This window comes from Diaphorina citri, unplaced genomic scaffold, assembly GCF_000475195.1.
Source record: "Diaphorina citri unplaced genomic scaffold, Diaci psyllid genome assembly version 1.1 scaffold1018, whole genome shotgun sequence".
Classification (NCBI taxonomy): Eukaryota; Metazoa; Arthropoda; class Insecta; order Hemiptera; family Psyllidae; genus Diaphorina; species Diaphorina citri.
The window spans coordinates 23,250-89,755 of record NW_007378448.1 but is presented as its reverse complement, the minus strand read 5'-3'; the positions used below and the strand labels follow the sequence as shown (position 1 = coordinate 89,755).

The 66,506-nt window shown below is 35.6% G+C and overlaps 2 protein-coding genes across 2 annotated transcripts; both read right to left on the bottom strand.

Annotated features, from left to right (window-relative positions):
• Positions 1 to 6,790: 6,790 nt before the first annotated feature.
• On the bottom strand, positions 6,791 to 12,207 carry LOC103513741 (homeobox protein H55). The gene is made up of 3 exons (XM_026826866.1): positions 12,198 to 12,207; positions 9,247 to 9,989; positions 6,791 to 7,031 (listed from the first exon to the last, which is right to left on the bottom strand). Exons 1-2 carry the CDS (start codon positions 12,205 to 12,207, stop codon positions 9,697 to 9,699), a joined length of 303 nt encoding a protein of 100 aa, XP_026682667.1. The 3' UTR covers positions 6,791 to 7,031; positions 9,247 to 9,696.
• Positions 12,208 to 12,760: 553 nt separating this feature from the next.
• On the bottom strand, positions 12,761 to 42,214 carry LOC103513740 (homeotic protein Sex combs reduced-like). Its single transcript, XM_026826861.1, has 5 exons — positions 41,997 to 42,214; positions 40,522 to 41,214; positions 39,901 to 40,432; positions 39,208 to 39,407; positions 12,761 to 14,056 (listed from the first exon to the last, which is right to left on the bottom strand). Exons 3-5 carry the CDS (start codon positions 40,389 to 40,391, stop codon positions 13,764 to 13,766), a joined length of 984 nt encoding a protein of 327 aa, XP_026682662.1. The 5' UTR covers positions 40,392 to 40,432; positions 40,522 to 41,214; positions 41,997 to 42,214; the 3' UTR covers positions 12,761 to 13,763.
• Positions 42,215 to 66,506: the final 24,292 nt, after the last annotated feature.

The following is a 66,506-nucleotide window of genomic DNA, read 5'->3' as shown; positions in this document are numbered from 1 at the left end:
AACCAAGCTAACTAGGCTGATGAAAAAAAAGGAAGTAATGAAAGAAGGAAGGAAGACAGGATAGGAGAAAGACAGCCTTGATTTCCGAGAATTTAAGTTACTGGCCAATTTATTTAAAGTTGTTTTCTTTTGATATTATGCTGAGGCGCTGAGCACGTCAGATACATAATTATTTTCTTCGTAGGTGCTAGGTACATACCTACATACAAAAGATGAGTGTTTCACAGCCGTTTTTATTTAGTGCTTTTGTACCAGTGAAACAACTGCTACAATAGTGCCGTAGCATGCCCAATTGCCTGGGTTAATAATAGAACCCTTAAATGGGATGTATTGTGTCTAGGATAGTCTAAGCTTGAAAAATAGAAGAAGAAAAAAATAGGTAGGTATATCTTTCGAATTTTTTCTTTCTATTTTTCAAGCTTAGCCTAACCTAAAGCTTAGCCCTGTGTATAACTTCTACCTTAATCTCTCACCTATTTTCTCAATTGAAATCGCCTTTGAAAGAGGAATATACTGGTTCAATTCCCAATCGAGTCAAAACTTTGATATACATTTCATGTATTAACTACCTATTAAGGAGCGCGGTAGCGCTCCGCCCCGCCAAGTCAAGAAAGTTTGACCGCTTCATGAATTATATTTATTATCAACCTATTATAGACTCTGAAATCTGAGTTGATACATATGTAGGTACCTACCTAAATACTGAATATGCTTACTTCTGAAGCAACTACGTGGGTATCTATTAAAAATTAGGTTCATTTATTTTTCTAAATGTGTATGAACTTAGATGGGTAAGTACTTACAGCAAAAAATAGTGATATCCCCCCCAAAAAACACTTCGTGTTAAAAAATTAACGTCAAGAGTTGCCCTCCACAAAAAAGTACTGATATAAAAAAAAGACGTCAATGTGGGACCTCCTTTCTACATTAGCTCTTCTAAAGAAAATAATAATTTTTCATCACTCCTACATCAATTTACCTTGCTGTTGAACCATTGATCCCGGATTACGAAACCTAGATCTTGACCGCAGTGCACTGATGAAAATTACAAAACAATTAACATTATTATCTTCATTACTGTTCTGCGGTCAAGATCTAGGTTTCGTAATCCGGGATCAATGGTTCAACAGCAAGGTAAATTGACACATTGGCATGCTACGACACAGACCACAAGCGTCCAATGTAGCAGTTGTTTCATCGCTACGAAATAAAAACGACGGTGAAACACTCATCTTTAAAAACTATGTAGGAGTGATGGAAAATTATTATTTTCTTTAGAAGAGCTAATGTAGAAGGGAGGTCCCACATTGACGTCTTTTTTTTATATCAGTACTTTTTTGTGGAGGGTAACTCTTGACGTTAATTTTTTAACACGAAGTGTTTTTTTGGGGGGATATCACTATTTTTTGCTGTAAGTACTTACCCATCTAAGTTCATAGACATTTAGAAAAATAAATGAACCTAATTTTTAAATAGGTACCCACGTAGTTGCTTCAGAAGTAAGCATATTCAGTATTTAGGTAGGTACCTATGTATCAACTCAGATTTCAGAGTCTATAATAGGTTGATAATAAATATAATTCATGAAGCGGTCAAACTTTCTTGACTTGGGGGGGCGGAGCGCTACCGCGCTCCTTAATAGGTAGTTAATACATGATATGTATATCAAAAACATGGATAGAAAACATCAAGTGGTCGGATAAAGTACGAAATGAAGAAGTTTTGAGAAGAGTTGGAGAAGAAAGGAGTATTCTGAGAACTATAAAGAAGAGAAAAAGGAGCTGGCTGGGACATATATTAAGAAGAGACTGTATACAGAGAAGAATAATGGAAGGTGAAATAGAAGGAACAAGATCAAGAGGAAGGAAGAAATTCGGAATGCTGACCGACATCTTGCAGGGAAAGACTTTTCAAGAAATAAAGGAAGAAGCACAAGATCGTGAAAGATGGAGAAGAGGATCATGAATCAGAAAAGTTGAAGTTCACGGTGGTACCTGTCCTAGGACAGATTTACAACTATATATAGGTAGGTACAATTTACTCGCCTCTCTATTCTTACCATTGAGTTTTTCGTGTGACCATTATAAAGTCAGGTTTAGTCACCCGTGTAGGTACCTACCTACCTACCTGTGTACCTACTACCATATTAATATCTACCTACCTATAATTATAATCATAGCGGTCTCTCCACCTACTCATAAATATTTTGGAAAACACGAAAATAAATTACCTACTCATTCAAGTTTTGTAATTTTTTACACCAAATCAGAACGGAAAAGAAATGTATGCTACATACCTACCGAGGTAGGTAGCTACCTACAATTTCTCTTTCCTTATTATACCCATGTACCTACCTATGTACCTATGTAGTAGGTACTAATAGTATCTAGTAGTCATACATGTAGGTACCCGTGTACATGCTTCCTAAACATTGAGAGGTAAAAATGTACCTAACCTATAATTTTTCTGAACACAATATTTCGGGGAAAAATAAAAAATGGGGTGAAATCCTATTCATAATTTAATTGTATGCAAATTTCCCGGGTAGGTTTATATTTTTTATCGGACATTTTCATCGGAAAGCGTCCATGTTTTGAAATGGTAGGAGAGGGCCTATGTTCGACCATTTTTATTCGATGCCTCACCTCAGGGGCCTTTGACGGGGTGGGTCGATCTATTCATAGAAAAATAAAATATCCAGTGCTGAAAAACGAAGAGTCCTTAGGACCATAAAAAAAGTTTTGATTAGAGAGACTGTAACTACTGAGGTCTTATCGTCCCGAAATCGAAGAGAGAAATAGAACAGGATAGGAGAAAGCCAGCCGTTCCGAGAACGGACCTTATCTGTTTCCGCTAGGCTAGAGTCCACCTTGGGCGGGAATTAAACCCGCAACCTAGCACTTACAAGGCGGACGCGCTACCTCATACCTTTCAAAAGCTAATTAGACTGTCAGCAAAATTTTGATTGACTATAAAAATAGGGAATTTGACAAATACCCCCACTGGTTTCATATCCTTTACCAAAAATTTCTAAAGCTTTTTGAACATTGACTATTATGTTTTCAAAAACTCGCACGGACTATCAGATTTCAAAACATTTCATAAACATGATGTAGGCAGGTAATAATAATAATAGTGCTTATTTACATATACCTACCTATACCTTCAACAGATATCTAATAATATAGATATTAATTAATTATTAATATTTTCATTTATTCATTTGGATACTCATAATATGCTCGTCTCGTACCTACGTACACAAACATCTTCCTCCTTAGGTAGATGAATTCACAAGATAAGATTTTAGGATAAGAAATACGATAGGTGTATTTTTATTAGATTATAAATTTTTTGATATATATGTAGGTACTATATACTTTAATAAGTACAACATAATTATTAAACCCTTTGTCCCTGTTTCATTTCCGAATTTGTTTCGAATTCTAAACTGGAAATTACTAAAAATAAGAATTTTTACATTATTTTTTCACCAAGAAAGACATCAGAAGTAAAACACACATCAATTAGGTACAACAATGTTAAACAAATCAAAAAATAGAAAGTAATATAATATGCTGTTATTTTAGTATACATATTACCTACAGACTTTGATTTCCTATGTACCTACATACTTAGGAATGTAGGCACCCACTGTGTAGCAAATTGGTGGATGTGTCAAAACTCCCATAAAAGTAAAACGAAATTTTGTTTTATTTGTAGCACATTGCATAAATTTCCGGGGGCACCAAGAAGTAGCCAAAATGTGGTCTTTGTACCAGCCAGTGGTGATTGGTGATAGCACGTTCAAAGCACCAGTTCCCAATGATTCACTGAAGTTAAGTAACGTTATGCGTGATTGGTACGTGAATGGGTGACCATCTGGTATACATAAACCTCAGGAGTTATAACAGTGACGTGGAACCTTTATTAAACATATTGGACAATTCTTTAGCTCAAACCAAGAGAACAGATGCAAAATGGATTTACAATAATGTATTATTATTATTTTTTTTTTATTTGTATTTAGAACACTTTAATAAATACAAATAAATGCGTGATTGGTACGTGAATGGGTGACCATCTGGTATACATAAACCTCAGGAGTTATAACAGTGACGTGGAACCTTTATTAAACATAAATTCTTTAGCTCAAACCAAGAGAACAGATGCAAAATGGATTTATAATAATGTATTATTTTTTTTTTATTTGTATTTAGAACACTTCAATAAATACAAATAAAAAAATAATACCTACTTAAGAATTATGTACACAAATATTAGCTATTTACACAAAGATCATTATTCACAAATTTACAAAGATGAAAAAAAGAGTAACAAAAAATATATTGCACTTAAACAAAATGGAAAATGAGATTAAAAACAATCAAAACAAAATTTCAAAAATGAAATCATTTTAAAAACACCAAAAAACCTCGAAAGCACTTCTACCGACGGAACTCCAAAAGTGAAATTGGAAAATTACGGTCTAGGTACCCAAAAATTGATTGAGTTTTCATCAGAAGCTAAATTTTAAGATTTCCTTATTTTTTTTTTTTTTTTTTTTTTTTTTTTTTTTTTTAGTTGGGTGTTTCACCGCCCTTTTTGTTTCGTAGCAATGAAACAACTGCTACATTAGAATCATGTATTGTGGTCTATGTCGTCGCATGCCCATCCCGTAGTAAGTGTCCCTGATCAGATCGGCTGTCTAAATAATATGGGACGCAATCGAACCTTAAATAACGAAAATAAGAAACAGAATCATTTTTCTAAATTTTTATTTAATGCATTTTTTTATTCTCCTTAGCTCTTTGCTTTCTTTCTTTAACTCAATACATAATTGAAATAAAATATAATACAACATAATTATAAGTACAAGACATCATTATAGAATGAAGTTTTAAAAACAGATGTTAAAAATATAGAATAATAGAAATTTCATATATGCTGTACAAGAAATGATACAATTTTTGGCTAGAGTAGAGAAGTGGAGAGATTTCAAGTAGGTTTACAAAAGCATAGGTAAAGGCTTTTTACGGTCATTATTTTCTGGAACAGATATCTAGGTAGGTTTAGGTTGTAATCTAGGAACATTACCTTTATTTAATGCATTTTTTTATTCTCCTTAGCTCTTTGCTTTCTTTCTTTAACTCAATACATAATTGAAATAAAATATAATACAACATATTTATAAGTACAAGACATCGTTATAGAATGAAGTTTTAAATACAGATGTTAAAAATATAGAATAGGTAATAGAAATTTCATATATGCTGTACAAGAAATGATACAATTTTTGGCTAGAGTAGAAAAGTGGAGAGATTTCAAGTAGGTTTACAAAAGCATAGGTAAATCCTTTTTACGGTCATTATTTTCTGGAACAGATATCTAGGTAGGTTTAGGTTGTAATCTAGGAATATTACCTACTACCTATACCTTCAACAGATATCTAATAATATAGATATTAATTAATTACTTAATTATTAATAATTTCATTTATTTATTTGGATACTCATAATATGCTCGTCTCGTACCTACGTATACAAACATCTTTCACAAGATAAGATCTTAGGATAAGTACGATAGGTATATTTTTTTATTAGATTTTAAATATTTTGATACATATGTAGGTACCTCCCTGTACCTACCCACCCAGATAGGTACCTACATAACTGTAGGTACTTGAATACGTACAATATAATTCTTAAACCTTTTGTCCCTGTTTCATTTCCGAATTTGTTTCGAATTCTAAACTGAAAATTACTAAAATAAGAATTTTTACATTATTTTTTCACCAAGAAAGACATCAGAAGTAAAACACACATCAATTAGGTACAACAATATGAAACAAATTAAAAAATATAATATGCTGTTATTAGTAGGTATACATATTACCTACAGACTTTGATTTCCTATGTACATACTTAGGAATGTAGGTAGTAGGTACCCACTTAGAGTAACAAAAAATATATTGCACTTAAACAAAATGGAAAATGAGATTAAAAACAATCAAAACAAAATTTCAAAAATGAAATCATTTTAAAAACACCAAAAAACCTCGAAAGCACTTCTACCGACGGAACTCCAAAAGTGAAATTGGAAACTTAGGGTCTAGGTACCCAAAAATTGATTGAGTTTTCATCAGAAGCTAAATTTTATTTCAAAGTCCACACATAGGTAATAAATATGGAAAGTTAAAAAAAAAAAATAATAATAAAAAAAAAATAATAATTTGAATTTTGAATAAATATTAATAAAAACTAATTGAAGAGATCAATTTGGAGGTTTTCATCTTTAGGTTTCCATTGGAAGTTACAAAGTGCTTTCTGTCTTTCACAACATACGGTAAGACGCGGTAACTTTGCTCTGGTGGGAAAGTTAATCATGCCTTGGCACATCTTTACATAAAGAACTAGTGGGCAAAGAATAGAAAATGGACCGAAGGTGCGGTAATAATTAAACAAAAACTAGAGGAAATTGAACAATAATATTTTCAACTAATGACATCGTGTGAGCTAAAGTCACCCCGCCTTACCCAGGGTAAAATTTAAAAATATAATTTGATTCTAAACGTCTAATATACATTTTCTTAGGAATTTTCAGGAGTTCACATTTGTTTGTGAATTTTGGCACTATTAAATTTAGCAATTTTATATTTGGTACATAAAAAAATTTACCTATATATATAATGATTTTGTAGTTTTTACCGTGCAGATTTCCCATGAAATATGTCTGCTAAGCTGGGATCCAAACGCCTTACCCAGGGTAAAATTTAAAAATATAATTTGATTCTAAACGTCTAATATACATTTTCTTAGGAATTTTCAGGAGTTCACATTTTTTTGTGAATTTTGGCACTATTAAATTTAGCAATTTTATATTTGGTACATAAATAAATTTACCTATATAATGATTTTGTAGTTTTTACCGTACGGATTTCCCATGAAATATGTCTGCAAAGCTGGGATCCAATATTGATTTTATTAAATTCAATTCACATGAACAGATCTTTTTTCCAATTTTATTATTACCTTCAAGATCACAAATTGAAAGAAAACACCTCGAGATCTGAGAGAAAGGTGGGTTATAAAACAGAACTTGACCTGGCGCACTACCATGAGCTCAGAACGTATCAGGACCGATTTGGCGAGGAATTTTTGGCCCTAAAAAGACCACAAGACCTGTGGACAAAGCTCTGCTCCCTGGGAAATGACCGTAAATTTAAATCAATTTCAAAACCTTCTACGTACCTATCGGGGGCCATTTGGTAAACTTGGCATTTTTGACCCTAAAAAGCTAACAAGACTTCTGGACAAAGCTCTGACCCTTGGAAAATACCCATAAATTTCCATCAAATTCAAAAATTACTCCCGTGAGTCCCGTGCACCGAAGAAAGGTCAAATTCTCACATCTATCTGGCGGACATTGGCGTCCCGTCATCGGATGTACCAAAAATAAAATCGTCTAAATTTAATAGTACGTATCTCAGGTGGCCAAATGCGTGAATTGATACGGGTTTCCATACGGTTGCGACATATGGTAATGGTAAGGAATGACATTCATGGACGCCATCTTGTGCTCCTTTTTCCACTTCATGCGTCGGTTCTGGAACCAGATCTTGATTTGTCGCTCCGTACCCTAATTATTGCAAGGTGGACTTCCTCTATTTCTATTAAACTGATTTTAAAAAAGCCCCAAAATGAAGAAAATAATAATAATAATAATAAAAAAGATGAAAAAAAAAAGAACGTTTGGAGGGATTTGAACCCGAGCACTTATTGAGATATTGGGAAAATCCTACAATGCTGCAGTGAGCACCAAAGTTGTGACATAATAACACAAAGAAACTGCATTTACATTTCCACTCTACCCGGAATCGAACCCAGGACCTCCAGCGTCTGATTCAGCCAAGGAGGCTGCATAATTTCCACTGCATCCAACTTTCCTGGCGTCTTGATAAGATTCGCATAATTGTTTTAATGTGCGTCTTTCATGCTCCATTAACACACGGCGCTCGGCGCATACGATTTAATGCGCCAGTGAAGTCTCCAGCCGAAGAGACGAAAGGGTATTAATAGATAGTTATACATTTATTTAATTATTATGTATTAATTATAATGTAGGCAAATTTATCTTCCATGTGTGTTTGGAGAGACTCATCAGATTTGCATTCCAGTTTGTGTACCTATGTAGATTATACTGGGTCACTTTAGAGGAGAAGAAATGAAAGAAGGTGAAGGCGTTAGCTTACGGTTAGAATCCCACCCGGGGCGGATTTTTATCCCTGAGAAGGTTCATTCTCGGAACGGCTGACTTTCTCCTATCCTGTCTTCTCTCTTCGCTTTCGGGACGATAATACCTCAGCAGTTTCGGTTCTCTCTATCAAACCCCTTAAAAAATAAAAACATGTGATTCCTGTATGATATATACCACAAATATGTATGACTATAATATAACTATAATATGTATAATATAACTATATTAATATTCATTTCATAATGAAGTCATAGCATACCTGTCCAAGTTGTCTTCGCTTAGAATGTCATTAGACATGCTTATCCCGTGGTCATTGTATTCATTTATCCACCTTAAAAACTGTTCGGAGCTCCAGTTTATACAGTGTGCCATCAAGTTCCAGTATATCTTTTATCGCCCATCTGATGTGGGGCATACGGCGGGATGGGCATGCTATGACACAGACCACACGAGTCTAATGCAGCATTTCCATCGCTACGAAATAAAAACGCAACACCCATTCTTCAGAAAGTTTGTGTACTGTGCACCGACGATTTCAGCTTTCTAGATCTACATGTTGGGGTTCTGGAGATGAGAGATCAGCTGATCAGTGTCCGAATGAGTGAATTTTGTTTTTAAAAGAAACAATAGAAAAGAACCACTAAATTTCCCTCCTCTTTTAGATAAATATCCCTATGATTTTCTGACGGGGATTTTCAGTTGATGTATTCAATTTAGTGGACACCTTGTACATTCAGTGGATTTAGTGGACACCCTGTACATTCAGTGGATTCAGTCGACGTCTTGTCGTCACTCCGTGATATTGTGTATTAAAAATCCTGCCATGAATAATAATGATTATATGTTAATTTGCTCTTATATGCTTCAAATAGCTTGATAATATAATTATTGTGTGTACTTTTCATACATAATTACTCTATATTTATGTGTGACAGTCTGTCAACCTGTGGTTTGACCTGCCTCAATTGACTGTCTGGTGATTATTATTACCTTCAAGATCACAAATTGAAAGAAAACACCTCGAGATCTGAGAGAAAGGTGGGTTATAAAACAGAACTTGACCTGGCGAACTACCATGAGCTCAGAACGTATCAGGAGCGATTTAGCGGGGCATTTTTGGACCTAAAAAGACCACAAGACCTTTGGACAAAGTAATGTTCCCTTGAAAATGACCGTAAATTTAAATCAATTTCAAAACCTCCTACGTATCGGGGGCCATTCGGTAAACTTGGCATTTTTGACCCTAAAAAGCCCACAAGACTTCTGGACAAAGCTCTGACCCTTGGAAAATGCCCATAAATTTCCATCAAATTCCAAAATTACTCCCGTGAGTCCCGTGCACCGAAGAGAGGTCAAATTCTCACATCTACCTGGCGGACATTGACGTCCCGTCGTCGGATGTACCAAAAATAAAATCGTCTAAATTTAATAGTACGTATCTCAGGTGGCCAAATGCGTGAATTGATACGGATTTCCGTACGGTTGCGACATATGGTAATGGTAAGGAATGACGTTCATCGACGCCATTTTGTGCTCCTTTTTCCACTTCATGCGTCGGTTCTGGAACCAGATCTTGATCTGTCGCTCCGTGAGGCAGAGGGCGTGCGCGATCTCTATCCTCCGCCGTCGCGTCAGATAGCGGTTGAAGTGGAACTCCTTCTCGAGCTCGAGCGTCTGGTAGCGCGTGTAGGACGTGCGTTGCCGCTTGGTCTCCCCGTTGGCGTTCACCGTACCTGCGGACACAGAAAGAAGGGTGGTCATTAGATATTTTTTCGAGTAGGATAGGATAGGATTTTATTTATTTCATGTCTTAGAACAAGTCACTCACTAGCTCAATAAACTTAGAGCTGAATCCTTCTCGCCTAAAACTTTAGCAAAAGATCTAAAGATTGTGTCGATTGAGGAGGAATAGCTCAGGTCTATGGTAATAATTCATTCATTCAGAGATCATCTTTCTTCCAGAAGTCCATACGCAAGTTGGTATGAAACTATGAATGTAAAATTTTAATAAAGCTGGTAATGTAGGTAGGTAGCTATTCTATTGTGAAATTGTCATTCATTTAAAGAAAACTGCAAAATCATGGCATTCCAAGGATAAAACAGATATTAAGAAATCTTAACAATAAAAATAAATAAATATATCCACTGCGGGAAACATGAATGAAACATTAATCTGTAAAAACATTTCATGAAGCACAAAAACTTCATATTTTACTTTCACGGAAGAAATGTACAGAGATTAGAATATGTCATAATTCCTCTCACATGAAAACAACATAATTCCTAACATGAAAATTAATGAAAAATTAAACAAAACTCATGATGCAGTCATTAAATTAATGTTTTCGTTATCTTCCGAAATTAATCTGAAATCCATTGCGGATCACAATGTGATTTATTAACGATAATTCTGGGATGCGGTCCAAAATAATTAAAATCATATAAAAATGTAATAATAATCTAAAATAATTAAAAATATGTAAAATAAATAAATAATAATAAATTAAATAAAGTATTTAGTACTTCAGTGTGTGTGTGTGTGTGTTTTTTATTATTATTATTTTTTTTATATGCAAATTCTTAGTTACCTACATACTTTTCGGTTTAAGCTAGTAAAAAAATCTGGTGTGAACATCACACGACTTTCCTTATCCTATTGAATGGTGCTTATTTGGGTGTTCTGTTGTAACATTTACAATATCTCCAACCCTTTAGTCGATATAGCTGAAAACCGCCAAAAAGCGGTCGAAACCCGCCAAAAAGCGGTCAAAATACCACCAACCGCAGCACCTATTTTAACCAAACGTTTTGTATTGCATCCGACAGACAGACAGACAGACACACAGACACACCCACGGACCAATGGCTGAAACTTTGGATTTAGGCTCTAGGGACCCCAAAACGTGTTTTGGCACTAAAAACTGACCATCGAAATTTTGACCCGATTACATTACTTTCCTTCCTATAGGATAAGGAAAGTAAAAATTACATTCTACAAATAATGTACCTACATTGTCATATGGACATAACCTATGTGTTTAATATTTAGTAGGTACCTACGACCTATCTATTAGGATTAGGCACCAAGCTACCAAGTCCACACGCGGTCGGTTTATTTACCACGCCCACTGCAGGTTAACACAGAGTGTCGCCTACAGTATGAATAAGAATAGCCAGAGGCTTGAATATTATAATGGCCAGTAAACAAAGCAGTTCTGGTGAGTGGTTCTCTGAGACTTCTCTTCTGAGCCTATGGTTTCGAGATCTAGTACTATGTACCTTGTACCTATTATGTAGGACTATGTATATTATGTAGCTATTATGTAGGACTAGGTATATTATGTAGCTATTATGTAGGACTATGTATAGTTAATTGCAATGTATTGACCACATTAATTAGACTTACTTTATCGTGGACACTCGTTGCTATATTGAAAGCCCAGAAGAGGTTAGGTTGTAGAACAACGAGCTGAAAACGACACCCACGAACTATGAACAAAGTGTTCGAAAATTAGGGATTTTAAATGTTTTAACGTTTTTGTGACAAATTCGGTACCTATATAAATTTTTAATTGTAATATCTGTGTAACGTTTCGTTTTCGTAACCTTCGGTCTTCGCGTGTTCTTCCGTCTTTTTTCTGTGTACTATTACTGTCTACCACGGCTGTTCTACAACCTAACCTCTTCTGCGCTTTCAAGATAGCAACGAGTGTCCATGATAAAGTAAGTCTAATTAATTGGAGATTTTGTATACGAGTACCTCGTCATCCCTACGTATAGTGCCTCGGTGGCATAGTGCTCAAGACGCTCGCTTGGTAAACAGGAGGGCGCAGGTTCGATGCCAGTCGAGGCATTGAATTTATCTATGTATATGAGTGAGTATAGGTACCTTCATCTCTCTTTCTCTCCCTCTCTCACTCTTTTTCCTCTCCCCTCCTTACCAGTATTCATTCAGATAACATTGCAAGAGATTTCGACAGATATAAATGAGCCAAATATTTACAATGACATGAACTTGAAACTTCCCTTTCTCTCCCTCTTCGTTCTCTTTCTCCTTCCCCTCTCTACTTCTCTCTCTCTGCCCCTCACCATTCACTCTTTCTTTTTCCCTCATGTCTCATTCATTCCTCTCTCTACCCGCTCCCTTCTCTCTCTTTCTGCCCTTCCTTTCTCTCTTCTCTCCATCTCCTTCTTATTTCTCCCCCTTCGCTCTCTTTCTCCTCCTCCTCCCATTTCGTCCTCTTTTTTTCACCCAATGTCTTTCAGTGCACCTCGTTTCACATATTTAAGGGGGGCACGGTTGGTCCAGTGGTAACGTAAATCTCCGTGGTACGCCCCATGTGGCGAAGTAATCGGTCTGACCTGATACCGACCGGTGCAACTTTTGCCCTGTGTCTGGTACTGGGTGTAGAGGTTGGGATTCTGGTGGGTGGAAAGTTAAAAAAAAAAAATAATAATAAAAAAAAAATAATAATTTGAATTTTGAATAAATATTAATAAAAACTAATTGAAGAGATCAATTTGGAGGTTTTCATCTTTAGGTTTCCATTGGAAGTTACAAAGTGCTTTCTGTCTTTCACAACATACGGTAAGACGCGGTAACTTTGCTCTGGTGGGAAAGTTAATCATGCCTTGGCACATCTTTACATAAAGAACTAGTGGGCAAAGAATAGAAAATGGACCGAAGGTGCGGTAATAATTAAACAAAAACTAGAGGAAATTGAACAATAATATTTTCAACTAATGACATCGTGTGAGCTAAAGTCACCCCGCCTTACCCAGGGTAAAATTTAAAAATATAATTTGATTCTAAACGTCTAATATACATTTTCTTAGGAATTTTCAGGAGTTCACATTTGTTTGTGAATTTTGGCACTATTAAATTTAGCAATTTTATATTTGGTACATAAAAAAATTTACCTATATATATAATGATTTTGTAGTTTTTACCGTGCAGATTTCCCATGAAATATGTCTGCTAAGCTGGGATCCAAAATTGATTTTATTAAATTCAATTCACATGAACAGATCTTTTTTCCAATTTTATTATTACCTTCAAGATCACAAATTGAAAGAAAACACCTCGAGATCTGAGAGAAAGGTGGGTTATAAAACAGAACTTGACCTGGCGCACTACCATGAGCTCAGAACGTATCAGGACCGATTTGGCGAGGAATTTTTGGCCCTAAAAAGACCACAAGACCTGTGGACAAAGCTCTGCTCCCTGGGAAATGACCGTAAATTTAAATCAATTTCAAAACCTTCTACGTACCTATCGGGGGCCATTTGGTAAACTTGGCATTTTTGACCCTAAAAAGCCCACAAGACTTCTGGACAAAGCTCTGACCCTTGGAAAATGCCCATAAATTTCCATCAAATTCCAAAATTACTCCCGTGAGTCCCGTGCACCGAAGAAAGGTCAAATTCTCACATCTATCTGGCGGACATTGGCGTCCCGTCATCGGATGTACCAAAAATAAAATCGTCTAAATTTAATAGTACGTATCTCAGGTGGCCAAATGCGTGAATTGATACGGATTTCCGTACGGTTGCGACATATGGTAATGGTAAGGAATGACGTTCATCGACGCCATCTTGTGCTCCTTTTTCCACTTCATGCGTCGGTTCTGGAACCAGATCTTGATCTGTCGCTCCGTGAGGCAGAGGGCGTGCGCGATCTCTATCCTCCGCCGTCGCGTCAGATAGCGGTTGAAGTGGAACTCCTTCTCGAGCTCGAGCGTCTGGTAGCGCGTGTAGGACGTGCGTTGCCGCTTGGTCTCCCCGTTGGCGTTCACCGTACCTGCGGACACAGAAAGAAGGGTGGTCATTAGATATTTTTTCGAGTAGGATAGGATAGGATAGGATTTTATTTATTTCATTTCTTAGAACAAGTCAGTCGCTGGCACAATAAACTTGGAGCTGAATCCTCCTCGCCTAAATCTTTAGCAAAAGAGCTAAAGATTGTGTCGATTGAGGAGGAATAGCTCAGGTCTATGGTAATAATTCATTCATTCAGAGATCATCTTTCTTCCAGAAGCCCATACGCAAGTTGGTATGAAACTATGAATGTAAAATTTTAGTAAAGCTGGTAATGTAGGTAGGTAGCTATAGCTATTCTATTGTGAAATTGTCATTCATTTAAAGCAAACTGCAAAATCATGGCATTCCAAGGACAAAACAGATATTAAGCAATCTTAACAATAAAATAAATAAATATATCCAATGCGGGAAACATGAATGAAACATTATCTGTAAAAAAACATTTCATGAAGCACAAAAACTTCATATTTTACTTTCACGGAAGAAATGTACAGAGATTAGAATATGTCATAATTCCTCTCACATGAAAACAACATAATTCCTAACATGAAAATTAATGAAAAATTAAACAAAACTCATGATGCAGTCATTAAACTAATGTTTTCGTTATCTTCGAAATTAATCTGAAATCCATTGCGGATCACAATGTGATTTATTAATGATGATTCTGGGATGCGGTCCAAAATAATTAAAATCATATAAAAATGTAATAATAATCTAAAATAATGAAAAATATGTAAAATAAATAAATAAAGTATTTAGTACTTCAGTGTGTGTGTGTGTGTGTGTGTGTTTTTTATTATTACCTATTATTATTATTATTATTATTATTATTATTATTATTATTATTATTATTATTATTATTATTATTATTATTATTATTATTATTATTATTATTATTATTATTATTATTATTATTATTATTATTATTATTATTATTATTATTATTATTATTATTATTATTATTATTATTATTATTATTATTATTAGACAGACAGACAGACAGACAGACAGACACACAGACACACCCACGGACCAATGGCTGAAACTTTGGATTTAGGCTCTAGGGACCCCAAAACGTGTTTTGGCACTAAAAACTGACCATCGAAATTTTGACCCGATTACATTACTTTCCTTCCTATAGGATAAGGAAAGTAAAAATTACATTCTACAAATAATGTACCTACATTGTCATATGGACATAACCTATGTGTTTAATATTTAGTAGGTACCTACGACCTATCTATTAGGATTAGGCACCAAGCTACCAAGTCCACACGCGGTCGGTTTATTCACCACGCCCACTGCAGGTTAACACAGAGTGTCGCCTACAGTATGAATATTTGAATATTAATAGCCAGAGGCTTGAATATTATAATGGCCAGTAAACAAAGCAGTTCTGGTGAGTGGTTCTCTGAGACTTCTCTTCTGAGCCTATGGTTTCGAGATCTAGTACCTACTATGTACCTATTATTATGTAGGACTATGTATATTATGTAGCTATTATGTAGGACTATGTATATTATGTAGCTATTATGTAGGACTAGGTATATTATGTAGCTATTATGTAGGACTATGTATATTATGTAGCTATTATGTAGGACTAATATGAGTGAGTATACATAGGTACCTTCATCTCTCTCTCTCTCTCTCACTCTTTTTCCTCTCCCCTCCTTACCAGTATTCATTCAGATAACATTGCAAGAGATTTCGACAGATATAAATGAGCCAAATATTTACAATGACATGAACTTGAAACTTCCCCTTTCTCTCCCTCCTCGTTCTCTTTCTCCTTCCCCTCCCTACTTCTCTCTCTCTGCCCCTCACCACTCACTCTTTCTTTTTCCCTCATGTCTCATTCCTCTCTCTACCCGCTCCCTTCTCTTTCTTTCTGCCCTTCCTCTCTCTCTCTCTCCATCCCCTTCTTATTCCTCCCCCGATCTCTTTCTACTCCTCCTATTTTTGCGCTCTTTTTTTTCACCCAATGTCTTTCAGTGCACCTGGTTTCACATATTTTATTCGAAACATAGAGCTGAAGCATTTCCACTGAAACATTAATCTGTAAAAACATTTCATGAAGCACAAAAACTTCATATTTTACTTTCACGGAAGAAATGTACAGAGATTAGAATATGTCATAATTCCTCTCACATGAAAACAACATAATTCCTAACATGAAAATTAATGAAAAATTAAACAAAACTCATGATGCAGTCATTAAATTAATGTTTTCGTTATCTTCCGAAATTAATCTGAAATCCATTGCGGATCACAATGTGATTTATTAACGATAATTCTGGGATGCGGTCCAAAATAATTCAGTACTGATAAAAATGTAATAATAATCTAAAATAATTAAAAATATGTAAAATAAATAAATAATAATAAATTAAATAAAGTATTTAGTACTTCAGTGTGTGTGTGTGTGTGTTTTTTATTATTATTATTTTTTTTATATGCAAATTCTTAGTTACCTACATACTTTTCGGTTTAAGCTAGGCCACAAGCGTCTAATGTAGCAGTTGTTCCATTGCTACGAAATAAAAACGGCGGTGGAACACTCATCTTAAAAAAAAAAAAAAAATATTCGAAACATAGAGCTGAAGCATTTCCACTCTACGCGGATTCGAAGCCAGAACCTCCCGTATACAAGTCAGATTTGACCACGGGGGAATCGAAGCCAGAACCTCCCGTATACAAGTCAGATTTGACCACGGGGGAATCGAACCCAGGATCTCCGGCGTCTGATTCAGCCAAGGAGGCTGCATAATTTCCACTGCATCCAACTTTCCTGGCGTCTCGATAAGATTCGCATAATTGTTTTAATGTGCGTCTTTCATGCTCCATTAACACACGGCGCTCGGCGCATACGATTTAATGCGCCAGTGAAGTCTCCAGCCGAAAAGACGAAAGGGTATTAATAGATAGTTATACGTTTATTTAATTATTATGTATTAATTATAATGTAGGCAAATTAATCTTCCATGTGTGTTTGGAGAGACTCATCGAATTTGCATTCTAGTTTGTGTACCTATGTAGATTATACTGGGTCACTTTAGAGAAGAAGAAATGAAAGAAGGTGAAGGCGTTAGCTTGCGGTTAGAATCCCACCCGGGGCGGATTTTTATCCCTGATAAGGTTCGTTCTCGGAGCGGCTGGCTTTCTCCTATCCTGTCTTCTCTCTTCGCTTTCAGGACGATACCTCAGCAGTTTCGGTTCTCTCTATCAAACCCCTTAAAAAATAAAAACATGTGATTCCTGTATAATATACACCACAAATATGTATGACTATAATATAACTATAATATGTATAATATACATAACTATGTATATTAATATTCATTTCATAATGAAGTCATAGCATACCTGTCCAAGTTGTCTTCGCTTTGAATGTCATTAGACATGCTTATTCCGTGGTCTTTGTATTCATTTATCCACCTTAAAAACTGTTCGGAGCTCCAGTTTATACAGTGTGCTATCAAGTTCCAGTATATCTCTTATCGCCCATCTCATGTGGATCAAACGACGGGATGGGCATGCTATGACACAGACCACACGAGTCTAATGAAGCATTTCCATCGCTACGAAATAAAAACGTAACACTTATTCTTCAGAAAGTGTGTGTACTGTGTACCGACGATTTCAGCTTTCTAGATCTACATGCTGGGGTTCTGGAGATGAGAGATCAGCTGATCAGTGTCCGAATGAGTGAATTTTGTTAAAAAAAAAAAGAAAAAAAAAAAACAATAGAAAGATAGGAACCACTAAATTTCCCTCCTCTTTTAGATAAATATCCCTCTGATTTTCTGACGGGGATTTTCAGTTGATGTGTTCAATTTAGTGGACACCTTGTACATTCAGTGGATTTAGTGGACACCCTGTACATTCAGTGGATTCAGTCGACGTCTTGTCGTCACTCCGTGATATTGTGTATTAAAAATCCTGCCATGAATAATAATGATTATATGTTAATTTGCTCTTATATGCTTCAAATAGCTTGATAATATAATTATTGTGTGTACTTTTCATACATAATTACTCTATACTTATGTGTGATAGTCTGTCAACCTGTGGTTTGACCTGCCTCAATTGTCTGTCTGGTGATACAGTTCAAGATGTTGCATGGAATGTTGAGCAACACTTTTTTTAGTGGTTGGGTGGTAGAGATCCTCCAGAAGAACCCTGTCACTGAAAAGAAAGTCATTTTGTTAAAGTTTTATTGGATATCTTTCGAGAAGAACATTTGGTATATTTTTTGAAAAACAATCCTGGGGAAAATAGGGATTAGGAATAATGCCCTCTGCTCAATCAAAAACTAAAAAATGAACTTGTCACATCCACCAACAAATAGACCAAATCCGTTTATGAATTGCTTACCATCCAAATTTCTACGGCCGTCCTTTTTACAGTATGCCAGACCATCAGATCTCATACATCCAAAAAAGAAACCCATCCATCAGGCTGAGAATCTCAATGAAAACCTCAACAACCACCAAAACAATTCCACAAGAACCCAAAGAGGACTCTAAAGTCAATCTCAGAGCTATAATTCATTTCAAGAGCCCAACTGCCATCCTCGCGCCTTCCCTTGTTTACAAGAGATACAACATGTTTTCTCTTTGTATTACATACGGGACAATTATTTCTTCTTTGGCGGTAGGCTGAGGCGGGGAGGGCTGCGTGCATATCCTGCAATAAATATTCCTCTGTGGACATAAACTGTTCTAATTTCACTACTAATTGGAATCATGTACCCAATCTCGTCACAGTGTTTGCGTGTGATATATCGAGTATGAGGTTCGACATGGAATATCTTTGCTCGAGATTATCTTGACTTCGTTATTGTTTTCTTCATCTGCTTTCCTTTTCTTCTTCTTTTTTCTTCTTCTTCTTCTTCTTCTTCTTCTTCTTCTTCTTCTTATTAGTTGTTAGTTATTAGCTTAGGGATTATTTTTATATAATTTGTTTTTGTTAAAAATATAATAACCTTGTTCAGTTCAGTTCAGTTCAGTTCTTCTTCTTTTTTTTCTTCTTCTTTCTTCTTCTTTCTCGTGTTCTCTTTCTTTATTCCCGTATTTTTTTTTCTGGGACTTCCCTCCCGAAGTTGATTTATGTGGGTTTCGGAAGGGGTGAGCTTTGTTATTTAAATTTAATAAATTGGTAGTTCTGGCATCTTTTGTCTCCTTCAGTATGATTTTGAAAAAAAAAGTGATACAATTATAGTTGAAAATGGTCCACAATTGGTCATCTGATCCATATTCCATAAGGATTACGGACCCAGAAGAAACCTCTTAACAATATGAAAATCTCCATTGAAGTCAAACCCTTTGCTAGATCACACCGATCAGAAGACTGTCAACGAAATGATAGAAACATGGATAAAAGACAAAAATGTCCCTGATGTACATGAGCCAATGAGCCAACGAATCTTCAAGGCAGTATCTTCCACAAAATCTTCTTGGCAGGAACTAAAAGCACAAGACGATGAAGACGACCTACTAAACCAAACACACTAATCCTTTTATGCATCAAATCAATGAACTTTAACACAAAAGTACAAAAGGTGAGAAGATAAACATTGAAAAGCACGAGGGAGACGCTTGAAAAGAGGAAAAACATTCGAAACTTACATGAATATAAAAGCAATTCTCAAAGCGTTCATTTCGGGAAGAACTGTGAATGAAATTGAATATGAATGGAAAAGAATTGACAAGTGTAAGAGCAGATATTGAATGTGTGGCGAAGAGCTTGGAAACCTCTCCCAAGATAATGTTCGAATACAGAGTGATAATAAGTTTCTAGGTTTGTAAGAAGATGGTAATACTGTGGGTGGCATTGAAATAGAGGTAGACAGCCAAATTGTTCACAAAATGGAAACATTAAATTTTGAGATCTGAATGTGAACCTCGCAGGGATTTTCGGAAGATAATATATATAAGATGCAGAAATTAAGGAAAAATATTTTAAAGTTTCTAGGTTTGTAAGAAGATGGTAATACTGTGGGTGGCATTGAAATAGAGGTAGACAGCCAAATTGTTCACAAAATGGAAACATTAACATTAAATTTTGAGATCTAAATGTGAACCTCGCAGGGGTTTTCGGAAGATAATATAAAAGATGCAGAAATTAAGGAAAATATTTTAAAGGTGTGTGAATTTGATTAACCACAAAATAGACGCAATTCGAGGAGCTAAATATGCAATTTCTTTTGGAAAATTATTTACATAAGTACTTCAAATTCATAATCAATAGAACTGAAAAACACTATGAAAAATATTTGTTAATTCTAGTTTTACCTATTCTACTCCACTTCATACACAAATTTCCTTCGATTTTAAAGGTGTGAATTTGATTAACCACAAAATAGACGCAATTCGAGGAGCTAAATATGCAATTTCTTTTGGAAAATTATTTACATACTTCAAATTCATAATCAATAGAACTGAAAAACACTATGAAAAATATTTGTTATTTCTAGTTTTACCTATTCTACTCCACTTCATACACAAATTTCCTTCAACGCAACGCACGGTGCAGCTTTTAGACACATTCTGTATGCAACTGCTAGCCGTATGATTGATGATGTGACTGTTATGCATGAAGACTATGCTGATGAAAGTTTCCTTCTCCATTCATACGGTAATACAAACATCTTACCTATATCCTACACAGAGTTTGCTATAGATTGTAAGCAAGTGTAGATTTCCAGTCACTATCTTCCACGTTTCGATGTGTTTCAAAAGCAGATATGAGTAGGATGTGAGCATGTGAGCAGTATGGCTTTGGAAACTTGAAAACCGACGTGTTATTAGTATTGCTGAATGTCTGTAGTTAAATAAGAAGTATGGTGTATTATTATTAATTAGATTCATATTAAACACCCAAATTAGATAATGGCTTACCTTATTTTATAGTTGACTAGGGTTCTTAGTTAGTGTAGTGTAGATTTGTAGTAGTGTGTAGTGTAGATTTGTATGGTGTAGATTTGTAGAATGTACGTAGATCATGGAGGTGTTTTATTTAATAAAATTGGGTAATATGTACATCGTGCAATTGCAATACCTCTTTGCACACAAGGAGATTATCTGATCCCTTGGAATTGTTGACGTTTCTATCAGATCAGATGGTTCATGAATAAACTCTTCTCAACAAGATGCCACTAACACTAATGAAGACTATGCTGATGAAAGTTTCCTTCTCCATTCATACGGTAATACAAACATCTTACCTATATCCTACACAGAGTTTGCTATAGATAGTATATGTTGCTATAGATTGTAAGCAAGTGTAGATTTCCAGTCACTATCTTCGATGTTTTGATGTGTTTCAAAAGCAGATATGAGTAGGATGTGAGCAGTATGGCTTTGGAAACTTGAAAACCGACGTGTTATTAGTATTGCTGAATGTCTGTAGTTAAATAAGTATGGTGTAGATTTGTAGAATGTACGTAGATCATGGAGGTGTTTTATTTAATAAAATTGGGTAATATGTCCATCGTGCAATTGCAATACCTCTTTGCACACAAGGAGATTATCTCTGATCCCTTGGAATTGTTGACGTTTCTATCAGATCAGATGGTTCATGAATAAACTCTTCTCAACAAGATGCCTCTAACAGATACAAGATACTATAGGAAATCAAACTGTTATGCATTTAATTATGAGATTTTCCTTTTATCTTATCCACAATATTTTCTTTCTCTTCAAAGCAGTCAAAGATCAGTTTCCTTTTACTTTCCTTATCCTTCTCCTGAATGCAATAGGTGTGAATTTCTACATCTTGTGGGAATGTTGAAGGAAGCTGTTGACACAACTAGTACTAAATCAGGATTATGCTAATTATCTTCAGTTTTATTGAATAGGACTTTATTTAGACGTTAGTTTTTACTATTTGGATAACTTTGTCTAGTTTTCATGTTTTTCGGTATGTCTTCATTTGTGACATTGGAAAATTATGTCTTGTATAGTAACCAATTTAATCCGATTAACTTTGTCTAGTTTTTATGTTTTTCGGTATGTCTTCATTTGTGACATTGGAAAATTATGTCTTGTATAGTAACCAATTTAATCCGTTCTACGTAAAATCTATCTACTAAGGTTACACGAATTACTAGCCCTTTTTCTTTGTCTTCATTTTCTTCTATCATTTTTCTGTCTTCATTTTCTTCATACATGTTTGTTCCTTTTGTGCTCCTTTGATTTTAATCCGATTTGCAATTTGTTTATGAGAGTTGTTACTTTTACTCTTAGTTTGTTTTAATCTGGCCATAAATTTTCTTCATTGACTTTTTATGTGTTTCATTTTTCATACATCCCTATGGTAATAGAAGGTATTGTAATTGGTGTCAATCAAGAAATTCGATAGTATTTGGTTGGGTATTTAGGTAAGTTTGTATTTATTCAGTAATTTTTTTCTGTGTCCGTTGAAATTTCAGGTTTTGAATCTCAGGTGCCCTTTTTAAATCTCAGTTGAAAATATTATCAAAACATTATATTGGAAAGAAATAAAGAAGACGACTTGCTGATTGGTAATAAATCTAATAATAGTATTAAAAATAATTGAAATAAAAGATAAAGATATCACTTAGGTCATCACTTCATCAGACAAAACATATTGTATGTAAAATATTGTACATACATTAGAATTAGATGCATACGTTTAACAAACATTTTGTACACACACATATTACATAGATTATAGGTAACCGATATACTCTACTGCATATAAATGACTATGTACTGAAAGACAATGAGTATTCACTCGTACATTAATTACGATCTTAATTTCAACTCTCAGCGTACAGGTGATATCAAGAAACAATTCGGCGGAGCGTGTTTACAAAATGTGTTTCCAACCAGAATTATTCATTCTTGGCTGACAACGTTTTTACAAAGAGAGAGGTGGATGAAATATTTAATTTATCACGAAATTCCTCTTCATATATTATATCGAAACACATACGTATGTATATTTACCTAAACTCATAATATATACGATGTTATATTTCAAAATTCTCAAATGTTAAGCTAGGCTGGTGAGGCCAATTTTTATACTCGTCAGTCAGTTGAACATTATAAACCATTACAAAGAGAGAGGTGGATGAAATATTTAATTTATCACGAAATTCCTCTTCATATATTATATCGAAACACATACGTATGTATATTTAGCTAAACACATACGATGTTATAATTCAAAATTCTCAAATGTTAAGCTAGGCTGGTGAGGCCAATTTTTATACTCGTCAGTCAGTTGAACATTATAAACCGTGTAAATATGTGTATCCTCTAAAATATACTAAGTACAAAATACGCCTGATGCAGCCAAATTACAAACATGTACGTACAAATGCACATAAAGAATTAAGTTGTACATAAAAAAGGTTGTACTAAATAAATAATTGATACATTGTTCATATCCTAAACGCAATTCTTGATAGAGTCAAATAAGTCAAATTCAACATTGACGACACATTCACAATAATTACGAAATAGATACGAAGAACATTTGGTATATTTTTTGAAAAACAATCCTGGGGAAAATAGGGATTAGGAATAATGCCCTCTGCTCAATCAAAAACTAAAAAGTGAACTTGTCACATCCACCAACAAATAGACCAGATCCGTTTAAGAATTGCTTACCATCCAAATTTCTACGGCCGTCTTAAACTGTCTGGCAAAGAAGACGCGGAAATGGAGGAACAAGAAAAGGAAGGGAAAGGGAAGAAGAAGAAGGAGGAGAAAAAGGAGAAGAAAAGGAATTCTCATACATCCAAAAAAGAAACCCATCCATCAGGCTGAGAATCTCAATGAAAACCTCAACAACCACCAAAACAATTCCACAAGAACTTAAAGAGGACTCTAAAGTCAATCTCAGAGCTATAATTCATTTCCAGAGCCCAACTGCCACCCTCGCGCCTTCCCTTGTTCACAAGAGATACAACATGTTTTCTCTTTGTATTACATACGGGACAATTATTTCTTCTTTGGCGGTAGCGGGGAGGGCTGCGTGCATATCCTGCAATAAATATTCCTCTGTGGACATAAACTGTTCTAATTTCACTACTAATTGGAATCATGTACCCAATCTCGTCACAGTGTTTGCGTGTGATATATCGAGTATGAGGTTCGACATGAAATCTTTTTGCCCAAGATTATCTTGGCTTAAGATTCGTTATTGTTTTCTTCATATGCTTTCTTCTTCTTCTTCTTTCTCGTCTTCTTCTTCTTCTTCTTTATTCCCGTATTTTTTTCTGGGACTTCCCTCCTGGAGTTGATTTATGTGGGTTTTGTTTCGTTTCGGAAGGGGTAAGCTTGTTCTTTCAATTTTAACAAAAAATAGTTGTTTTGGTATCTTTTTGTCTCCTTTATCAGTATGGTTTGGAATCCAAAAAGTGGCACAGATAATACAAAAGTATTACAAAAAAAGTTCAAAAGTGGTACAATATACCTATAGGTAGTTCAAAAGTGGTACAAAATATAGTCACATCCACATAATTTGAATGGAGTAGTCGAAAACAAACTGGAACATCCGATCAATACGGATACAAAAGGAATTTCGGAACAAATTGAAAATCTCCATTAAGAAGTCAAACCCTTTGCTAGACCACACCGATCACAAGACTATCAACGAAATGATAGAAATATGAATGAAAGACGAAAATGTCCCTGATGTATATGAGTCATTGAGTCAATGAGCCATCAAATCTTCAAGAGATCAAAAGATTCAAAAGACAAACACATCAATGGCAGTATCTTGCACAAAATCTTCTTGGCAGGAACTAAAAGCACAAGACGATGAAGACGACCTACTAAACCAAACACACTAATCCTTCTATGTGGGTAGAAGTGGCAATCATGTCTTCGGTAAAGCTCTAGAGATATTTGAAACAGGAACAACAATAACATGGAAAACTTTTATGACAAATGGAAACTTTTCAGATATATCATATTGTGGACTTGTTTCAGGTGATGCCAATCGACGAAAGATGTAGATGCTGTATAAAAATCCTTTTGAATATGTACCTTGGAAAAAAGGGAAAAAAAAGAAACTGCTAACGAAAGAGATATCATAGCGTGGACTTGTCGCAGGCGATGTCAATCGACTGAATCGACAGCAATTGACGAAAGGCTATAGTAGAATCTATAGATGCTGGCATAACAGAAATAAGAATAAAACTAAGAAAGACACTAAAACAAATTTAATAGAAAGTAAAAATCTCCAGAGCAACTTTTCCCAGCACATTCTGATGCAGTAGTCAAAGGCTCCCCTACTACTACTGTGTTCGCCTTCCATTAATACTTGTCAAAGTTATTTCCTAGTTGACAGCCAAATAGACACATACCAACCCTTCGCACCAGAAGCAACAACGGAACAGAACAACTTTCGAAAAAAAAAAAAACAATTTTCACAGAAATTACATTTTTTTTTGTTCTTTTTCTGGTGTGTTCAAAAACAAACGAAAATACCATCACTGACGTACTTTGTAGGAAGTGGGAAGATGGAAATATTCAAAATGATTTTTCCGGAAAAATGATCAATCATTGGAGAGAAGTGGAAACTTGTCAAGTTGCAGCCATCATGTTCTTATTGCTGACACCACACTGGATTGGACCTACACGGAATTTAAAAATATGCTCATGGAAATTCTTCACCAGAACCAAATACTTCACCAAGATAATCACCGTTAAAATGGCTCACGGAGTACAAAGTTATTATATAGGGAAAAGACCAGAGAAAATAGTTATAGAGGGGAACAGAAAGAGAGGGAGACCGAAACTGAGATGGAGAGATAAGGTTGAGGAGAGAGAGAAAGAATAGAGAATAGAGAAGGAAGGAATCATTAGATAGGAGGGTATGGAGGGGTAGGATAAAGGAGGGTAACAACGACCCCAAATAAGATTGAGAAAAGGTGCAGTAAAAGAAGGATGACGGACGGAATCTACCTATAATGTATTCATTATCCACAATTTCCGAACACCCTGTAACTACCTGTAACTCTGTAAACACCCTGTAGACTGCCAGAAGTTGCCGATGAAATGATTAAATTAATTTTCTGCAATTACCATCAAGAAAAAAAAGCACTCCAATCAAACCTATCAAATTCCAAAACATATACACGTCAGGTACAGAGTGGCTATGGTTATACCTTCTCGAAGGTACTACAGGCAATAGGCAGGGCCGTCAATAAGGGCTTCATAAGGGTTCCTTTTCTTCGGACCCAAGATCCTCAAAGGGACCATGAGGAACCAGAGGTTTTCCCTCCAATTTCTGCCAGCCTAGTTAGCTTGGTTGGTGAGACTGCCAGAAGTTGCCGATGAAATGATTAAATTAATTTTCTGCAATTACCATCAAGAAAAAAAAGCACTCCAATCAAACCTATCAAGTTTCAAAACATATACACGTCAGGTATAGAGTGGCTATGGTTATACCTTCTTGAAGGTACTACAGGCAATAGGCAGGGCCGTCAATAGGGGCTTCATAAGGCTTCCTTTTCTTCGGACCCAAGATCCTCAAAGGGACCATCTGGAACCAGAGGTTTTCCCTCCAATTTCTCCCGAATCAAACCATTAGCAAGGCTATTACTCACTGAAGCAATATTGAACATCTGGACATCATCTACTTATGAAACACTCAAACAAGACGCTATTAGTAACGATAAAAACCCAGGCTACCCCATCCAAGATCCCCAAAAGCGCGGCGCTTTGAACTCGTCTTGGGTCGTGTGGTGCACGTCAAAATTGTAAATGACGTGGATACGCCTAATAGTGAAGGACTAAACTGAGGACACATTTCAGGACCCTACTTGCGTATGTGTCAAACTGTCAGAGATGTCAAATTAGAGATGCATATAGATGCATTTCATAGATGCATTTCGAGATTTTTGAGTTGAGTCAGACATATTTTTGGGATGAGCATTCGTTTAATTGTTTTGCTTACTTATTTCATGTGATTGGTTAAATTAATCCTGTACAGTTCATCCCCACTAATAGTAGCTAGTAGCTAGGTAGTTAGTTTTTGAGGGTAAGGTCATTACCGTTCTGGTCGTATATACTAGAGATCTAATTTTGAATATGAATTTAGATTTCAATTCAGAGATTCATTTCAATTAAATAATATAATTATCATCTTTCCTGTACTTATTGCTTCAAATATTAAATCTATTACTTTAGCTTTTACTTAAACACCTGCAACATACAAGTCCTAAAATAAACATACAAAGAAATACTAAAAAACATACGAAGGAATACCCGATAATTAATAAAATTATACCCATAGTGAACACACGTAGGGTAATGTTGAACGCATGCTCACGCTATGTGAGGATCACCCCCGTAGCTCTCCATCAGATTATGATTAATGATGTAAGTGATCACATTGAAATTGAACTAGAATTGAACGAAATCATTACTGAACCTATACTAATACCTATACGAGTATTATCTACTACTTCTAGGCAAGGCGTCTGCTATGTAGGTATATCCAGGTAACTGAGGGAGTAAAAAGAGTGTATTAGGTCAATTTGGTAGTGGTTCCGATGGAAGAATTAGCTTCCTTCAAAACTGATGGCATAGAAGAGTATGTAAAGTGTAACAATACAGACGTTTAGGCCGTTATAGAAACATCAAAAAGTGTTACAGAAAGGATTAAAAGTGAGATTTTTGTATCCTGCTTTAGATATATTTATAGATTTATTTTACTTTGTTTATATAGGATGGCGTTTTTTGATAAACAATTCCCGGTAGGTCCCGGCCCGGAATTAAATATAGTTATAAATCAATTTCTCGATTGTACCGAAGAAATCATTCAATATAATTACAGGGTATTGTCGGGAGACGGGTGACAGGGTTAGATAAAAGACTCGCCGGTCACGCATTACGAATGAATTTCCAAACCCCTTTTTTAGCTTCGAAAATGTACAAGACCAGAAAACACCTATCCTTAGATCAGCAAATAGGTATCATTTTGTATTTTTTCAGGTCCCTGTATAACTGTAAGGCCTTTAGTGACGAATTTTTACCTTCCGTCAAGCTACTCGTACGAGCTACCTGCCTTCTCATATTAAACTCACCCAGTTCGAGTGAGACCGGGAAAAGCCGCGATAGCCCCGATGGTCACCCATCCTGATACTAACAAAGTACAATGTTTCTCAACTACGGTGGTATATTGGGAACTTTGTATTCAACTTGCTTTCGCCGCTGACTTCCCCGATTTCTGTCGCACCCTGTATAACCCCAGACACCAATATGATTCACCCGTGGTGTAATGTAACCATGTGTAGGGTCTCTGAGGTGTAAACCGAGGTGTAATTTCAATTATCATACGAAATCAATATATCGAATATGTATTAGCCACCAACTTCGGTGCAATCACTTCACTATTAGAAGTATTAGATGTGCAATGGATCAATATGGATTGAAAAAGAAGATAGGTACTCAAATAGGTGAGGAATATCTAATGAATAAATTTGCTCACATAAAATATGAGTAGCCGAATCTTAATAAAATGTATGCCTTGTTAGCTTGGGAGGTAGAGTGTCTGCCTTGTAACCGCTGACTCGCGGGTTTGATTCCCACCCAGGGTGAACTTTATCCTAAACAGGTAAGGTTCGCTTTCGGAACGGCTGGCTTTCTCCTAGGAGATAGTCCTTCTTATTCTGTTTTCTCGATCAAACGTATCTGTCTCTGTCTGAAAATATTATAAAAGAATGAATAACCCAAAAGGAATTTGGATAAAAAAAAGAGGAAGCACCAAGACTACATTTAAATGAAGAGAGGAAAAAGAACAACACAAGACAGCCCATAAATCAAAATAAAGCCACCAGAAAAATTGTTATAATTTTAGATTAACTCGGAAGTATAACCTACTTCTGTTCCTAAAAGAACAGAATTGAGAGAATGTACGTATAATCGTAGGTATGTGTAACGAAAATTAATAATATTAATAACTGGAAATCAATCAAACTCATGATAAATAAGCTATAACACATTATGGTCAAAATTAATCTAAATTGTTTGTTTCATTTAGGTTTTGCAAACTAATTGGTGAATTTTGGGGATATTAAGTCTCACGGAAACGATAAATAAATAAAGACATAAAACAAGAAATAGGTACTTAAAATAAACAAAGTCTTAGAGATTCATGCATTCCAAAATCTACCAGGTATTCTCCCATAGAAAGACAGTTAAAAGAAATAGAAATTTTGACACATCCACTAATGAAGAAGACGAAGTGATTTTGGCACATCCACCATTTTGATTGCGAAGAAATTGCCTCGGGCAATAATTTTTATTAAAGTGTGATTTTTATATTTAATTTAATAACTAGAAAACTAGAATGATAGAAAAATAATAATTATGTAGATAGATAGGTAAATAATAATAATTATGTAAATAGATAAATAATAATTATGTAAATATAGATAAATAAACTATACCTATGGCTAACGCAGCGAACGACTGTCACATTTGTTCGGAGGTATTTCCGAAATGTCAAAATCGGTGGGGAATGTGTGCTGAAGATTTATGTGGCATAAATTATTTACATGCGAGTCAAATTTTCGGGGATATTGGGGCACTTCTTCGTTTTGAAGAGACCTTAAATACCTGAGTTTATGATTTTTATCCGTATGAGAAATACCTACCTATTTTTATTTGTTTATATTTATTAAAGTGTATAGTGGAATCCAATCCATGATCCATGCAGCTATGGGTCCGTGCAATAGTGACTATCTCTAGGTTATCCACGAGCAGTTGATCTAATTTTCTATTGTATTCAAATTCTGTTGGGAAGGGTCTGAAGATGTTTTGGGAAACGATTCCTCTCTGTCTGTTCCCTTCTATTCAAATATGCAATTGGAATCCATGATCCTTGCAGCTATGGACCCGTGCAATACTGACTATGTCTAGGTTATCCATGAACAGCAGTTGATCTAATGTATTCAAATTCTGTTGAGAAGCGTCTGGTTTCGTAATAGACCCGCTGTCCGCCAGATACTTCTAGATAGCTACTATTTAGTCACATGTTCTACTAGATACAGTAGAACCTCGATTATTTCAACCTCCATTATTTCAACGCCAAAATCAGTTCAAAATAGGGTATTTATTAACCATTTTGTTCTTTTGTATCTAAAAATTTTGCGCCTTTTTCATTGTTTTATACGGAATTTCAATTATTTCAACTTTCGATTATTTCAACTACCCTTGGTCCCAATTAGTTGAAATAATCAAGGTTCTACTGTACAAGTATTCATACCTACTTCATAGATAGCTTGCCTCTATTGTCTGCTTCGGTCTAGTCTGGGATCATATTCAGTGTGGTGTCCAATGTCACGGCTTGCACTGATTCCCTATCTTCACTGGCTGTTGATGCTAGCATTGTTTGAGCTCTTGCGTCCCTTGGTCAAAAGATTCGTTGTGTCGGGAACTCCGAAGTTTCTGGAGTGTGTTGCTGTTAACGTCCCAATCCATTTACACTGTCTCCAAGTTAAGGAACTTTATACGGAATTTCAATTATTTCAACTTTCGATTATTTCAACTACCCTCGGTCCCAATTAGTTGAAATAATCGAGGTTCTACTGTATAAGTATTCATACTTCATAGATAGCTTGCCTCTATTGTCTGGTTCGGTCTAGTCTGGGATCATATTCAGTGTGGTGTCCAATGTCATGGCTTGCACTGATTCCCTATCTTCACTGGCTGTTGATGCTAGCATTGCTTGAGCTCTTGCGTCCCTTGGCCAAAATATTTGGGTGTCGGGGATTCCGAATTTTCTGGAGTTTGTTGCTGTTAACGTTTCAATTTTCAATCCATTTACACTGTCTCCAAGTTAAGGAAATCCGCCAAGTTAAGGAGTTGAGTGGAGTTTCTGATGGGTTCATGTTCTGCCTTCGTCTGAGCTTAAGATATCAGCATTGGCAGTGCGCGAGGCCAAGTTCTAAGAGATCTATGATTTCCAACTGACATCTCTTACAAAAACGGCATTTCTTACAAATGGACATCTCTTGAGAAATGTCAGTTGGAAGCTACGAAATGTCAGAAGGAATCAATAGAGCTTTCTTTAGTAATCTTCCTTGATAATCATTATAACATTTTTTGGTTACACTAGATACATAACTATGAACTATGTACATAACTGTGTAGGTGAAGCAGACAAATAGGTACAGTAAATCTTCAAATCAAATCTTTTTTCTCCCAATAGTATTACTCCTATGGGGAAAGTGTTAACTATATGGTGTACCTATCAGTTAATATGATTTTAATTTTTTAACAATGTAATGTAGATATTCAAGTCGTTTAATTAGCTCAAGTTCACAGTTCCCACTAGACTGTCTGGGTAGACATCAAAACAGAGAGTGAACAAAATAAACAAGTGAATACAAAACTAAACAACGTAGAAGAGAATCGAGTTGAGTTTGTGTTCAACGGATTTGTGGCAAAAATCGGGGGTAATTTCAGCAAAAGCTTAATAGAGCTGACTGACCCAAAAAAAGAAAAACCAATTTTTGATCAGTTAAAGTACATAATTATTATTATAAATTTACCGATTCCTACACTCCCAACCTGCCAATTTATTATCATTTCAATTTCAACTGGATTTACTTGGAATCCTTGTTTGTGCAATTGACATCGTCTTAAAAATGTCGACACCATTAACTTTTTCCACTTCACCAAAATCCTTTGAATCGAAACGATGGTGGATCGACTTGGGGCGACTGTAGTGTAGACTGTAGACGCACCTTTAGAGAATAAGTACCCATTATTAATGAGGATAGACCCCTGTGACAACAAACTGAAAACTCTTTCAGTTGTTTCATCTTCATAACTGGGCTAATCCCTTCTAGATTTCATAGAATTGTCCGTTTTGAAATGATTAAAAATTGTATACTCAATTCAGACTAGAATGAGAATGTCAAAATTGAAGCCAACAAATTGGGGGACGCATTCAAAATCATCCCAAAAGTGAAGCAATGATAATCCTTTGTTCAAGATGTTCAGCCAAAAACGAGTGACAAGTTAAATCCGAAATCTCGTCAACACAAATATCAGCTTGTCACAATGACCCTGACTTGTGCGACTTGGATTTTTCAGTGGACATCAAAACAATTTGGTAATCCATCTACTAATCCCATTCCATTTTCTAAAGTGTTGATATTTACCTCATCTTTATTTAGAAATAGAAACACACCGGACAATTTCTAACTATGTATCTAATACTCCTAAAATGGTGCTGTATTAAACCGATGAAATAAAGGGATTATGTATCATTAGTTTATACTGGTCCAGGAAAATTCTAACAGTCTAAATACTCTAAATAAAGCACTAATGTAATTTCACGATGGGTCCCCGATTTTAATGGCGTCAAATTTTTGCTATGTAACCTACCAGATATCAATGTCGTTCTGCCATATCGTGTGATTCTACCTTAAGACCTGCTTTCTTATACGTCTTGGTCTACATTTCTATTGACGGTACCTTTGATATCATCAACTTCGTGAGAGACGTCAGACACCTTGCAAACCACAGTGCTCTTGTGGTTTATCATGGCCTTCTAGTTGTAGACCTGACTGAGATCTACAGGTACTCTCCTTGCGTCACTTTGCGTGAAGACGTGAAGATTTCGTCTACGAAGGACATCTCTGATCATTTTAATTGGAATTTGAAATTTAATTACCTTAGAGATCCCTTGGTGGGAGCTTGATTGGCATTTTCGCCGTGATTTCAAACAACTTCAAGCATAGTTTCCTATAGTACACAATAATCTATTTACAAGTTAGTATTGTGTTTGACAGAATCTTACCAAATCGCAATATCGCATGTCAAAATATCAGTTTTTGTTCCCGGAAACGAAACAACCAAACAAAAATCATCTTTTGAGAACCCATTGCAGCAGTGACAAAATTTCCATCTCTGCATCAAGTCAAAAAAAATTAAAAACGAGAAAAAAGGCACAAAATTCCTCACATGCAGACAGAGTGTCACTTCAGCGAAATTTCCACCAATCACACCAGATTTTCTCGACGGAGGAAAATGAGAACTGACCACTCCCACCTTGGAGGCTTTTTGTAATAATTTTCCGGTCGATATGAATTTTCCATCAACCCTCCCTCTGAGGAGTTAATTTTTGCACCTTTTCTCCTTATAGATTCTTAAGGTTCAATTACCTTGTTTGAGATAGGGATAATGCTATTGACTACAATGCTGGATAATTGCTCAACCAAAATCTCCATTTTGGTGTTTTGGTCCTATTTTGTAGAAGTTCTATAGGCCGGTGATGATGCATAATATTGGTTGTTCCTCGGATAGCTTGATTTTCCTCAATATTGTTTTTTGTGTGTGTAGGCAGACCTTGAAAAATGTGGTCACTTGATGGATTTTATTCTTAAAGATTTTGATTTCTTGAAAATTCGGTTTCCACTTTTTTTCTCTTCCTTTTTCCACTTGTTTTCATAATTAGCACGATTTTTTCGAGCTATTATTTTGTTGGACAATTTTGCAGCTGTAGAATGGGTAACTGGTTACGTCACGTCCTATTGGTTATTATTAAATCACCCTATAATTCCTATAAATGACTCTATTGATTTGTAAATTGGTTTCAACAGAATTGGCCTATTTGTACTTGTGCCCTACGTGTGTCCATTATGTAAGATAGGACAAATATTAAATTTTGTACATTCAAAAATACAAAATCGAAATTTCGAAGTGTAATTTTCAACAGGTATACTACCGACACAATATATTGATTTTATCAGTGGAGTGCTCATTTTATTTAGTCGATTTTAATAATATACAAAAAATAAATTTTTTAAAATTAAAAAAAAAAAAAAAAAAAAAAAAAAATACAAAATCGAAATTTCCAAGGGTGTTTTTATACAGGTGCCGACACAATCTATTGATTTTATCAGTGGAGTACCCATTTTATTTAGTCGATTTTAATAACCAAAATTCAACACAGATTTTAAACGTAATCAAACTGTTTCAATTTTTTGCAATCATATTTCCTAAAATATGTAGAATTAAATATTATTTAATATTATACATAGAAACTTTTTTATAAGTAGATAGGTACCTACCTTCAATTTCAATCTTGTTATCGAAAACTATCTTGTACCTACCTAAACCAATATCTCAATAAGTATCTTGTTCATGTACACCAGTAGGCATATCAATAATTATCTTTAAAATTATCTTGTATACCAATAACTGAATCAGTATTTTGTATACCAATATACATATCTCAATAACTATCTTATACCCCAGTACTCCTAGTAGGCATATCAATGAGTATTTTGTACACCAATAATACCAATATCTCATTCAGTGTCTTGCACACCAATATAAAATTTAATTACGGGGTGCACCCTATCAATATTGGACATCAAATACCCACCGGGTTTCAATCTTGACGTTCAAACATGGAAATGGGAACGAAATTTGAATTTCAAAGTACCTCGGATCGGACTGGGATTTGGACTGCAATGCCTCGATAATATTCTTTAAATAGCTACGGATAACCTTGTGGAAGGACAAACCACTAGACTGTCTGGGTAGACATCAAAACAGAGAGTGAACAAAATAAACAAGTGAATACAAAACTAAACAACGTAGAAGAGAATCGACTTGAGTTTGTGTTCAACGGATCTGTGGCGAAAATCCGGGGTAATTTCAGCAAAAGCTTAATAGAGCTGACTGACCCAAAAAAAGAAAAACCAATTTATGATCAGTTAAAGTAGATGTAAATTTACCAATTCCTACCCTCCCAACCTGTCAATTTATTATCATTTCAATTTCAACTGGATTTACTTGGAATCCTTGTTTGTGCAATGGCAATCGACATCGTCTTAAAAATGTCGACACCATTAACTTTTTCCACTTCACCAAAATCCTTTGAGTCGAAACGATGGTGGATCGACTTGGGGCGACTGTAGTGTAGACGCACCTTTAGAGAATAAGTACCCATTATTAATGAGGCTACTAATATTATTTTTGATTAGTTTTTAAATAGTTTAACTAATAACTACCTAGGTACAAACATGCTAGTTCCAATACTAAGTGTGGTTTTTAAATGGGTGAGGCTACTAATATTATTTTTGATTAGTTTTTAAATAGTTTAACTAATAACTACCTAGGTACAAACATGCTAGTTCCAATACTAAGTGCGTGGTTTTTAAATGGGTTCTCCAGTCTCCACCCAAGTCCTAGTACCAAGAGTGATTTTTAAATAGCTTCTCACCTCTTTCCTATTATTAGAACCATGTGGTATGAAAATAATGATCTTGCTGAAGACGTTCTACGTTCTTCGGCAGAAAATTAGGACTCTTTCTAGCGTATCTTGCAAAATGGACGCCTTGCAAGGCGAGAAAACAAGGCAGGTACGAGTGATGAGTGGGAAATTAGAGGAAGGCAAGAAAACCCATGTAATGTAGTTAATAATGTAGGTAATACTCTTAATAATGTAGGTAAAAATCATATAATAAGGCAAGTTAAAATTACTTTATCGTCTTCATCCAATTTTGCCTGGGCATCTACTTGCATATTTTCATGTTAAAGTGTGCAAAACCTACTTGCGCCATACTCTCAAACGAAGTGAAGCTCAAAATTAAGTGGAAATTAAGTACTGCGGAAGTGTAACAAGTAAATTGTAAGAAAAAAATAAGTACCTCATAATTTTTTGACGATAAACAGAGAATTTTTTCCCATTTTTTCCCCTCTTACTTAGCATATTCAAGTACTTAACATTTAAAACAGCATGTGTAAGTGCAGAGTTACATAGCACTGTATCGCCATGGCTTGGACCATGGGCCAATATATAGGGTGCCACACAACTGCATAATGATTTTATTACTTAAACAAGGGTAGTAGGTAAATGTAGGTAGGTATACTATGTACAGTAAATGGAAAATAAGGATATGACGTCAAATAAACTAAAATTTTATAGGTATGTCTGTGTCAGTCCAAAGAAACTAAGAATAGTGTTAGGCAGAAACGAATTTAACTAATTTCGAGTGATGAGTGGGAAATTAGAGGAAGGCAAGAAAACCCATGTAATGTAGTTAATAATGTAGGTAATACTCTTAATAATGTAGGTAACCATCATATAATAAGGCAAGTTAAAATTACTTTATCGTCTTCATCCAATTTTGTCTGGGCATCTACTTACATATTTTCATGTTAAAGTGTGCAAAACCTACTTGCGCCATACTCTCAAACGAAGTGAAGCTCAAAATTAAGTGGAAATTAAGTACTGTGGAAGTGTAACAAGTAAATTGTAAGAAAAAATAAGTACCTCATAATTTTTTGACGATAAACAGAGAATTTTTTCCCATTTTTCCCCTCTTATTTTGCATATTCAAGTATCTACTTAACATTTAAAACAGCATGTGTAAGTGCAGAGTTGCATAGCACTGTATCGCCATGGCTTAGACCATGGGCCAATATATAGGGTGCCACACAATTGCATAATGATTTTAATACTTAAACAAGGGTAATAGTAGGTAAATGTAGGTAGGTATACTATGTACAGTAAATGGAAAATAAGGATATGACATCAAATTAACTAAAATTTTATATGTCTGTGTCAGTCCAAAGAAACTATTTAAAAATAATGTTAAGCAGAAACGAATTTAACTAATTAATTTATTATTTTTTTAAGGCTAAACTACCCATTTATAGGTAACTTCCCATGAATTTGAAACAATCATTTAATTTTATTTTCAGATTTTTAACTAGTATAGCTCCCTTCCCTAATTCGCTATACATTAAGTCTTAGTAATAGAAAGTAAAAAAGATCATTTTTCGAACACTTTATTTTTTTAAGGCTAAACTACCCATTTATAGGTAACTTCCCATGAATTTGAAACAATCATTTAATTTTATTTTCAGATTTTTAACTGGTATACCTAGCTCCCTTCGCTAATTCGCTATACATTAGTAATAGAAAGTAAAAAAGATCATTTTTCGAACACAGTATAACACGGCTTCAGCAATTTCTGTGTAATACTTTTAATTCAAATGCATGCAATAGGGTACTCCTATGTAATGTCTATGTAAAATCTGCACTGTATTGCATAATTACCTCTAAACTGAGTCGTAATGTGATTATAATTATGGCAATCATTGCGTTCATAAATTATTTCGCTAGAAATTTATGATCTCCCAGGCCACATAAATCACTAGGAGTTAATTCAGATCCGAGGTATTAATTCGCGTTAACCAACTTGATATTTTACTCCATATTATTATTTGAACTGTAAAGGTAGTTATGATTCTATTCTGGATTGGTCCATCTCGAGCAACGTTATCTAGGAACGTTCGGTAGAAGCAGATTTGTCTTCCTAGATAAGTTTCAGGTTGATATTTTACTCCATATTATTATTTGAACTGTAAAGGTGGTTATGATTCTATTCTGGATTGGTCCATCTCGAGCAACGTTATCTAGAAACGTTCGGTAGAAGCAGATTTGTCTTCCTAGATAAGTTTCAGAAGGAAATAAAGTCAGATGCTTTTGAAACTTTTAGAACCTGTTTGACCTATCCTGTACTATGGGTAAATGTTTTAGACCCCTGTTAACCAACATCCATTTATTTGTTAATTTTGTGTATCTTGGTGTGAACGATTTGTTTTTTGACTTTTTGGTGTATTGTGACGATTTTAATTTGATGAATTTTGTGGAAACTGGAGATGGTATTGCATCAAGGTTTTTATTTGCTAGATTTGGCAGTTATGTGTGTATGTATTGATGAGGTCCTGGAATTGGTTTTGCAATTAAGACATTGGTGGGCTTAATTTTGTGTCATATCTTTAAGAAATGGTTTTTGCATGTGGACGAGGTCTTTCTTCCACGTTTCAATAATAAAGTTACTCGGATAAACCAATATTCAATATTGAAAGTAAATGTGTATTGGTTGATACTCTGATATTATTGTATGACGATGTTAGAGGAAGGAACCAAGATTGTGCGAATAATGACGAATACTCGTACATCATAGTGTCTCTTAAAACTGATCTTGTAATTATTGAAATTGATCTTGTAAAACCTCATCCTACCAAAACAATGCTAAGAACTGAGAATATCAATGAAACAAAAATACTCATTCATGACATGAGTCAACCTAATCTCAGAGAAAAGGAGAATGACGAAAACGCACATCCAGAAACTGACACAAGATTCATAGAAATTTGAAAGCAATAGGTTATTCAAAATTAGAACATTTAATTGCCCGTTCAAACACTCTCCCTCGGGACACATGAAACAAAAAGTTCATTTGATATAAAAGAAATAAGAAATAAGTGAAAGAATGAGAAAAAATAATTAATTATACTTGAAAAAATATGATTATTTTCTACACTTTGCTTGTGGAAATAGACATTACAATATCTCGCGAGTACCTTGTCCTAATTATTTGAGCGGCTTCCAAAAAACAACACTCACATGAAAATTGGGAAGAAAATGTTTACATCTCATTTTGATGTTGGATAATTTTATAGATTTCTAATGTTGATGTTTTATTTAATTTCGTTTTACTTATGTAGCTCTTAATTTCGTGTTGAGAACTGCAGGTATTAAATGTATGCACGTTCAATTTTCAATTTATTAATGTTCTTCGTGTTATTGCATTAACACTCACATGAAAATTGGGAAGAAAATGTTTACATCTCATTTTGATGTTGGATAATTTTATAGATTTCTAATGTTGATGTTTTATTCAATTTCGTTTTACTCATGTACCTACCTACCTACCTACCTACCTCTTAATTTTGTGTTGAGAACTGCAGGTATTAAATTTATGCACGTTCAATTTTCAATTTATAAATGTTCTTCGTTGTATTGCATCATTCATTGGCACTCGGTTATCGAATAAATGATCAATCAACAGATGTCTGGGATTAGTATTCTGGTTGTGCTGATTAGGGTCCTCTCCATCAGGGTTATTCAGCTGGATACAGACGATTATGAAATAGAGACACGACTCAGGAAAAGTATCTACAGGTCACTGAGAGTAGGTACTAAGGTATTGATTGATTGGACCATGCATCAATGAAATGCACCAAGTCTGACGAATCAATCAAATTTCAGAAAACAATAAGAAAGAAGTTTATGAATACAAGATGAAGGAAGGTTTGATTCACTTACTTGTTCCTATGTGTACTCGTTTCATCCAGGGATAGATCTGGGGCGGATTGCCTGAGCCTTTCCCGTTGGAATTACTAGAGTTTGGCCCTGGCGTGGAGCCGCCAGAAGATTCACTGGAAGCTGGACTTGATGAACTTTGCGACACGGGCCCTGAGGCCACGGTAGCGGTAGGCTTTATTTTATTTTTTACTTTTTTTTTCAAATACGTAGGTATTCCGCAAATGTAATAGAAAGTCGTGTGATGTTCACACCAGATTTTTTCTCTTCCTTTTTCCACTTGTTTTCATAATTAGCACGATTTTTTCGAGCTATTATTTTGTTGGACAATTTTGCAGCTGTAGAATGGGTAACTGGTTACGTCACGTCCTATTGGTTATTATTAAATCACCCTATAATTCCTATAAATGACTCTATTGATTTGTAAATTGGTTTCAACAGAATTGGCCTATTTGTACTTGTGCCCTACGTGTGTCCATTATGTAAGATAGGACAAATATTAAATTTTGTACATTCAAAAATACAAAATCGAAATTTCGAAGTGTAATTTTCAACAGGTATACTACCGACACAATATATTGATTTTATCAGTGGAGTGCTCATTTTATTTAGTCGATTTTAATAACCAAAATTCAACACAGATTTTAAACGTAATCAAACTGTTTCAATTTTTTGAAATCATATTGCCTAAAATATGTCATGATAGGTGAGGATCGGCCGGTGGGTGTCGTGGAACTAGTTGTCAGATCTTGAGGCGAACTCAGTCCGTTAGGACCGATTGGAATAGTTGAGTTCTCGCTAAATTTACAATTAAGGTTAACGTTATTGTTTATAAGGTTTGGACTGGCGTTGGGACTGAGTGGTCCATGCTGATGGTGTGTCGGATGTTGATGTGGCTGACCTAGTTGTTGAAGATGCAGTCGTTGGTGTTGAGCAGAAGGATGCAGCTGGGTGTAGTCCATCATACCCCCCGTGTTGGGAGACTGGAGGTATTGGTATTGCTGGTGGGTCACACCGCCCGACGGCGAATAGCATTGGTTCTGATAATTGGCATAATAGTCGGCCGAGTTTGGACTAGGGGCACCGTCAAGGTTGGGGGAATTGTCGGCACGTTGGGAGACGGCCGCTGCTGCAGCATTCTGCTGGTAGCAGTTGGCCAGGGAGTTCACGAACTGATAGGAACTCATTGTTGAAACGGAGAACTCTGTTAAATCCGAAATTCTGATGTCTGCTGGTAGCAGTTGGCCAGGGAGTTCACGAACTGATAGGAACTCATTGTTGAAACGGAGAACTCTGTTAAATCCGAAATTCTGATACAGGAGTTCGCAAAATCCGTTGAAAACTATCTCGCATGGGAGATTTTCCACTTTATGATCACCGCCTTTAGTGACTTGGGGAAACTTATTTTTAATTATAAATTTATTTATATTTTATTCACAGGCAATATTTATCTAATTTATGATTTTTACGAAAACACACCGAAAACCTTTCGAAAAAACACGGACACTTGTTCCAAGCTAACATTGTAACTGATGAGATTTTTGAAAAATACGAGGACCCTTTTTGCTAATAAAGTTCCAAGGAGACATACAACTATTGATGCAAATTCTGTATGATCCTGTGGACATCAAGGCCTGCTATTGTTTTCAATCAAATTCTGATCTTTGTTTAGAAATTGTTTCATTGGGTCTTCATTTATAAGTGAATGCCATTTTAAAAGGCCATGACTTTTCATAAAGAAAGGGTTTATCACAAATGAGTTGAGATTTGAATATTTACAACAAACAGTTCGAGGTAGGTCTAACCTTGGGTGGAAATCAAACGTTGATTGTGATGTTTTTAGGTATTTTGCGACATCCACTAATTTTATTGTTTAATAATTGTCGTTTTCCATTGTAATCAACATAATGGATTCTTAGAATGAATAGGTCCTATGAGATGGGTTAAATTGTTTATTTGAATTAGGCACATTGTACAATTTGTTTTTGAGATTACACTTGGTTTTTATTCCTGTAATAAAATTTTCGATAGTAAAAGATCTTTAAGAATTGGTTACTTTCAGGCAGAAAAGGTGAGATAATTTTCGAATAACTAGGACTAGTCAACAGTCATCAATGGAGGCCATTAACTTAATTTTCAAGTAGGCAAATAATTGGCAATCAACTACATGACAATTCAAAAATCCTTTTTTTTTTTTTTTTTTTTTTTTTTTTTTTATTCCTAAAAAAAACCCTCCCCCTAATGATCTATTTTATTATTTTTTTTTTTTCTTCTTCTGATTTGTTATGATAGTTATCTCATCTTTTCTGATTTTATTCTGAACATTGATAAAATTAGGTAAATACTAAATAAAGATTTTGTTATCAGGTAATCTTGAATTTTTATTGTTTTAGTGCTCGAACAACTATTAAATTAGATTTGTGACGATAGAATTATTAACGCTTATCTAAGATAACAATAAATTAAGCTATGACGTTATTGATAATTAAATCGTTAACACATAAACGAAACAAGATTTTTTGATCATATCAGTAAAAAATTATATTTAGATACAAAAACAAAACAATTTTTACTATGCAATATTAGTTATCACGTAAGTAAAAATTCGCAAATTTAATTATGTACCTACTTAAAATCCATATCCGCGAAAAGCCCAAGAAAATATTTTTAAAAAATAAATAAAATGAAAATCAACCGGAAAAAATATAAATCATAAACTTACACCGAGAAACAAATCAAAAAGCAATTAAATTATTTATCCATAAATTTTAAAAAAATATATAAAAACCCACGTGTTGAGATTTCGGAAAATTAAACACACCTAATAAAAATCACATAAAACTAAATTTATGACTTCCAACTTCGCTGCTCGCTACTTGTTTCAGTTCCAGTAGTTTTGTTGGTTAAAAAAACAATAAGATCCTCGGGTCTCTCAAATGCGCGATCATTAAACACGACGACTGTTTGAACTTATTATTATTTTTTTCGGAAAAGAACTATCAGAAATCTTGTTGAATCTCTTTTGCTCTGAGCTTCTTGCTCATATTTTAGAGGCGTTACTATTCGTTTGGTCGTCGCCTACATTGAAATTGAACTAGAATTGAACGAAATCATTACTGAACCTATACTAATACCTATACGAGTATTATCTACTACTTCTAGGCAAGGTGTCTGCTATGTAGGTATATCCAGGTAATCTATTTTTTTATTTTTTTTTTTTCTTCTTCTGATTTGTTATGATAGTTATCTCATCTTTTCTGATTTTATTCTGAACATTGATAAAATTAGGTAAATACTAAATAAAGATTTTGTTATCAGGTAATCTTGAATTTTTATTGTTTTAGTGCTCGAACAACTATTAAATTAGATTTGTGACGATAGAATTATTAACGCTTATCTAAGATAACAATAAATTAAGCTATGACGTTATTGATAATTAAATCGTTAACACATAAACGAAACAAGATTTTTTGATCATATCAGTAAAAAATTATATTTAGATACAAAAACAAAACAATTTTTACTATGCAATATTAGTTATCACGTAAGTAAAAATTCGCAAATTTAATTATGTACCTACTTTCGGCCATGCCTTTTCCACAAGTTTGGCCATGCCTCGGGATGAACTAGCGGGATTCCGGAGCGAAGCGACGGAATTCAGCTAGTATTGAATATTTTTTGCCAAATTTCACCCAAATCTGACAAACCGTTTGAGAGTCATGGTAAAACAACCGATTTAATTTCGTACAAGTAATCGGTCTGGAAGTAATATTTCGCGAAAGAAGTGGAAAAATAAAGAATTAATATACTATTTCTCCATCACAGGATATTGAGATTATTGGCCATGCCTTTTCCACAAGTTTGGCCATGCCTCGGGATGAACTAGCGGGATTCCGGAGCGAAGCGACGGAATTCAGCTAGTGTAGTTAATAAGAGCCTGTTCGCTTTACTCGAAATTCAGGTTATTCAGGGAGAATTCAGAAGGATTTTCTTTTTCATACACCCTGTAGTCAACTCGTGTGCAAATGGTTGATATGGTTGCCTTCAACCTATCGTTCCTAGCGATATCGATAGCATGTAGCCACAACTGGTAATGATTATAATGTAGATTATGGACGATACCTACTTTTCTTTAGGTAAGTTAAGTATTAAGTAGATATCTATGACCCCAGTTCGGCCATGCCTTTTCCACAAGTTTGGCCATGCCTCGGGATGAACTAGCGGGATTCCGGAGCGAAGCGACGGAATTCAGCTAGTACAACAAATACCTTTGCAATCAAGGGAACCATCGCTCAACGCTGATGAACTCATCATCCATGCCAGACGAATTAGATCAAAACGTACACAAACCCACGACCAAAATCACTTCAAACAAAACACTTACACAAGATTTACATGAACAGACACGAAAACGAGGTGTAAATACAACGGGAACGAGGAGAAACAAAAGTTGAAGACAGTGAGGACGAAGAAGGGGTCATAAATATAAAAAGGACTATAAAAATGCCACAGTATATCATTCTCGTGGAGGCACGGCAATGCGGTAAGAGGATTTGGAGAATTCATGAATGAAATTAGCGTATTTTATGATTTCTACTATGGAAGGAAATGTAATCAAATATTGTGCACTTGTTGATTCAAATGAATCTTGTTACGTTAGCGGGTAATCGGGTATTCATCGGATAGCGGTAGGAATTCTTGTCTGGGAGTCCGTTTTCCTTTATGTATTAATTTATTCCATTATTAAGAAGTCAAATTTAGCTTGGAGGGTAGCACGCCTGCCTTGTAAACACTAGGTCTTGGGTTAGATTCCCGCGTGGGGCGAAATTAAACAGATAAGGTTCGTTCTTGATGAGGCTACCTTTCTCCTATCTTGCCTTTCTTCTGTTCCATTTCGAGACTAAAAGACCTTCGTTGTTAAAGTTCTTCCTATGTATCAAACCTCTTGGGCGGGAAAATAATTAAATATACAGTTTCGGGAAGTACCTAATCTGGAGGTGTCATAATATTGTTAAAAGAAAATCCTCAATGTTCTCCGTTTTCCTTGATGGGCATTCGTTATTTTAATGACAGTCATTATGTGGAGTTGTGTGAGATGAGAAACTTTATACTTGTCCATTATGTTGCCGGTTGTTGGAAGAACCTGTCATTTCCTATTGGATACTGGAGAAGGTGAGGTTGGTTGACGCGAGGGGCCTGAAATTCTAGCTCGGCGGATGTTCTATTGAGGATGGGACGGATCAAATGTCTCTTGTGACGTCAGAGATTGCCATTTAGACCCGACGAACTTTGGAAGTGTAGTCGCCTGCAAAACTAAATCAATGATAATGATAGAGACATCTACTCTTCCAACGTACCTTATGGGTAAAAAAAAATGACCCAATGCCAAAAGACAGACAACAGACTGAGCAAATTGGAAAAGAGAAGCTACCTATACACGTGATTTGATATGATATTACTGACGTGACGTATATCTTACATTGAATAAGGAGGAAGCAATGAGTAAATGAGGAGTCCGTCAAGGATGTCAGTTTTAATTACCGTCCTGATGAGTTTTTGAGGAAGCATGAGGCAAAAGTCGCCCTTTCAATATTTTCTTTTCCCCGTCTCTTTATGTTGTTTTCATATCTGTATAGACACGGAAAGTAAGTAAGTAGGTATATCTGTATACACGTAGAGTTATAGCAACTTTTTTCCATGATGTACCTAGGTCTCTCTGAAGTCAGCAACCTCCCTCCGTAGTTCCATCTATTTCTCATCAAATTTTCCACACCGGATATCGCGGGTTTGGTTCAAATTGGACTCGACTTTTTCAGGTCTGTAAATACCTACTTGAATTTTGAACTGTACCATATCTTCCATTTTGCAAAAACTTTGGTCACAAATTTCTAGCTTTTTCTTTAAGAAATCTTTGAATTAAGTCCCAATTCTAGGTCAGTTCCGGCTCTTGCACGCAGGATGTCAGGATTTCTCGTATTTTTCAAATGTTGCCTACGCTCATACCCACTAATTTGTTGTAAGTTTTTGACTAGTTTTCCTTCTTATCGGGCCAAACATCGATGTTGCTTTTCCTCGTGTTTTTCGTCTAACATGAAATGAGCTTCGAAATAGAAGTGCGTGGAATAAATATTAATAATAATGTATAGTTACCTAATGGTAGGCGTATTATTAACTACATGAATACTACCTATTATTACTGCCATTACAAAAGTAAAGCCTGTGCCTATTTATTAAAGCTTCTAGAGTTTCCTCCTATTTTGGTCTTGATTTAAATTTTAGAGAGCCCGAAATTTCAGGCCTTTTCCTGACCTGACCTTCTCGTTATAGAAGTACTGCCTTTATCATCTATCCAAGTATTTCTAAAACTATAAGAGGTCATCAACCGAAAATCAAAATAAAAGGTCTTCTTCCTGGTTCTAAATTGCTCACTGCAGGTTCAACTCTTTGAATAGGTTGCGAAATCAATTCAAAAGAACTCCAGTCCCAACATGTGAAAAAGTCATGGGTGGTGGACACTTTTGGATGAATTCTAAGAAAGAACATTTGGCTAATATTGCATAATAGATGCTATGTATATGTATTAGATAAATAGATAAAAGTCCATTAGACAATAGACGTTTTATTGAATTCGAGATAGCTGTAAGGGTCTTATGAACAACATGATGTAAATGATGAAATAATAGAGGACACCCTTTGATTTTTCGTAAAAATGGCAAACAACTTCCTACTGAGTTCAGTTTCATACTGATGTTCCTAGCAATGTACCATCACAAAAAGAGTCTAAAATAATGATTAATGAATGATATATACTTGTTATTTTTTGTTATTTTTGATCAAAACAAGTACAATGTGAAATAAAAATTTGTAAAACGAAATTGTTTGTTTTCTTGAAATCGTGATAATGTTTAAAATTAAACAAAAGAAGAAGAAGAAGAAGAAGAAGAAGAAGAAGAAGAAGAAGCTCTTGTTTTAGGACAAAAATTCATACAAACTTACCTAAAATACACCGACTTTTGCAAGATACTCTCAGAACAAAGCAACAAGTACACAGAAAAGTCTGGCTGAAGCACTAGCACTTACAGGAAAGCCATAAATTATCTCAAAGATAAACTCTTTAGGAAGGGTGAAAAGAGATTATGGGGTTTTAATTGCAACTTACAACCTATAAACGCACAACCGTGTGTTTTTTATGGGGTTCAATGTGACTTATATGCTTTTGTGTTTATCAATGAGCCTTCCCCGGTGGTTGTTTAGAATGTTTAATTGAGATAATTCAGATGAGATTTGAGTTTACTGAATTCAATTATTGAGAAATTAACACAAGTTTGATGCCCGTGATATATCAATATGTTGTAGGTCGGTTGGTTTTGTATTAACAGGGAATGTGTGGGAGTTTTGTCATCTCCACCAATGAAAAGTAATTTTGTCCTCTTTACTGAGAAAGGTAGTTTTGACATCTCCACCAATGAAAAGAGTTATGCTATCTCTACTAAGAAAAAGAGTTTTTTTATCTCCCTTAAGAAAAAGAGTTTTGACATCTCCACTAGTAAAAGGAGTTTTGGCATCTCCACTAAGAACACTGGAGTCAAGTCACAATAACAAGTGATTCGTTTAACCTGCGTTTGATTTGGATTACTGGAGTTAAGCTGTTTCGGTCAAAATGGATATTATATCTAGTCAAAATGTGTGGTTTTCTTTGACTGCATTCTTGTTCTCAATAGAAGTTCGATTTCCAGATTTCCATTACTCGGGATCTAGAAGTCGTAGAAGAAAAAGAAAAACTCCGTTGGTCCTCATTTTTCCTGCTCTATGACTTTGAAACATCACCCAAGTAGGCGCAACTGATCTATTGTAAAGATTTACCTACCCTCCCCTATCATCTCATACTACAAGCTCAAGTCCTTGGTAGAAAGACTAGAAGAATTATTATAATATTTACAATTTTACATATTATCTAGGTAGGTACTTCTGCAGAAGTTCCAACAAGTTAATTCTTACGTATGCATATTCCTTAACATACTGTACGTACTCAAATGAGTAATACGAACTTTATGTTAATTTCGATTTGATTTTAATTTATTTTCAAAAACCAACCAGTAACTCCATTTCCCCGTAATGAATAATAATGATTATAGTTATCATTCTTAGGAATTAGTCAGGTGTTACAATAATCATGTTTACTAATCGTGTCTTTACTTTCAACGTGGGGTAGCTTTACATGCCTCACTACATGTTACATATCTACTTTATATACCTAGCTATTCTAAGTACTTAGAAAATATTAAAAATGGTTTCTGATTAACCAAGTTTTGTGAATTTGTACCTAAAGTGGGGTAAAAATTGAATAAATTAAAAATAGTAAAAAAATAAAACGAGTGCGTTTAAATACCATGTCTAGTAGGTAAAAAGTTCCAAGCTCTAACGAACACTCAAATTAAGACAACATTGAGCCTGGTGTTTATCTCGACGGGTGACCGTCCGGTCATGTGACCTACCCCAATCCCTATAATATTATAGGGCCTATAATATCAGTAATGTCCGTATGTCTATTTCCTCCCAAATAGTTTCTGTATCAAAATTCTCCCTTCACCTCCAAACTCCAAAACACCCTCACATCTCTCAACCAATGAAAATCCTCAGGGTAGGAGATTAGAGGTTAGGGCAGGAGATTAGAGGTTTCTCATATCTTGATCTAAGCTCTCTAATCAACAGCATCACAGACATCACAGCTTTGAGCTTTTTGTTTGTCTATAGTGACACAGCCCCCAACCTCCATTTCAGAGACACCCCTACATTACACTTTTACAAAGTATACTGTCTACAGACTCTACAGCGGAAATCACTGCCTTTTCTTCACAGCTTTAAGCAGTCCATATTGGGCTTAGGGTGACGATATGTTTAGACGGGGAATTGATAATAATAGTGCTTATTTACACTGCTAACTGCTCGCATAGGACTGAAAAGTACCTTTACTCCAGCAGTGGGCTACTACTCTTATTGTGGTCAAATTCTCAAATTATTTTGAATTTCATATCTCGGCTGGGATTGAACCCACGCCCTCCTGTTTTCCAGGCGAACAGGAAAGAAAAGATTTTAAGCTTGTCTTCTTGAAGAAAAAAGTCCACAAAAGAAAATGCTAAAATAACAAAACTTACCATATTGACCATATTCCCACTTTAAAAAATTCTTTATTTTCGGAATTACAGGACAGCCATGATGATTCATCAAAATTGAACGTTTAACCATTTCATGTGATATTTTGGAAACAACAAGGATGGGATTTTATATTTCAATGAAGTGTTAAATGAATAATATTTTGCTGCATTTGCTAGTACCCTACAGTTTAAACAGTCATAAGATATTCACCAATAATTATACAATGATATGTTCAACTTACCTTTGATTGGATATCATATTAAAGTTCAGGAATATCTCAATTTTTAGGTTAGTATAGGAAGTCCGCCATAAAGGAACGCGGATTGTCAACCCCATCAAAGGACGAATCACCACCAGTTTCCGTCACTAAAAACCTTTGAAGAAAATGAAGGAGCTTACATCTCAACTGATATCCTGAATTGAAACCTGACACAATGGCGTTGAAGATGACTTGACAAAATTCTCAAACCCAGCTCCATACTCCATCCCATTCAGCTGTCACTCAAAATCAACAAAAAGGGTCTTTCATAGTAGACAGACTATGAAGACGTAACTTTCATTTTTATTTTTCGGCCGCTTTTGTGATTGGTCCTCTTCGTGGGGTATTCATAAATGTTATATTCTCTTGTTTCTCTTGACACTGTTTTATCAAAATGGTGCTTTGAGCTCTATGGATTTTGGGGAACCATTGTATCCTTTTATACTGTGGACCAAAACGAGCTTTTTGTATTTTGTAACATTAGAATGGAGCTTTAGAAATAGATATACATAGGTAGTTCATTTTCAATTCTGGGAGATGAGGATATTCTGGTCGTTCAATTCAGATGTCTTTTTTCATAGACGAGTTTCCAAATGTTTTGCGGATAAGGGTTAAGAATTTAGAATTTAAATGGAAGAATTTAAGATTTTATACACTTTATTTATATATGGGCAGTTCGTGGACGCGTATCACCATTTTGCACGCTCTCGTTTTAAAATTTGGACATTGTTTCTACAAAATCTCATTTAGCGTGTTTCGAAGTCAAACACTATCAGATATCAAAGAAGCTCCACCATTCTAAGAACATTCAATAAACGATAAACGCACACATCATATCCAACCAAAAGATAATGCCCGAATCAAACCATTAGCAAGGCTATTACTCACTGAAGCAATATTGAACATCTGGACATCATCTACTTATGAAACACTCAAACAAGATGCTATTAGTAACGATAAAAACCCAGGCCACCCCATCCAAGATGCCCAAAAGCGCGGCGCTTTGAACTCGTCTTGGGTCGTGTGGTGCACGTCAAAATTGTAAATGACGTGGATACGCCTAATAGTGAAGGACTATGAAGGACTAAACTCAGGACACATTTCAGGACCCTACTTGCGTATGTGTCAAACTGTCAGAGATGTGAAATTAGAGACCCCATCCAAGATGCCCAAAAGCGCGGCGCTTTGAACTCGTCTTGGGTCGTGTGGTGCACGTCAAAATTGTAAATGACGTGGATACGACTAATAGTGAAGGACTAAACTGAGGACACATTTCAGGACCCTACTTGCGTATGTGTCAAACTGTCAGAGATGTCGAATTAGAGATGCATATGCATATAGATGCATTTCGAGATTTTTGAGTTGAGTCGGACATATTTTTGGGATGAGCATTCGTTTTATTGTTTTGCTTACTTATTTCATGTCCTTGGTTAAATTAATCCTATACAGTTTATCCCCACTAATAGTAGGTAGGCTTTCTTCCTTGGATGCAATTCAAAAGCTCTGGACAGTATCCTTTTTCCTTCTTTCTTACTTTATTCCCTCCTCCTCCTTCTTCTCCTCCTCGTGCTCCTCCTTCTTCTTCTTCTTCTTCTTCTTCTTCTTTTTTCTTTCTTTACCTATGTCTCCTAGTCCACGAATCATGGGTGTGTCACATCCAAGAGCTCCCAGAACTGCTGACATCAATATTATGTCAATCTATTGTTTAATTTGCAAGTTACTGGGTAGCTCCGGTGACACTATTTTAGTTGAAGAAATACCTACAGTATATTAGTAGCCAGTGTCTAGGTATATGAGGTTGAATGCATCAGTTTCCAGCAGATCACTGAAGTTGTTCTCGGAACGGCTGGCTTTCCTCCTATCCTGTCTTCCTTCTCTCTTCGATTTCGGGACGATAAGACCCTAGCAGTTGCAGTAGTTCCCTCTGTCAACCTTCTTAAAAAAAAGATTATCTATGTATTTATGTAGATACGTCATGAGAACCCATACAACCAAGAAATTTCAATACGAGTCCAATGAGCAAATTGATCTAACAGTACTGAGTTGTTGATTTCAGCACTCCAAGAGCAACCTTGAAGTGAAGAAATGTACCAAAGTTCTTGCGGGCGAACTGAAGTGAAACGGAACCATAAGGAAATTTCGTCCGTGAAGCACTATTAGATACTGTCCGTATTATGGGTACCAAAGTAGATACCCTGATGGAAAAAACGGTTTGTATTGTATAGGTAACTAACTATAAATGAACATTTCATAAAGGGCAGTTTTCAATGGAGGGTTACTTCTGGATTGGAGGGTTACCTATGGATACATTAGGATAGGAAAAGCCCTCAATATAAGATTCGTGAAAAACCCTTCGACTAATCGCAAAAGTTTGAAGATTTCCGAAAAAAACTACCCTCGATACAATAGGCAGCCACCATTCCCTCAGAACCCTAAAAATATTCACACAACGGGAGCACATCTCCCGATAGTTGCAAGTCATCTTCCAAGGAAATTTCGTCCGTGAAGCACTATTAGATTCTGTCCGTATTATGGGTACCAAAGTAGATACCCTGATGGAAAAAACGGTTTGTATGAACATTTCATAAAGGGCAGTTTTCAATGGAGGGTTACTTCTGGATTGGAGGTTGGAGGGTTACCTATGGATACATTAGAATAGGAAAAGCCCTCAATCCATATAAGATTCGTGAAAAACCCTTCGACTAATCGCAAAAGTTTGAAGATTTCCGAAAAAAAAAACTACCCTCGATACAATAGGCAGCCACCATTCCCTCAGAACCCTAAAAACATTCACACAACGGGAGCACATCTCCCAATAGTTGCAAGTCATCTTCCATAAATATGTGTATCCTCTAAAATATACTAAGTACAAAATACGCCTGATGCAGCCAAATTACAAACATGTACGTACAAATGCACATAAAAATTTAAGTTGTACTAAATAAATAATTGATACATTGTTCATATCCTAAACTCAATTCTTGACAGAGTCAAATTCAACATTGACGACACATTCACAATAATTACGAAATAGATATAAACAAGAAAGTACAAAGTGCACTGTCAAAAGAATCAAACAAAATTGCCAAAACACCATCACATCATCAACAATCTGAGAGAATGCTTCGAACAAGACTCGAAGAAAAGGATTCGCACAGAAAGCAAAGGAGAGAGTAGAAATAGACAGACGAATCCTTGATGTCTATCACAATCCTTGAACAAAAACTGAATACTGAAAGCAGATCCGACAAACTGTCTGGCAAAGAAGACGCGGAAATGGAGGAACAAGAAAAGGAAGGGAAAGGGAAGAAGAAGAAGGAGGAGAAAAAGGAGAAGAGAAGGAAGAAGAAGAGAGAGCAGAATAAGAAGACCAAGAAGGGCTGCAGGAGGAAAAACTAGACAAATAAGTAGAAGATGTGGAGATATACTAAGAAGAAAGGAAAGATAAAAAAGAAGAAGAAGAAGAAGGGAAAGAAGTAAAGAAAGACACAGACTGACGTATATAGAAGGGGTTTGAGAGAGTGAGAAACAAAAACAATTTTTACATCTTAAAAACTAATATTATATTTTTTTCTTCCTTCAGTCAGTTCCCATTGCGGTGGACGTCATTTGGGACGGCAGACAACAAGGGAAGGGGGTCAACATTGTTGAATAGTTTTTGGATGACAGACTTACCGAAAAATTAGATCCCACTACAACATCAAAGGTAATCTAGACAGAACTGTTCCCATTGCGGTGGACGTCATTTGGGACGGCAGACAACAAGGGAAGGGGGTCAACATTGTTGAATAGTTTTTGGATGACAGACTTATCGAAAAATTAGATCCCACTACAACACCAAAGGTAAGCTAGACAGAACTAGAAGAGCTCTTAAAACCCTCTGAATCAGCAGAGGCATTGGTGAAACTCAGTAAAACTCGAGAAAAAGTGCACGTCATTTGGGACGGCAGACAACAAGGGAAGGGGGTCAACATTGTTGAATAGTTTTTGGATGACAGACTTACCGAAAAATTAGATCCTACTACAACACCAAAGGTAAGCAAGACAGAAGTAGAAGAGCTCTTAAAACCCTCTGAATCAGCAGAGGCATTGGTGAAACTCAGTAAAACTTGAGAAAAAGTGGTCAAGATTCACCAGATAAGGATCTAATCAACCCAGATCTATGATATGAAAGAGTTCCCTAAAAAACCCGCCATATGTAGGAGTATTCCAATTAATGCAAATTTAGCGTCTCAAATTGAGAGCACCCCAATACTCTTTCCCAAGCACACTCTTCTAACATTTTCAGACCTCAGCTTCCCTTTAGCTCCTGGAGATATTATTTTGCAATTTGGAATATCCCTCATATCTCATGTGAGGGATAATCCATCAGAAGATGATTCCTGTAAAGGTAGAAAGTGTACTATCACATCACGTGCAGAGCTTGTGAAATCCTGTGATAGTCTGTGGAGGTGGTCAATTTTGGGATGCTCCTATGAGGATTCCTGTAAAGGTAGAAAGTGTACTATCACATCACGTGCAGAGCTTGTGAAATCCTGTGATAGTCTGTGGAGGTGGTCGATTTTGGGATGCTCCTATGAGGATTCCTTTGGAGGATAAAACTATAATAGGGCTCGGTGTAGTCGGTGTTTGTGTGCAATCTGGCATTGTGAAATCATGAGATAAAATTGATATCTTTTTGGTATTCAACCAATCAGATAGGTATGAGATGTATGTGATTAAATTTTCAACAAAAATTGAATCTTGTATTTTTTGAGAATTACATGAATAGAATTCAATGAGATTGATGGACACAATGAGCTAAATCTAGGTTACCGTGTACAAGTCTGTGGAATATACTTGAACAACACAAATTTAATTTTTTGGAACTTACAATCTTATGGGTACCTAGGTACTTAAGACACCTAGATATCTTGTTTATCTTGTTCAGTACCTGAGATAGGACTGAGGAGTCCAACAATTCTCACAGTCTAACTAAGATTTCAATAAACCCAAAAGTCAATATTCAAAACAAGCTAAAATAATATAGGTAGTTATACTTTAAAATCCAGCAACAAAATGGAAAAAATATCAGATTTTCTATGTGATTAAAATTTCAACAAAATTTGAATCTTATATTTTTTGAGAATTACATGAATAGCAATTCAATGAGATTGATGGACACAATGAGCTAAATCTAGGTTACCGTGTACGAGAATTCGGACTCATTTGGGACCAATTGGGCATAATAGTCTGTGGAATATACTTGAACAACACAAATTTAATTTTTTGGAACTTGCAATCTTATGGGTACTTAAGACACCTAGATATCTTGTTTATCCTGTTCAGTACCTGAGATAGGACTGAGGAGTCCATCAATTCTCACAGTCTCACTAAGATTTTAATAGACCCAAAGTCAATATTCAAAACAAGCTAAAATAATATAGGTACCTAGTAATACTTTAAAATCCAGTAACAAAATGGAAAAAATATCAGAATCAAACCCGCCATATGTAGGAGTATTCCAATTAATGCAAATTTAGCGTCTCAAATTGAGAGCACCCCAATACTCTTTCCAAAGCACACTCGGTTCTAACATTTTCAGACCTCAGCTTCCCTTTAGCTCCAGGAGATATTTTGCAATTTGGAATATCCCTTATCAGAAGGCTGGGCGAGTTAAAAACCCCTGTCAAAAAAGAGCTCAGCAGATATGCATTGACGTTGAACTTCTATCAAACAAAGAAGTGACATGAAAAAGGATATAAAAAAAAACAATCAATGCTAGGCAATCAGAAAAAGGTCTATGAAAAACTGCTAACGAAAGAGATATCATAGCGTGGACTTGTCGCAGGCGATGTCAATCGACTGAATCGACAGCAATTGACGAAAGGCTATAGAATGTATAGATGCTGGCATAACAGAAATAATAAAACTAAGAAAGACACTAAAACAAATGGAAAGTAAAACCTCCAGAGCAAATTTTTCCCAGCACATTCTGATGCAGTAGTCAAAGGCACCCCTACTACTGTGTTCACCTTCCATTAATACTTGTCAAAGTTATTTCCTAGTTGACAGCCAAATAGACACATACCAACCCTTCGCACCAGAAGCAACAACGGAACAGAACAACTTTCGGAAAAAAAAACAATTTTCACAGAAATTACATTTTTTGTTTCTTTTTCTGGTGTGTTCAAAAACAAACGAAAATACCATCACAGACGTACCTTGTAGGAAGTGGGAAGATGGAAATATTCAAAATGATTTTTCCGGGGAAAAAAGATCAATCATTGGAAAGAAGTGGAAACTTGTCAAGTTGCAGCCATCATGTTCTTATTGCTGACACCACACTGGATTGGACCTACACGGAATCCAAAAATATGCTCATGGAAATTCTTCACCAGAACCAAATACTTTACCAAGATAATAATAAGCGAATACAATAGTCCGTCCCTTATACCTTTTTATTACTATTGTAATAATAAAGGAAGGACGGACTAAAAATGGAAAAAATATCAGAATCATCAAAGAAGCTCCACCATTGTAAGAACATTCAATAAACGAAAATAAGGTTTATTTAGTTTCTTCATATATCTCATCGTGTTCCTATAAGTATATGTAAATACTTTTCAGGAACATTTTAGTTTCTTATACCATACTATGATTTGTTCATTTTCTTCTTCTTCCTCTACTTCTTGATTATGTCAAAATTTCATTATTCGTTTCTAAAAGGTGTTTCTGTATCTCCAATTTCATTTTGTTTTTACTGTCTATATTTCTCAGTTCATTTGGTAATGTATTTATCAAGTTCGGTACTTGATATTTTATTGTAGTTTTGCCATAGTTATTTCTTGTATTAGGTGTTATGTATTGTGTATTAATCACCGTTAAAATGACTCACGGAGTACAAAGTTATTATAGAGGGAAAAGAGCCAGAGAAAATAGTTATAGAGGGGAACAGAAAGAGAGGGTGACCAAAACTGAGATGTAGAGATAAGGTTGAGGAGAGAGAGAAAGAATAGAGAAGGAAGGAATCATTAGATTGGAAGGTATGGAGGGGTAGGATAAAGGAGGGTTCGCACAATAACGCCCCGTCATAAATTTTGGCGAAAGTCAACAACAATCAAACCAACAATAAAACTTTGTTTACAATTCTCTCCTCTCTCCCCACCGTTCACGTTTCTCTAAAAAAAATTAAGATGTTATAAAGATTTATGTGACAAGATGCCATCGAAGGTCAAACTAACCACTATAAAAAAAACGCATCCACCGCTTCCATCGTAGGAAGTGTTTATTATATTTAATGGGAAAGAAAATTTCGGGTTTTCTTTCTGACTTTGAGCACTTCAGGAGTGCTATCCCGATTTTGTCCGAGTTTGGTATCTATTCCCAATTCTTTGGTCATTCTTGCATTAGACAAGGTCCTCAGTAGTAACCAACAAAATAATGGATTAATGAAATATCTGAATTTTTATCTGAATAGTCAAATGACAACAATTTACTGGAAATACTTGGATAAGCACTGGACGGTTTAGCATAGATTAGGAACAAGAAAAGAAAGAAAGAAAGAAAGAAAGAAAGAAAGAAAGAAAGAAAGAAAGAAAGAAAGAAAGAAAGAAAGAAAGAAAGAAAGTAACGAAGAATGAAAACATAAACATGCTTTCGCCCCAGTAAACGTATAAGAAAGAACACAACTTTTTGACAATCAATGCCAAAAATTGATAAAATAAAACAAACCAAAATTGCAGCAAACATATTGAACAACATCCTGGTATACAAATACAGCAAAAACCATAGAAATACAGGACGAAAAAGTGCAGAAACTGAAATGAACACAAAAGACAAGCAGCAAAAGGTTGAAACATTTTCCCAGAAAATTTACGAGTTCAGAAAACTTTTTTCAAAAAAAAGAAAAAAAAAAATCCCTCCGATTTCTCCCCCCCCCAAAGGGGAAGATAAAATGTCAGTAAGTACTTATTAAGCTAAAACTGCCTAGAGTAGGTAACTAGTATTCTTGTTCCTAAAAAAATGTTTCGTTCTCGGAAAGGCTGGCTTTCTTCTATCTTGCCTTTTTGATCCTGTCTCTTTGATTTCGGGACAGTAAGAGCTCAATAGTTACAGTTCCTTCTTAAAATAGAATAGAATATACCCTGCTTATACTACCAGAATGAGACTGAAAAGTCCCTTTACTCCCGCAGTCTAAACAAGATATTGTGTATTTGGTACAATATTTTTAAAAAAATAAAATTACAAAAATAAAAAAAGAGAGAAAGATTAATAATGTTGGGCCCATTGATGGATGGAGATCTCCTCGCGGGGCCGCTAAGGCTCTGAGCGACCCTGCCGGTAAATCTACAAGGTATACATATACAGCGCCATTTCAAAATCAACATTATTAAAAGCTCGGACAAGACCTATTAAAAACCAATCAACTCGTGAAATCTGCCATAATATCCACGCCATGTCGCCACCAGTGGCGAAGGACCATCAAGTTCTTCAGGAGCTTTGGTCCCTCTTTGGACATCTCAATTTGGTCCCTATATAATTGGACATCTTAAATTGGGTCCCTTCTTAGTTGGATATATCTCAATTTGGTCCCTATATGGTTGGACATCTCAATTTCTGAAGGGTCTTGCTTTTGCCAAAAACTTCCTGAATGTCTTTCATTTTAGTTTCTCAGGTCCTGTTCCTAAATTTGCGCTTTTACTTTTTCTACTTTTGGATTGTTTTTGAAATAAATAATATATGGACCAAGAGGAACCAGACCTTGTTTTCCAAATTGAAATAGGTATGGGGATACTTGTCATTACTACGAAAAAAAGTAATAATTTGACGGCAAGGCGGTCAGCTAAAGAGTTTTACTTTGGTGCAGATTTGGTATTTTCATTTCAAGCAATTCCGATGATCCGCCACTATTTCCACAAAACATGACATGGTACTCACCACTGGCTAGCTACTCGGGTATCTATATTATCTATGTATTTATGTAGATACGTCATGAGAACCCATACAACCAAGAAATTTCAATACGAGTCCAATGAGCAAATTGATCTAACAGAACCGAGTTGCTGATTTCAGCACTCCAAGAGCGAACCAATCAACTCGTGAAATCTGCCATAATATCCACGCCATGTCGCCACCAGTGGCGAAGGACCATCAAGTTCTTCAGGAGCTTTGGTTCCTCTTTGGTTGGACATCTCAATTTGGTCCCTATATGGTTGGACATCTCAATTTCTGAAGGGTCTTGCTTTTGCCAAAAACTTCCTGAATGTGTTTCATTTTAGTTTCTCAGGTCCTGTTCCTAAATTTGCGCTTTTACTTTTTCTACTTTTGGATTGTTTTTGAAATAAATATATGGACCAAGAGGGACCAGACCTTGTTTTCCAAATTGAAATAGGTATGGGGACAATTGTCATTACTACAAAAAAAAAGTAATAATTTGATGGCAAGGCGGTCAGCTAAAGAGTTTTACTTTGGTGCAGAGTTTTACTTTGGTGCAGATTTGGTATTTTCATTTCAAGCAATTGCGATGATCCGCCACTATTTCCACAAAACATGACATGGTACTCACCACTGGCTAGCTACTCGGGTATCTATAATTAAAATTATGCCAATAACATTAATAGAAAAAATTAAAAAAAATCAAAAAGTGATTTTGGGGGCCAAGGTACAACCAGGCACCCTATTTTGCTGTTTAGGTTCACAATCACAACTTCACAAGTTTAAAATATTTAAAAGATTGCGCCACAAAATTTTGAAATCAGTGTTGCCAAACTGCCGAGAGCATTTATCGGGAATTTTTGGCATTGAGCATAATGGGTACCTACTAGTAGGTACCCATTAATTTCTACTCATAGCTATGAGTAGAAATTTTATTAATGTATTTTTCAAATGACACAAAATCATGATTTCTATACCTACTTATTAAATTATAAAAATAGACAGAAAATGTCATTTTATCTAGTGTAGGTATGTTTCAATCTCTAGGGGGGGGCCCGGGCCCCATGGGCAACCCCCTGGTTACGCCCATGGGTAGGTAGTTAGTTTTTGAGGGTTGACCTTACCGTTCTGGTCGTACATACTAGAGACCTAATTTTGAATATGAATTTAGATTTCAATTCAGAGATTCATTTCAATTAAATAATAAAATTATCCTCTTTCCTTTACTTATTGCTTCAAATATTAAATCTATAACTTTAGCTTTTACTTAAACACCTACAACATACAAGTCCTAAAATAAACATACAAAGAAATACTAAAAAAACATACGAAGGAATACCCGATAATTAATAAAATTAAACCCATAGTTGAACACACGTAGGGTGATTTTGGACGCATGCTCACGCTATGTGAGGATCACCCTCGTAGCTCTCCATCAGATTATGATTAATGATGTAAGTGATCACATTGAAATTGAACTAGAATTGAACGAAATCATTACTGAACCTATACTAATACCTATACGAGTATTACCTACTACTTCTAGGCAAGGTGTCTGCAATGTAGGTACATCCAGGTAACTGAGGGAGTAAAAACAGTGTATTAGGTCAATTTGGTAGTGGTAACTCTGATGGAAGAATTAGCTTCCTTCAAAACTGATGGCATAGAAGAGTATGTAAAGTGTTACAATACAGACGTTTAGGCCGTTATAGAAACATCAAAAAGTGTTACAGAAAGGATTAAAAGTGAGATTTTCATTGTATCCTGCTTTAGATATTTATAGATTTATTTTACTTTGTTTATCTAGGATGGCGTTTATACCTATATATTTTTTTTTTCTTTAAGGCCAGCAGATAAAACAAGACACTATTAAAAAGAGGCTTCGCACAATAACGCCCCGTCATAAATTTTGGCGAAAGTCAACAACAATCAAACCAACAATAAAACTTTGTTTACAATTCTCTCCTCTCCCCACCGTTCACGTTTCTCTAAAAAAAAAAAAAATTAAGATGTTATAAAGATTTATGTGACAAGATGCCATCGAAGGTCAAACTAACCACTATAAAAAAACACATCCACCGCTTCCATCGTAGGAAGTGTTTATTATATTTAATGGGAAAGAAAATTTCGGGTTTTCTTTCTGACTTTGAGCACTTCAGGAGTGCTATCCCGATTTTGTCCGTGGTATCTATTCCCAATTCTTTGGTCATTCTTGCATTAGACAAGGTCCTCAGTAGTAACCAACAAAATAATGGATTAATGAAAATTTTTATCTGAATAGTCAAATGACAACAATTTACTGGAAATACTTGGATAAGCACTGAACGGTTTAGCATAGATTAGGAAGAAGGAAAGAAAGAAAGAAACAAACGAAGAACGAAAACATAAACATGCTTTTGCCTCAGTAAACGTATAAGAAAGAACACAACTTTTTGACAATCAATGCCAAAAATTGATAAAATAAAACAAACCAAAATTGCAGCAAACATATTGAACAGCATCCTGGCATACAAATACAGCAAAAACCATAGAAATACAGGACGAAAAAGTGCAGAAACTGAAATGAACACAAAAGACAAGCAGCACAAGGTTGAAACATTTTCCCAGAAAATTTACGAGTTCAGAAAACTTTTTTTTCCGAAGAGATACAATATATCATTTTCCATCGAGAAGGGTGGATATATTGTTCCCTTTGAGTGCTTTAAGTGTTGTTTAGTGGATTTCCTCTGTTATTTATGCGATTTTAATAATTGTTAATGTGTCAGGAGTTGTTTTTTCTCCATGATTAATTGTTTGGTTGTTTTTGTCTTTGATGTTTTTTGAATCAGGTGTTTGTCGATATTGATTGAATTGATGAATTTGTTGAGGGGGTCATTTTAGAAAGAAAGTATTTCAAGTTTTCAGTGTTACGATTTTTTTTTTGATCTAAAATGATTTCGCCATTGACAACATGAAACATTTCTATTAGCCCTTAAATATCTTTTCCACTTTCTTCTCATATTTACTATCTAAGTATTCTTATCTATACGTCTTTTCTTTATCTCTTTGAATAATTCTCAGAGTCCTCTGATCCTCCGGGCCTCCAGTCAAAATTGAGATCATCAGTCAGGCTTCAATTTTCAAGTTTTCAACCACCATACCAACAAAATTAACTAACCAGTTGATCCTCCACCAATAGGATTCTTCCGAGCTTTAGGTACTGGTTGTCAATACAACCGGTTTCCACCAATGAGTCACCAGGGGACATTTTGGTTTGGAAGCAAGGACCAAGGTTTGAAAACCAGTTCAGTGGGTGGTTTTGAATCACATGGAGCTTTGAGCTGCATTTTTTCCTGACAAGACTACGACCAAGGTTTGAAAACCAGTTCAGTGGGTGGTTTTGAATCACATGGAGCTTTGAGCTGCATTTTTTCCTGACAAGACTACAAAAAAATAAAATATAAATGTAAAACAGATACCTACGTAGATGAGGTTTGTATCAGTAGTGTGGCTGGTGGTTTGCTTGGTGGTTGCTTCAGATTTTTAGAAGTCAAGGGAAAGAGTTTATAATAGATATCAGTTTCATTGGAAACCCCTTTGTTTTCCTATTTCTCAGTTGAAATAGAGTGAGGAATTAAAAGTAATGCATTATCTACTTTACTTACTACATAGGTACTTAGAAAACAAAACAAGCAGCAATCTCATAGTGAAACGTCCAATACTACTTATTGTCTAGAAGTTGCAACTATTAAATTGGTCTAGCCTGGCTGTCCCGTCCATAGACTGGATTTCAGGATTTAATTCAATGTTGTAAAATATTCAATCTCATTTTTAATCAAAACAGATACCTACGTAGATGAGGTTTGTATCAGTAGTGTGGCTGGTGGTTTGCTTGGTGGTTGCTTCAGATTTTTAGAAGTCAAGGTAAAGAGTTTTAGAATAGATATCAGTTTCATTGGAAACCCCTTTATTTTCCTATTTCTCAGTTGAAATAGAGTGAGAAATTAAAAGTAATGCATTATCTACTTACTACATACTTAGAAAGCAAAACAAGCAGCAATCTCATAGTGATACGCCCAACACTACTTATTGTCTAGAAGTTGCAACTATTAAATTAGTCTAGCCTGGCTGTCCCGTCCATAGACTGGATTTCAGGATTGAATTCAATGTTGTAAAATATTCAATCTCATTTTTAATCGAACTTCTTGGCAAAGAAAACCTCAATTTGGTATCCCATTTGGTAATAAAATTAGGTATCACTTGGAACCAAATCCTCTACATTCGCCTCTGGACCTGACAATTTGGTTACGACAAAGAAATATGGCTACGTCATCGGAGCAGGCCAGAAAACTGGCACTCTAAACCATAATCCTGGCACTGATGTATTTGGTATCTGGTTCAGAACTTCAGATGAGTCTGGTATATTATGTAGATATGTATTTTTTATTTTATCAATGCAGCAGTTCTCAGTGTGTTATTTGCCACGAGGTTTGGTAGGAGCTCAGTTCATTTATTTTTCTTTCTTTGTTTTTCCCTTCCTTACTTTCTTTCTTATGGACCATTCCTTAAATGCTGAGGTACCTTCCACCTTCTAAATTTCCTTTAACTTCCTTCTTGTTCTTCTTTATAAACACGAGATTGTCCGTCCGTTATCCACCCAAATCTTCCAATTTGTACCTCCGTGTCAACTTTGTTGCATAACTCCACAATTTCTAAACCATAGCTCCCGCTTTTCATCACGTCTTTCTACATGCAAAACATATCCTTTACTTCCTAGGCCTTTAAAATTCCACTGCAACTTACACAAGCGGACGGAATTCGTATTTGACCCTCAACGCAGACCAAACTTGTAAAAAAGGTCAAGGGGACGGACCTCATTACTTATTTGCCACGAGGTTTGGTAGGAGCTCAGTTCATTTATTTTTCTTTCTTTGTTCTTCCCTTCCTTACTTTCTTTCTTATGGACCATACCTTAAATGCTGAGGTACCTTCCACCTTCTAAATTTCCTTAATTTCCTTCTTGTTCTTCTTTATAAACACGAGATTGTCCGTCCGTTATCCACCCAAATCTTCCAATTTGTACCTCCATGTCAACTTTGTTGCATAACTCCACAATTTCTAAACCATAGCTCCCGCTTTTCATCACGTCTTTCCACATGCAAAACATATCCTTTACTTCCTAGACCTTTAAAATCCCACTGCAACTTACACAAGCGGACGGAATAAAATTCGTTTTTGACCCTCAACGCAGACGAAACTTGTAAAAAAGGTCAAGGGGACGGACCTCGTTATCTCCAGTTGGGGACCGCTTCTTTGAAAGATAAAATTACATTCGGTTTTGATACTCGTATTGTTGGTGTGTTCATGAACATTGAACGTCGTAGCGACCCCAGACATTTGATTTATAGCTCAGAAGGGACCCAGGGACCCCATAGAGATATTGTGTAGTCTGATAAAGACGTCTTTTCGTTTCTCATCTTGGGTACGCGGTGATAATTAGAACATTGTTATGACAAGTTGTTCCTAGGCTATGCTTTCGTGGGTTTTGGAAATTTCAGATTATTTTCACTTAGAGACTAAAGGTATATAGAATCACACTACCCCGGACTTTGGGCTACCCCGGAGTCGAGGCCGTCCGGGCCTATACACAATTAAATTTCCTCGTAGACAAATTTTGTATCAGATTGAATTAAAGACTTTTCAAAACTAATCGTGTGCCTTTATTTGGGTGTTCACTGTTCACCTTTGAGGGGAAATTTTTTAGGGATTACTTGCAAACTGATAACGTTTTAAGTTTTAACCCTATGTCTTAGCGGATACCCTTTTCAGGCAAGCGATAGCCCTTCATCAAATCGCCGTTTTATCATTTTCAGTGAAATTCACCTAAGCTAGATAATCACTATCCTAGGTAATGCTGTTTTTTCCCCCAAGGCTTTAATGGCAAGATTCTCACTTAGTGAGCTCTTCCACCCAACCGGTTATTTCACAGCTTCCGTGTAAAAGTTAGCTACTGCTTGTCATTAGTTGCAATCTTCATCTGCTCTTCTCCTACCGAACAACTTTGCTTTTGCCTGGAGACCATCTGACCCATCTGTTATCACAGTTTGATCATCGGTTGTAATAGTTTTTGCAACTTTGTAATGATGAATTTCTCGATAGAACTGTCAGATATGCAGATAGTCAGATTCTTAAGTAGATTTAAATGTGCATAATTTGTACGATTAAACATGAAATTTCACGTTCATAAAATGATTATCATAAAGATGACGATATTTCCAACAATCTCTCTCAGTCAGTCTCATAATTGAGCTACCTGTAACCTGTAACTCCAAACTTACTAATCTACCAGTAAATAGCTTAATGTTACGATGCTACCTGTGAAAATTCCCAAGATGTCAAAGTTGGGGGGGGCTTAAGCCCCCCAAGCCCCCCCCTATCGCCGCCTATGCTCAGTGAGCCTCATAACTGAGCTACCTGTAACTCCAAACTTACTAATCTACTAGTAAATAGCTTGATGTTAGGAACCTCTATCTCACAACTTACTAACTACTAATCTACCAGTAAATAGCTCAATGTTACGATGCTACCTGTGAAAATTCCCAAGATGTCAAACGTACCAGTGGAATATCACCACTTGATGTCAACACTGGAAGCTAGTTCTCTCATTACAAGGATATTAGAGGCCATTAGAACCACCAGGCGCGAAGATCGCCTTACAATTCAACAAATTAGTGAACAATATTGTAGTGATCTCCGGGCGAGATTATGTTACGGAAATTACAAACTATTAAAGCAAAAGCGCACTACGACCTTACATATAGGGTGTTCAACCTTAATATGATCGCCCATGTTCAACCATGATGATCGCCAACATTCGGAACGGATAGGCACTCAAAGAAGAAGTTCAACCTTATATCTACTGACCCCAAGGAAAATCAACCCGTAAAATCAGTTTTAACCCATAAGATTCCTCAGTAGTACAGTTTTTGGGCTACCAAAGCAAGCTTTAGGTGTATTTGCTTTTCGGGAAACTGACCATTGCTCCATTCAGTAGTACAGTTTTTGGGCTACCAAAGCAAGCTTTAGGTGTATTTGCTTTTCGGGAAACTGACCATTGCTCCATTTTTTTTTTTTTAAGATGAGTGTTCTACCGCCGTTTTTATTTCGTAGCAATGGCAATCAGAATCAATTCTCCGATTGGCGATTCCATTAATTGATTTTTGATGGCATTGATTGATACAATTATATCTTTTGTTCTATTGAGGGTTTCAGACACCCAGGGCGGCTAGGGTGTGTCATTGAATGTTGGACAGACTGTTGTAATTTCAATTCAATGACAATAACCCCTGTCTTTAGTGGATGTGCTAAAATAACTTACATAATACCTATACCATCTACATAATTATATAGTTCCTATTGATATCAAGAATAATGAAAGGGATAAAATATTGTTAACAGTGGATGTAAAAAAGAAGGTACTCCTATGATAGGTTATTTTGGCACATCCACTAAAATTAAAGGGAAGTGTTTAACTCAGTTTTTAAACAATTAGTGTCCTACGCCTGAGACAGTATCTTCTTGTTAATTTTAATTATTTATTTTTATCCTATTTCTTACTCTTTATCTTTAATCGAGCTTTCACAAAACTTGTTTAACTTTTCAAAATTGATGATCACTTTCAAATGCTGAGTGCTAAGTTCACCTCGAGGGATAAATCAATTGAATTGATACTCATTGAGGGTTAGGGTGCCAAGGACTCTCAAAACTATGAGTCAAGTTAAAACTATGAGAATGTAAAGATAGGTAAGTACTAAGTAGGTATTTGGTAGGTATCTTGGTCTAACGCTATTTCGGGTTTTCGTGAACGCTATTTCGGGTCTTAGGGTAATATGGTTGTGGTTAGTGATGCGTTTGATAAACAATTCCCGGTAGGTCCCGGCCCGGAATTAAATATAGTTATAAATCAATTTCTCGATTGTACCGAAGAAATCATTCAACATAATTACAGGGTATTGTCGGGAGACGGGTGACAGGGTGAGATAAAAGACTTTCAGGTTACGAATGAATCTCCAAAGAAGCTAAACCGCTTTCTCAGCGTCCAACGCCACAGCAAACATCCTATTTTGAAACCTACAATAACTATCATGTTGTGCTTATTTTAATTGGAAATTACTTTGTTTTAGTCTTTTTGTTACTGTATAACTGCTAATCTCCTTACTGACGATGGTTTACCTTCCGTCAAGCTCTAAGCTGCCTGCCTACTCACATTAACCTCACCCAGTTTTAGTGAGACCGGAAAAAGCCAGCAGCTCGCGATTACCCAGATGGTCACCCATCCTGATATTGACCATGCATAACGTTTCTTAACTTTAGTGATAGGTACATTGGGAACTTTGTAGTCAATGTGCTATCGCCTCTGGCTTGCCACAATTTCTGTCGCACCCTGTATAACCCCAGACACCAATATGATTCACCCGTGGTGTAATGTAACCATGTGTTAGGTCTATGAGGTGTAATTTCAATTATCATACGAAATCAACATACCGACTACCTATGTATTAGCGACCAACTTGGGTGCAATCACTGAAGTATTAGATGTGCAATGGATCGATATGGATTGAAAAAGAAAATACTCAAACAGGTGTAGGTACTCAAATAGGTGAATATCATTCTCTGAATAAATTTTCTCATAGAAATATGAATAGCCAAAGAATTTACAGCCAGCCTAGCTTGGAAGGTAGACCGTTTGCCTTGTAACCGCTAGGTAAAGGGTTCGATTCCCGCCCAGGGTGAACTTTATCCTAAACAGGTAAGGTTCGCTTTCGGAACGGCTGGCTTTCTCCTATCCTGTCTCCTTCTTATTCTTATTTTTTTTTCGATCAAACGTATCTGTCTCTGTTTGAAAATATTATAAAAGTACATATGAATAACCCAAAAGGAATTTGGATCAAAAAAAAGAGGAAGCACCAAGACTACATTTAAATGAAGAGAG

Coding starts and splice junctions, on each gene's coding strand:
- LOC103513740 (XM_026826861.1), bottom strand. CDS start 40,391: ATGAGTTCCTATCAGTTCGTGAACTCCCTGGCCAACTGCTACCAGCAG. Junction 39,408..39,900: donor CGATCCTCACCTATCATGAC/ATATTTTAGGCA, acceptor ACCTACGTATTT/GAAAAAAAAAGTAAAAAATA. Junction 14,057..39,207: donor ACGAGTACACATAGGAACAA/GTAAGTGAATCA, acceptor CTGTGTCCGCAG/GTACGGTGAACGCCAACGGG.